At 37.1% G+C, this 55032-nt stretch overlaps 2 protein-coding genes across 4 annotated transcripts; both read right to left on the reverse strand.

Annotated features, from left to right (window-relative positions):
- Positions 1-6808: 6808 nt before the first annotated feature.
- On the reverse strand, positions 6809-7897 carry LOC308657299 (WW domain-binding protein 2-like). Its single transcript, XM_081308861.1, has one exon. The coding sequence runs from the start codon at positions 7780-7782 to the stop codon at positions 7063-7065; it is 720 nt and encodes a 239-aa protein (XP_081164987.1). The 5' UTR covers positions 7783-7897; the 3' UTR covers positions 6809-7062.
- Positions 7898-8421: 524 nt separating this feature from the next.
- On the reverse strand, positions 8422-54787 carry RTCA (RNA 3'-terminal phosphate cyclase). 3 transcript variants are annotated; one of them, XM_081308859.1, is made up of 11 exons: positions 54589-54787; positions 54387-54487; positions 53834-53977; positions 50782-50905; positions 47924-47982; positions 46068-46209; positions 45677-45801; positions 43701-43759; positions 27139-27233; positions 25575-25679; positions 8422-9719 (listed from the first exon to the last, which is right to left on the reverse strand). In XM_081308859.1, exons 1-11 carry the CDS (start codon positions 54631-54633, stop codon positions 9672-9674), a joined length of 1047 nt encoding a protein of 348 aa, XP_081164985.1. In that variant the 5' UTR covers positions 54634-54787; the 3' UTR covers positions 8422-9671. The 3 variants fall into 3 exon arrangements, with proteins under 3 accessions (XP_081164985.1, XP_081164984.1, XP_081164986.1); XM_081308858.1 differs by lacking the exon at positions 8422-9719 and adding an exon at positions 21349-21712 and having other exon boundaries at positions 54589-54786; XM_081308860.1 differs by lacking the exon at positions 8422-9719 and adding an exon at positions 21349-21712 and having other exon boundaries at positions 53834-53992; positions 54589-54627.
- Between the last annotated feature and the right edge of the window lie 245 nt (positions 54788-55032).

Below are 55032 nucleotides of genomic sequence, written 5' to 3' on the forward strand. Positions count from 1 at the left end.
TGGGCATGGGAGCTGATATCTGGAAGAACTTGCCAATAAACGGGTGGCCTGTCATTTATCTAAGCCCTACCATCTCCCCTGTAGTTCTATATAAGCACACAGCTTTTTGCAATAAAATTGGAATTCTCCTGGCGAAGTGTCTTTGCATGGGGAATTCTTTCAGGCTGCTATCTCTCCAGCTACCCCTATCTTACTGCCCTCAAAAAACAAAAAATAAAAAATAAATACAGGAGTTCTCTATTGATAAGAATTTTGCTATTAACTTTAGGGAAATTAAAGGAGAAATGCCAAAGGAAGAAATGATAAGAGTGTTACAAAGATTAAGTAATCAAACTTATAGAACTTTCAAAAGAAGTAATCAAACTTATGGAATTTTCTGAGTCTACTGTTGAGATGGAAACCTGGATGGAATTTGAGAGGATTCTTGCTTCTTTAGAGAATGCACTAAACTTCTTGCCTCCTTTGTGCTTTCATCTGAGGAGGAAATGTGCTGAACCCTCCCATATAATGCTCTTTCCAAAATATTCAATCAGTGCAGAATAACAAGTGATACTCTTTCTATTATACTATACCTTCACATCTTTCAAGAATAATCAACTCAGGGCTGGGGTTATAGCTCAGCAATAGAGTGCTCACCTAGCATGTTTGGGGCCCTGGGTTCGATCCTCAGCACCACATAAAAATTAATAAAATAAAGGTATTGTGTCCAACTACAACTAAAAAATAAAATAAAACAAAATAATCAACTCATACTAATATTTGATAGCCTGGCATTAAACATCCAGCAAAGATGATGATGAAAGGACAATGAGCACATCCAAGCAAAACCCTCTTTTCACCAATTATCTATGTAAGTGCTGTATGTTTAGTACTTCTGCAGTCTCTTGGCCAAGTTCTGTCAACTACATCCAAAATAACAGCCATGGTGCTGGAAGTGGTGGTACAAGCCTATATATAATGCCAACAATTTGGAAGGCTAAGGCAGGAGGACTGTAAATTTGAGGCCAGCATCAGCAACTTAGTGAGACCCCATCTCAAAAAGGGAAGGGGGCATACTGAGGATCTAGGTCAGTGGTAGAGCCCCTTTGGGTTTAATCCCCAGCACTACAAAAAACTAAAAAACAAAAACAAACCAAAAAAAAACCCTCAAAACAGAGATTTAGTTTTGGTGTCCCACTGTCTGGATCTGCAATACTGAAATATGATTCTGTTACTTACTAGTTGTAGAACCTTGAGCAAGTTATCTCTTCATTTCTTTATTTGTTACAATGGGGTATTCTAAATATTAGATGAATAAATATATGCAAAGCCCTAAGAGCAGTCAGTGTCTGCATGCAGTAAGCACTAAAGAGTGTTTAATATTACTTCAATTTTCATCTGTATTAGCTTTATTTTGTAACTATATTTTCTGAAAGTCATTTTTAATCCCAAAAGCTTTGATCCCTAATTGGATATATTACAGATGGCAAAAGAAAAAGGAACATTTTTATTTAAAGGCCTCTGAGTTTTGTGTTGAATAAATGTTCATTATCAAATAGACTAGATTTAAATTTGCTTTACCTTCAAATTAAATAAACTCTACTCCATGTACAACAAGAAAAATATAATGTTTACCTTCTGGAATTGCTTCGCTTAAACATTAATATCTACTGTAGAAAGGACCAACATACCTAGTTCTCTTACAACCAAAACTGAACACAGGCATCTCTTTCTTGAGATGAATTGATTGATTGATTGATTGATTGAAGTTCCAGGACTAGACCCCAAGACCTCACACATTCTAAACCTGAGCTCTACCACTGAGATACTTTCCCAGCACTTAAGAACCTTTTTAATGATTTTTGGACAAACAATTCTAAATATATTTCACTCTAGGAAGTTATCAATAATTTCCTATTTGTGTAAAGCTTGGCGGCCCACATCTATAATACTAGCTACTTGGGAGACTGAGGCAGGATAATCTCAGGTTCAAGGCCAGCCTGATCAACATAGTTAGACACTGTCTTAAAATTTAAAAAATGAAAAGGGGTAAGTATTAAGCTCAGTGGTGGAGCATCCCTGGATTTCCAAGTACTAATTCCAAGTACCACAAATAATAATGATAATAATAATACCTTCCTAGTTGCAAAATCCATTGGTGGCTTCTCAGTTGTTATTCTTCTTGGTAAAGCTTCAATAGCATTTGATGATATTTACCCATTCCTCACCAACTCTATCCTTGATTCCAAACTGAATTCCACTTTGATTAATCTTTACCTCCCCACCTAAAACTGTCTTGTTCTCAATACCTGAGAATTTGTTAAACATTTAAAGCTCAATATCCTGGAACATGCTGCTTCCTACAAGGCATTTATAACACAGAGAATGAGGGCTGTGCTTAATGCTTGTCACATAAAAGCTATGCAACACATACTTGTAAGAATGAATGAGTTAAAAGAACTAGGTCTACTCCTAGATGGTATTTAATTCTAGCAGACAGTATATAACTAAGAACTAAAGTCCAGTTTGACTTACATAGTGCATTAGAAATTCAGAGAAGACTGAAGCAGGGACTGGAGAGATTGGAAAGGTCTCACCAAGAAAGCCGTATGGAGAAATGTGAAGCACCTGGAAATGCAGAAGGAAAGGAGAAAACAGCCCAAAACAGAGGAATAACAAGAACAAAATCCTGGAGGCAGGAAGGAGAATGACATTTTCTAGGGCATAGAAGAAACAATGATAGAAGAGAAAATTCTGTGCAGGCCATAATGAGGGTAAGTAATGAGGTTTTCAAGAGCCAGGTGCAGGAATACCAACTTGATTCAGTAGTCACTGAGGTCATTGAAAGCTATGTATTTGGCATCAGTGCTAGGATAAATTGAAGAGAGGAAAATTTAGAGATGGTGCCACTCTGATGGCACCATCCAGGCACAAATGACCAGGGCTCACTTAGTCTAAGGCACTGAGGAATGGAGAAGTTAATTATTTGATTATATCTGGAATTTAAGGATACTTTCTGTTCCTATAGCATAATTATGCTTTAGTGCATTGACTTACAATGTGCCCCCTGAGCCACCCTCACAGCGCCACCAACTATGCTGTATCCTCCTGGTCCAGAGAGGCTTAGCCTTTGTCTGGTATCTAGCATCTTGCCACATGGTGGGTTCTCCATCCATGCTTTTTAAGTGAAAGACAAAAAACATAAAACAAACCCCCCAAACCCCCAGGAAGTTGAATTAGAAGTGGGTGGTGAAGTTAGGGCAATGGTTTAATTTTAAGTCAAATTGAATTTGAGGCAAAATAGTAAGATAAAAATGGACAGAAATTACAGGGAAATACTGGGCTGTTTCCTTTTTAAAAGAAGGTAGGTTTGAATATGGAAAGTTCTCTCTCAAGGACTCTATGACTTCTCTGTTGACATAAAGTAATGGCGGCTTTTCCTATTCATGCTTTTATGGCAGATGCCCTAAGACAAAACTATCAGAAACCAGACTCCCAACTGGGTGTACTCAAGATTCTCACACTAGTTGCTTCTTTTACAACAAACAAAGAAGCAAATAAACAAAAATTATACAGAGCAAACTTCACTGGCTCCCCTCGGTTTGTTCTTTCTTTACTCCTCTTTCACCTCAACTTCTTACTCTTTTCTTTTATTGTATTTCCTGTTTCCTCTTTCCTTACTTAAAGAGCTGTGTCTTTGCTCCAGGCCTAGGACTTTGAAAAATGAAAGCCCAGAGCACAGAGAGGGGCACAAAGTATCCTTTCAAGGAAACTCTTGGCTTCATTGGGTGTGGTAAGGGAGGCTCTCCACTGAAGAAAAACATAGCCTTCCTATGCTCCTCTGATATCCTTTCTAGGGATGCTTATCCAGAGAGTTTTATTATTATTATTAGGTACTGGGGATTGAACCCCGGGGCACTCAATCACTGAGCCACATCCCCAGTCCTTTTTTATATTTTATTTATAGACAGGGTCTCACTGAGTTGCTTAGGGCCTTGCTAAATTGCTCAGGCCAGCTTTGAACTCTCCATCCTCCTGCCTCAGCCTCCTGAGCCGCTGGGATTATAGGTGTGCGTCACTGTGCTCAGCCTCCAGAGAGATTTAGATTTCTCTGTAGCCTAGAAGTCACACTGGTCTTGCTCAGTGAACACTCTTGTCCTGGAAAATAAGGTTTACAAACAACCTGTTTGAAGAATTTGTACTTAAAGAAACGTTCATGAACTATAAAGGGGGTGGGGGGAAATCCTGGACACAACTATATTGACTATAAGCACAAATTTATTTTTTAAATTATTTTCTTATCCATCTATCCATCTGTTCTTTTATATTATATAAAAATGTGAGTCCCAAATGGTAGTTGAACCAAGGATGAATTTTTGTATTTTCTTTGTATGCTGATCCTTTCCCCAAAGTTGATATTTTATAAAAAGTTACCATCTGTTTTAGTCAGCTTTTTTGTTGCTGTGACTAAAGGATCTGACCAGAACAATTTAAGAGGAAGAAAAGTTTATTAGAGGGCTCACAGTTTCAGAGATCTTAGTCCAAAGAAGGACAGCTCCATTCTTTGGGGCTCGAGGTGAGGCTGAACATCATGGCAGGAGAGTATGACAGAGGAAAGCAGCTCATATCATGATCAGAAAGCAGAGAGAGACTCCACTGGCCAGATACAAATATATACCCCAAAGCCATGCTTCCAATTCCGGCCTCCTCCAGCCACACCCTACCACTTCAGTTACCACTCAGTTAATCCCCTGAACTTTCTGAACTTTCTTGCAATCTTGCATTGTCTCACATGTGAGCTTTTGGGACACCTCATATCCAAACCATAACACCATCCTTGTTGTTTTTTTTTTTCCTTCCCTTAGTCTTTGCCACACCACAAAGCCCACACCTGCAACGTGTGTTGCACAAGCCTGCTACCCCTATTCTCCAACCCCCATCTTATCCTGGCTGACACAGACCATCCCTCATAGCACTACAGTTCTTCTTGAGGGGGAGATAGTACATTATAGTACGCTAAATCCATCAAAGTGTCTGTTTAACCTAGATAAAGCTAGAGGCTCAGCCCTCTTCAGCACCTGCACTTAAAAGTAAATGAAGTGTAGGTAAGCCATATCACCAAGATGTCTGCCCCTAGTGAGGAAGGCTCTTCTCTCTATCTCTCTCTCCCCACCCATGCTTTCTCTTTCCCTCCTCCTCCTTCTCTTTCTTCTCTTCTAAGAGAAGAGTTTCTTATTGCAGTTCTGGGGATATAACCCAGAGCTTCTGCATGCTGGCAAATGCCCAACACTGAGATCCATACACCCTCAACCCCTCTTGCTTTTCTTTATGGGAAATTTTTGTTGTTGTTATCCTGTTGTTGTAATCCTTAAGATTTGTCTTAACATCAAAGATAGTTTAGAAAATCTGAACCTGAACCAGTAGGCTTTGAGAATCTTAGAGTAATTGTTTTGTGCTGGGAACTGAACCCAAGGCCACCAACATGTGCAATATCATTGATCTCAACTCTCCACTCCTTAGAGTAATTGTTAATGAACCTCTCTTGAGCTACAAACTGGCCATTCATGACCTCTGTCTTTGTAAGTATGAGCAATAAAGATGGTTGTCTACATTTATGGAGCCTCATACTAGAAGTCTCAACTTTTATATTGTTAATATTATAACTATATTCCTTCAGCCTATGTCTGAAAAACCTTTTCAACAGGAGATTGCTTAAAATATATGAAACAAGAATTAGGAACAAAACTGCCACAACTCACAAGGGATAATTGTCTAAATAGAAGATACAGAAGAATTTACAAAGAAATTATTAGAATTAATAAGAATATGATAATACCAATATAAAAGAGTGCTAGGAGTTAGAAAGTTGAAATTAAAAACAAACAAACACATATTCAGCCTCTACATACCATTTATAATGGCTAAAACCCAAGTAATCACAACACCAAATTCTGACAAGGATGTGGAGGAACAGAAACATTCATTGCTAGTGGGAATGCAAAAATGGTACAGCCAAATTGAAAAACAGTGTCTTATTTTAAAAAAAAAAAGTTTATATGATTCACAATTACATTCCTTTTTTTTACAGTTATTTCATTTTTACTATTTCACAGTTTTAGCAAACAAATCAAGGTGCAAACAGGGTTTATTTCACATTAATATATTAACTGGATTTTTTTTTGTCAAATAAATAGAGAATTCTCTTTAAATAACCATCTCTCTTCACTTTGTGGCCGGTCCAGGAACAAACGAGCAAATCTCCGCGCATCCAGGGGGCATGATGCTTAAAGGGAGGGGCAGACGGAGGGGCCGGCAGCAGGCTATGATCAGCATGGTTCTCAGCCCACCCCGCAGCCCCCAAATGGCATGATGGGATGGACATGTACTCTTCAGCTCTAGTTGAGAAGCCCCTTGTAGAGGGAAGAGACTAGAGGGAAAACAAATTCTAGAAACACTAGCAAGGGAACAGAGGACCCTCATCCCCAGCCACAGTGGGCTTCCCCTGAAGCCACTAAACCCTGGAGGCTTGTTGTAAAGCTCCTGAAGTCAGAAGTGGCAACAGAAAGACCAAGAACAGGGAAGGCAGGCCTGGCTGAATGGAAAGTGGGCTGATGGTCAGGTGGGACAGTGGCCTTCCAGAGCTAAGCACAGACAGGGGAAGGAATGTGAGTTGGGCCTGGTAGGGCCTCTTGGCCCACAGGGAAGACATGTGGCTGGTCTGGGGGAGCTCACAAGGCTGGCTACCAGACTGAGGGGCTGGACTGCAGTAGAGGAGGTAGCCAGAGAGTCCCTCTGTGGAAAGGAACTACTAGAGTGAAACAGGAACAAGGGGAACACCCCGTGCTCCCAGGACAGCCCCAGAAATGGTAAGAGGGGTGCTGTGGGCTGAGCTAGTGTGGGAAACTGGGGGGACACCTCTCCAGAGGCTAGAGCCCTGCCTTCCTGCAACACTAGTTCCTGGTAACTTTTTATAATCAGACCAGGGGAAGAATAAGGTCCTCCCTGGCCTCCCCCAGCCAGATGCAGTCTCACAAGGAGAGGTAGGGAAGGCCCATGAGGTGGGGACAGGGAAGTAGGCAGGGTCTACTGGGTCTTCTTATCTTCTGGAGGGTAGTAGGGAGGTGGTGGAGGCTGGCTGGTGGGCATGTAGATGTTGTGTGGGTGGCCTGGGTTGTAATAGGCGCTGGCAACTGCTTCTGAGGCCTTGGCCTCAGCTGCAGGAGTGGAGGGGACATCAGGGACACTGATTGGAGGCTTCATGGGTCCAGGATAGGATGGTGGGGGGGGCTGCACATATCCCATGGCCCCATCCATTACAGGAGCTCCTGGATAGAACTCAGGTGGGGGCAGTGGATAGGGGTATCCAGGAGGGCAGGCATACATTCCATTGGCGACTGGTAGGGGAAAGACATAGGCCCCACTGGGCATGGAAGGGTACCCATAGGCTCCATTGGGGGCTTCACCTCTGGAAGCTTGAGATGCCACCTGGAGCATGCACTGACCAAACTCGATGGCGCCCCCTGCTGTGAAGGTCAACTTGTATGAAGCAGAGCCTTCCCAGCCACCTCTTGCTTCAGCCTTTACCATCCCCTTGATGTAGTTTGCACCAAACACAGGCTGTTTGATCTCACAGTCCTTCATGAGATAAAATGGCATCATGAAGGACTGCATGGCATCCTTCCCCTTGGACAGAGAGATGACCCAGTAAGGGGTAAGGTAGACAGTGCCCTTCTTTGTCCCTTTGAAGGCCTCTGGAACATTCTTCATGTCATTAAATGTAAGTTCCACATGATCATAGGACATTAGGACGCGCTCAGTGTTGTTGACAATCACTCTGCCACCCTCCGAGTGGTTCTTGTTGAGCGCCAGAGTCTCTCCGAGAGGGGTCCTGAGACTCCCAACCACAATTACATTCCTTAGTATCTACCAAAACAAGTTCTATCACAGGGAGGATATGTGTTCATATGTGTTCAGGTTAGTGGCATACAGGAAATCCCTCACCTTCCAGTCAATTTTGTTATGGACCTAAAACTTCTCTATAAAGTCAAGTCTGTATTCTTTTTTAAAGAAGGACATTTCATGTAGTAACTAGAAATAGAAAAAGAAGTAAAAGTCCTTTCTGAAAAAAATGACAATACCTTATTAAAACACTAAAGCAAACATAAGTAAATGAAGAGACATACCATCTTCATTAATAAAAAACTTACAAATAGCTCTGCATGGTGGTGCATGCCTGTGACCCCAGCAGCTCAGGAGTCTGAGGCAGGAGAATTGTGAGTTCAAAGCCAGCCTTGGCAATTTAGTGAGGCCCTAAGCAACTCAGTGAGACCCTGTCTCTAACTAAAATACAAAAGAGGTCTGGGGATATGACTCAGTGATTATATGACCCTGAATTCAATCCCTGGCACCAAAACAAAACAAAAAAGCAAAAAACCTTCAAATAAATTTAATTCGATCTCATTCAAAATTCCAACACATTTTTCATAGTCTTTATCAGTCAGGGCACAATGACAGAAGGAGAACCAATTACATTCCTTCACATATAAGAAATTTACTATATAGAACACTCTCAGTTCTCTCCTTCCAGTCTTTTTGATATGTTGTCATATGGTTTATTGCTATAAATATTATCCATACTACATTGTTATTATTTTGTTTCAACAGTCTATTCTCTTTTTGAAAATATTAGATATGGAAAATCACAAACCCCAAAATAGTAAGGCCTGGGAAAAGGGAGTGAGAAAGAAGGCCATACATTGAGAGCAGTGATCCTTTCCTAATATATCCTTTCCTGGTGGTAAAACAAACCCTGGGGAGGAGGTGTCCATCAAACCTAGTCTCTGGGAAGAGGCCAAAGCCTAATTCTTCCCTAAACAAACCCTTTCCAGATACCAACCACTGACCCCAGGCCCTCCATCTGGTCCAGTAAGATAAATCCCAGACACTGACTGCTGACCCTGGATTCCCGCCCCTTTTGCCCAGTAATACAGACCCCAAATTCCTGAGTACACAAGCTGACACACTCATTAATTAAGTTACCTCTCAGTATAACCCATATTAGCCCAGTCCCCTCCTTTGTTCAGTGGCTCATTTTCCACCAGGAAAGTGGGTCCGCCAGCATCACCCCATTCCTGCATGAAACTTCCTTTTGGCTGAGATGATCCTGAAGTTTGTGTCTGGCCCGGTCATTTTGTGCTAACAGAAAAGCCTATATTTACCTATGCAGTTATGATTCCTAGTGTTCAGTCCTTGTGTAGTTCTAGGTTTCTTTTGTATCATTTTCCTTCCATCTGAGAAATTAATGTATTATTATTATTATTATTATTAATTATTATTATTATTATTGGTATATATCTATTGGTGGCTAATTCTTTCAACTTTTGTAGGTCTGAAAAGGTATTTTGCCTTCTTTTTAAAGACATTTTTGTTTACTTTATTTTACTTTTTTTTTTAATGTCAATAAAGATGTTTCCTCCATTCTTCTTCCTCATTGTTTCTGAGAGAAATCTGCTGTCAGTCTCTGGATGCTTTTAAGATTTTTTTTTTCATTGGTTTGGGGTAATTTATAGCTTGATGTTTTTCCTTCCTGCTTCTTATGCTTGGGGTTTGTTAAGCTTCTTAGAACTGTGGGTTTATATTCTTCATCAAATTTAGAAAGATATTATCATTTCATTTCTTCATATATTTTCCTGTCAGCTGGTTGTGGTGGCGCATGTCTGTAATCCCAGTGGCTTGGGAGGCTGAAACAGAAGAATCACGAGTTCAAAGCCAGCCTCAGCAATGGCAAGGTGCTAAGCAACTCAATGAGACACTGTCTCCAAGTAAAATACATAATAGGGCTGGGGATATGGCTCAGTGGCAGAGTGCTCCTAAATTCAATCCCTGGTATTCCCCCACAAAACAACAACAACAACAACAAAAAACCCAAAATCTTTCCTGTACCCTTTCCTTCAGGGATTCCAATTAAGTATATTTAACCCATTCAAGTTGTCCCACAGCATAATATTCTATTTATGTTTTAAAATTCATTTTTCCTCTGTATTACTCTTTGCATTGTTTCTATTGTGTCAAGTTTATTAATCTACATTTCTGCACTGTCTAATTTTGTCTAATGTGCGTATTTTGCATCTCAAGTATCACAGTGTTCATCTTTAAGTTCTATATGGGTCCTTTCTCTGTCTTCCTTTCTCTAATTAACATGTTCAATCTTTCCTTTATCTTTCTGAACATATGGAATACAGTTATAACAACTAATGTTGTCTTAATTATTACATTATAGTCAATTCTCAGTGAATTCCTATTGATTTATCTCTTATAATTTGGGGTCATATTTTCCTGCATATTGATCACCTAGTAGTTTTTGTTTATTTTGGTGCGAGGGATTGAAACCAGGGCCTTGTGCATGCTAAGTATGTGCTCTATCACTAAGTTGCACCCTTACCCTAGTACTTTTAAGATACCAGACGTTGTATTTTTTACTTTGTTGGTGGCTGGATATTTTTGTATTCTTTTAAATATCACTATAATTGATTCTGGGCCACATAATAGTGCTAGGAAATAGTTTGGCTCTTTTAAATCTAAAGTTTCTTAGGTGAGACAAGCTCAGCATGTATTCTAGGGTTAATTATTCCTCATTTATGATGCACGACTGTCCTGAATACTCTACATAATTCCCCATGAATTACGAGGTTTTCTAAATTTGGCTTGGTGGTAGGTAGGGGTGGCAGTGGACAGGCACATCTTCTAGTCCTGTGTGAGCAACAATTGCTATTCCTTCTATTCCTCTTGGATGATTCTTTCACAACCTGAGATAGTAAGGTGCTCATCAGTACTCTACTGAATATTTGAGGGGAACCTTTGGCAGGTCTCTGAACTTCCTTCTCTGCTGCTCTCTCTCATTTCTCCAGAATTCTTTCCTGCATACTGTAGTCACTCAAGTTTCCACAATCATTCAGTCAATATCCTCAATCCAAGAAGTTCATCAGGTCCTACCTGGCTTTCCCCTCCCTGTACCATGGCCTAGAAACTAAACGGTATACTGGCAGTCAGCAGGAGTAATCTGTGCTTGTTTCCCATACTTCAGGGAATACTATCTTTCATTCCCTAATATCTAACAATGACTTGAAAATTGTCACTCCATATATTTTGTTCAGTTTAAGTTGTCTCAGGCAGGAGATGGCTCTGATCCCTGTTAGTTTAGAAGCCTGACGAATTGTTTTTATTATAATGTTATATAAATATCTGTAAATAGAAAAATAGTTATAAACCCCTTATGCTTATAGCTTTTATACAACTAAAAACCATTTAAAATTTTTATAAGTTAATTGTAATAAAATCCAAAACAAAAATACAATTCAAACTAATTACATTTAAGGTGAATAATGATGTGACTTGGTTTAAACTAGGCATAGTACTGCTTGCTTCAGTACAGGTTTGTTTTTGTTTGGCAGGCTTTTCACTGTGCTGTGATGATTCATTTCCCCCACTAATTCTCTACATTTGAATCACTGAAAAACATTCATCTGTACAATGCAACGTGATGTCATTCAGCCTCCGCTGAGCTCAAATTCATCACTTACACATTAAGTCTATTCCTGTTTTCTTTGGTGCCTATGCAATTATATGTGTAACTCTGAATACTGAAATTGTGACAATCCTTGTCTATTAAAAAAAGGACACCTAGATGATCCTGAATATGTTTAACATTTATTTTTTTAAATAATCATAGATTAGGAAAATTTTAAAAATTCTTGTAGAAAACATGCGGTTTGATATTAAACCATTCCAATACAAGGTAATAAACCTTTTCTCTAGTTGGTAGCCATGTTGAGAAGGCTGGGCAGGAGAACTGCTGAGAGAGAATATCTACTTTATCCAAGAGCACTGACAATGGGAGAGAAACAGAGAATGAAGTTGTGATGAGCTGAAAACAAAAACAAAAACAAAAAAACCACTTGCAAGAGAAAAGGAAAGGGGCTGGGGATGTGGCTCAAGCGGTAGCGTGCTTGCGGCGCTGGTTCAATCCTCAGCACCACATACAAATAAAATAAAGATGTTGTGTCCGCCAAAAACTAAAAATAAATATTAAAAAAATTAAAAAAAAAAGAGAAAAGGAAGGAAAAACTCAAGAAAATAGCCAAAAGATCTGCTCATAGTAGAAAAGTGATGACAGATCAACTACAAAGGAGATAAGTAGGAAAAGAGAGAGAAGTCCAAGAAGGAGAATACAAAGAATATGGTCTGTTAGAAAAATTGAAAATGAGGAGATTGATAAAAATAGATTATCTAGGATGTTTGTGGATAACACAAGAGTGACAGAACAGGGTTTCTTCAGGAAGGGAAGAGAGAAGTTACAACAGCCAAATTAATGAAAAATCAGTGCAACTTTTACCAACAGCTAGAATGTAGTTCTGGATTACAAACATGTCTGTAATGGTGTAGATATGAGGTGTCCCCCCATTCCTCATGTGTAAGATAATGCAAGAAAGTTTAAATATGAATGATTGGGTTATGAAAGCTTTACCCTAATTTAGCACATTAATTCACTAGTATATAATAACTGGGAGGTAACTGTAGGCAGGTGGGTTGTGACTACGTCCTGAGCTTCTTTCCTCTATCACACTCTTTCGCCATGACGTTCTGCTCTACCTCAGGCCCAGTTATGGTGTCAGCCATCTATGGACTGAAAACTCTGCAACTGTGATCCAAAAATAAAATTTTCTTTCTCTAATTGTTCTTGTTATGTATTTTGGTCACAGCAATGAAAAAGCTGATTAAAACATATTCTCTGAGGGGAAGGTGTGTTTTTAGCCCTCACTGGACCAGCCTACCTGGGAAAGTAAGTCACCTGGGTGCTCACCCAGTAAGAATTCAGCAATATAGCAACAAGAGCACGCAAGGTGCTCCCTTTCTGGAGTGGACTGCAGCTCAGTTTCAAGGTCTCCTTGTCTGTGGTACTCTGTAGCTACTTCTTTTTTTTAATATTTATTTTTTAGAAACAAGGGGGAGAAATTAATTACAGTAGATGGGGTAGAGAGAGAAGATGGGAGGGGAGGGGAGGGGAGGGGGGATAGTAGAGGATAGGAAAGGCAGCAGAATACAACAGACACTAGTATGGCAATATGTAAAACAGTGGATGTGTAACCGATGTGATTCTGCAATCTGTATTTGGGGTAAAAATGGGAGTTCATAACCCACTTGAATCAAATGTATGAAATATGATATGTCAAGAACTATGTAATGTTTTGAACAACCAATAATAAAAAAAAACTTAAAAAAATATATTTATTTTTTAGTTTTAGGTAGACACAATGTCTTTATTTTTATATTTATGTAGTGCTGAGGATCAAACCCAGTGCCTCATGCATGCTAGGCAGCACTCTACCATTTATCCACAACCCCAGCCCTACTACTGGTTTTTTGAATGCCCTCCTAATATGACCTGTAACCTTCCCATGACTCTTGACTTTCACAAACTTTATCCTACTGTGTCTTGAGAGCAGCACTTCCTTTTCCTTTTGTGCTTCATTCTTGACTTTTTCATTGACTTTAAAACCGAGTTTCCTACTCTCAGTTTCCCCCTTGACTCAATGATCCTGCCTACCAGAGTGAATGAAAGAGTCTTCCAGGGAAAAGAAAATTCTTCAGAATGGGGATGGGGGGGCACCACTCAGAGTAACTATAATCCCAGGGGGAGACCCTTACAGAGATCTAAGAGCTAAATGGAATGCCAAGAAGAATAACTTTTTAGTACTGTAAGCCCCTAAGCCTTTTTGGCAAGTGTGCAAAACATGGGGCTTCAGTAAAGCCAACTAAATAATATGAAGTCCGTTTGAGAAAAAAATCTCAAGTGTTTGTACCTCAGAATCCACACTAAGCAATAAAGGTCAGTTGTCTACATAAACCTAAACAACGTATTGGAGTGGACAAGGTGAGTGCCAGAAAAGCCAAAGAAAGTGGAGAAAGGCAGGAATCCAAGCTTCTGTGTTTTGAGAGGGAAATCTTTCTCTTTTATACACTCATATTGATAGAGAATGGAGAAATCTGAGACACATCAGGAGTGAGATGAGATGCTATGTCCTATTTAGCTCAAAGGCTCCTCAGAAATTTAACGTCACTCTTCATATACCCTACTTTGAGACCATTAACTCCAGGGTCAGTGTGTCACAACTCCAGCTTCTCATCACTGGGCACTCCTTTTTCCATGAAAAAGTCCACTGAGGATGTTCACAGGACTTATCTGATAAAGCTGCTCTTATCAGATCCAAAATGCATGCTTTGTTCCAGAGATCTGTAGCAGTGCCAGCTAGAATCATTTTGCCTGAAGCTATTACTACCTTACCTGTCTTACTCAACTTAGGAATATGATTATGAAAACATTTTCTGCCTAAAGAAGATTTTGCATTCTGCAAGTATCTGAATGTTTTTACTTGAATTACACTAGAATAGAATCCTCAAATAATATATGAAGAAATCTGGAGCTAGAAAAGATATCAAATGTTCTAGTCTTGTTTTAAGAAAGAAATTAGGTCTAAAACAATTAAATATTCTAATTCAAGTCATACTTCTGTAACAGCTAAAAAATATTATTCCCATGAAAAATCCAAGGCTCAGTTAATTTACCTAGACAACTAAGAAGCAGGGAAGCTTGTATTCATCTATTTGTTTCTGCAGGCTTTGGAGGCAGCTGTGATATGGTCCTGGAAGAGCAATCTGATACCAGCATCCATTATGTTGTATGGCCTTTCTCATGCAGATAGAGAGCTGTTCTGCATACCTAGGTTGGTAATGTGAGTGCAGTGATGTGCTACATTTTGAATCAATGTTAAGCAAAGGCAAAAAAGATTTTGGGTTGTCTTTCAACTTGTGTTTCTGGAATTGGATTCTATTCACAACAGAACAACAACTTGCACCTGTTTCTTCCCTAGCCTTACTTGAATCCTTCCTCAGTTTTTCCCAGCCTTCTTGGAGCCACCTGTAAACGTAGAGCAGTGTTATATGGACCACCTAAACCCAAGTTACTTGGGAGGGTCCTTTGGAAAACAGGTCCCACCCAGAATTTTCCATTCAGAATTTCCTGAGGGTGGAATGGACTGGAATTTTACTTTTTTTTTTTTTTGTATTGGGTATCAAACCCAACAAGGCGTTAGGTATACTTAGGTGTACTAGACAAATGCTTTACCACAGAGTTATATCCCCAAGCTGGGATTTTATATTTCCCCAAAGAAATTTGAAAATTACTGATATTATAGAGAATATCACTGGTGAGACTGCAATAATCTGTGCCTAAGTGGTTTGAAAATAACAGAACTGAAATCATGGTAAGAGCAATCTTAGTTAGGGAAAATTAACTTAGGAAGCGGGGGAAGGGAAAATACCTTTCCTTCAGGATTGTTTCGCAGCTGCAGCAGACTGGCTTCAAGCCTTTCAGTTCTGTCACTGACCCTGCCACACACCTTCCCTGTGCCCCCCTCAGCAGTTGAAATGTTAGCTCACCTGCTGTGCCAAGCCACTGGAATCTATGAGGTTGCACCTCCCCCTACCAGTCTGTGTACTAACTACAATGCTATAAGGTCAGATCATCAGCTGAAAAGTGTCCCTTGCTGAGAAATCTGATTGTAGTCCCAAAGTGCCCCTCCTTCAAACTGCTAGGTTCTGGTAATCACACTCTTACCTTTTATTTCCCCATTCCTAGGATGTTAACCACTTCTATAACTTATTAATCTCTGGTTACCTCAGTGTCTTCTCTTTGCTCTTTATTGTTAGCTTTCCAACAACTATTAGTGAGTTTTCTGAATAAGCTCAACTTTCTTTGCGATACCAAATGTGGTTCCTATTTTTCCTGACTAAACCCTGATTTAAGAACATACGTCATACTGAAATATGTTTTGGGGGACCAATATGCTTCGGGGACCACTGAAATAGCACAAACTCAAAATAAGCCGCATGAAAGATTTGGTAAGATGGATCCATTTGGGTTGGAAATGGTTGCCTCAGGGTTTCTACCCCCAAATTCCAATTCCTCTTAAACTCTTACAGACCAGTATATGCTTTACATATATTTGGCAAACAATGGCTTCAAATAACTGCATCTTGCATGGTGGTCCAGGAGGTTCTATCTCCCCCATGACAGCCTGCATAGTGCTGTACAGTGCTTGACCTTTACAGATATTAAATGAAGGGTTACCACTCTGTTGCCCAATTATGAACATAGGAGATTTGTGCTAGGGTCAGAACAGGGAAGAAAGAGGTGATACTACAACAGAAGAAAAAATGGAGTGATTTGACAATCCTCACTGAGTTGGACATCTGTCCTGACCTGCCCCGCCCACCTGATAACATCTAAAGATCATGTTACTCATTTCCCTACACTACTATTCTTTTTTATTTTTACTTTTTTGGTACTAGGGATTGAACCCAGGGACGCTTAACCACTGAGCCACATCCTCAGCCCTATTTATTTTTTTATCTTACTGTTTATTTTTTGAAACAGGGGAGCAAGAAAGCTGAGACCTGAGGCTTAAGAAGAGCCACCTCCTATCCTCCCTTAAAATTAGGCTTAACACCTTCCAGGGAGGGAGAAGAAACTTCAAGACAGACACTGAGCAAACTTGCCCTGTCAGTTGCCTGAAGGATCACAGGTTTCAAAAATCCCCTCATTTAATAGCATCCTTTCACAAAGGGGCAGGGAAAAGGAGGAACTGCTTGTCCTTACCTCCTCTGCTGTAGTAGCAGCAGGTGGGGTCTACCACAGAAGGCAGTCTCACCAATTAGATTAACAACTCTTCTCCCTCCTTCAGAGAACAAGAATGTGGAAAAAATACTGGAAACATTCACTGTTTTCTCCAGGGTGACACAAACCTTGTCATTGTGGAACCATCTAAACTCCAAATGTTGGCTCCAAGTGATTTTCCTCAAATGTTCCTTCTTAGTACTTAATGTTAAGAGAGAATATAAAATTCAAAAATAAGCCAGGTATGTGGTGCATGGCTATAATCCCAGCAACTCAGGAGGCTGAGGCAAAAGGATCATAAGTTCAAGGCCAGTCTAGGAAACTTAGTGAGAGACTGTCCCAAAATAAAAAAATAAAAATAAAAAGGATTGGGTATATAGCTCAGCGGTAGAGTGTTCTTGGGCTCATCCCCCAGCACAAAATACATAAGTATCATCCAAAATAGCAGCTACTAGCATATGTAACTATTTAAATTAATCAAAACCAAAATTAAACTTCCCCAGTTAGACTAGACAAAATAAGGTTCAAAAACTATATGGCTAGTGGGTTCCTTATTGGACAGTTAAGATATAGTAATAGTAATTTCCATCACCACAGAAAATTTATTGGACAGTTAGATGTACTATATGTAGAAAAGCTGGATATTAAATTAGTAGCTTTACTTTAAAAAAATTAATTGAATACAGTTGACTTCAAATATTTCTGGTCATAAACCTCCTAAAATTTAAAAATACTACTATCCTTATACATTTTTAAGTTGAAATAAAAATTTTCATCTTAAGTTTCAATAGTTATATAACAAAATATCTAATTTTAGTTTTATATTTCCATTTAAAAATAAAATTATTCCACCACTCTAAAAGTTATCCACGGGGTATCTAAACACCATAGCTCTTTGTATCTATTTTCTGAAACTGAAAAAATACATTCCTCTTCTCCACTATTTATTTTAATATATTTTTATGCTTAATGGTTCACTTCATCATATTTCTCTAACATAAAAATATGTATTAATTTGCATTACATTTAAAATTTTTCATTGAACACAACTCTTAAAACTTTTAGTTTCTTCTGAAGAATATATTACTAAACAACTGACCATAAAATTCATTTGAAATATTATACATAAAAAAGTAAAATTTTACTGGAAATATGTCATAAGAGATTGAAGCTTTTTTCCCAAAATAAAATCATGTTATCATGAATGATTATTGTTAATTGTTGGAATGAGATAAGGTTCATTGGAAAACAATATCAAAAAGATTACCAAGTAAGGAAGGGTTCTTAAAAATATGTATTACTGATTATAGGCATTATTTGTAGAACATTAACAATATAGATTATAGAAACTATAACATATTTCACATGGTAGGGATGAATAGAAAGCCAAGTACTTAATTCACACTAAACAGTAAACTTTCAAAGTGAAAACAAAACAAAAGAAAAAAAAAAGAAAGAAAGAAAAAGAGAAATTTAAGTATTCTATGAGCCTTTTGGCAAACTTAATGAAAGTATTTCTACTCATCAGGAAAAAAGTTCTATTTAAAAATGCAATATTGATCTGTTAAAAGTAAACACTGCAGCTTTTTTCTTCCTTATTTAAAATCATACAAAATTTAAAAACAAGATGCAAGTTTGTATCTTTGAACAAGCTTTCAAAGACTAACATGTCCAATTGCTTATTTAGTGACCTGGAGATTTTCTTAAGACTCTGTGGGAATGTACCAGAGCATGGTCAGATTGGGTAAAAAAATAAACTTTTCTTTTGTAAAGAGGAAGAATAGTTAAGAGAATAGTTAAAAAGGAGAACCTGGAAGCCCTACCTTGACTTCAGGCAACTCAAGAAGGAAATACATATTTAAGCAGAGAACTTGGAAACCAGTTCTTTAAATTAAACTTATGGTATCAGCAAACTGAAACTTGTAGAAAGGCTTTGTGAAACTCCAAGTATGAACACCCCTATTTGAAGACCACTAGTTTAAAGAAAAATCTTAAAGACTGTCAAACATACTGTGTCAAATCAACAGAACTACTCATATTTGTTGGTCTAAAACAAACTTATTGAAATAGAATTTTAGATATAGAATAAAAATAGAAATCGGTCTGGGAAAATAGAAACTAAAGTCACTTGGGACTTAAAATTTTTCTTTGCAGTTGTCCCTCCTTTGTTTTACCAAAGCTGAGACTCAGTAACAGTGACAAACCCAACCCCAGATTAATCATACACTCACCACTACACTGTTGAGTTTACATCTCTCACTCCTAGATCCCCAATCTCTGCATTCTAGCCTACCTTTTCAACATTTTTAGCATATCCCATCAGAAGCAGTGAGGATCACATCAGCCTGAAGACCCCCAAATTTAACAGAGCCTAATAACTATACCATAAGTATAGTTTTACTCCAAAAAAGTTTACTCTAAAAATATAAAGATACCAGCTGTTAAAAAGGAGCAATTCATAAACTTACGAATTTGTGAAAATATCAATATCAAGTAATAGTATTGTCATCATCTTTAAAACAAACTGAATTAAACTTTTCAAGGCCATAGCAGTCACTGACAAACGTAAGAATAATAACTGTGCGTGTGGAATTTTTTTAAAAATATTTTTCTATACAGACTAATTCAGGATGCCATGAATGTGTTATAATACCATCTTCTGGATTTACATCTTCAACTAAATTTGAATTATTCACCAAATAAGGTCCAAGACAGACCCAAGTTGTAATGAATTCCTTCCTCACTGTTCAGTGTATTAAACTGATACACCTAACTGGTTTCATTTGAGTCACAACCTCAACAGCCTACAGGGCCCAGGAAATCATCTAAATGTGGAAACAGGCTGTGTATAAAATAATAGAGTGATGAAAGCACAGTCCATTCTAAAGCCACTCAATTATTTTTTAATATAAGCCAAACAAAAAACATCTTGGGCTGAAGTTGGCCAAACCACTAGGGTTAAAATTTGCAACTCTAATTGTTGGCTTTCAAAACATATTCATTAGATTGAAATTTAACATTTACCAAGTGACCACTAGATAGAAGGATATATAATTGGGATGAGACAATACCTCTTAAATATTATTATTGATATAGCAGTTCACTTATATATAAAGTTGTCTCATTATATTTTACATATGATTTCAGCAAAGAGATTAAAACAACACAACAGTCCCCCCATAACCATGGGGGACAAGTTCAAAGACTCCTCCCAGTAAATGCCTGAAACTGCAGATAGTACAAAATCCTATATTTACATGTTTTTTTTCCTTCAATACAAACATACCTATGATAAAGCTTAATTTATAAATTAGGCACAGTAAGAGATTAGCAACAATAACTAATAATAAATCAGAGCAATTAAAACAATAGATGATGCACTACTCAATGACATTTTGACCAATTAGGGACAGCATATATTACAGTGGTCCCTTAAGATCATTACAGATATGAACCATCATAAAGTTCTTATCACCATATCCATAACATTATAGTGCAATGCATTATTCATATATTTGTGGTGATGCTGGTGGTTATCTACTGTGCTGTCAGACGTAAAAAAGTATAGCACAATTATGTACTGCATGTAATCCTTGATAATAGAGCTGTGGATTGTAATTCTGTGGTACAGCACTTGCTTAGCATGTGTAAGGCCCTGGCGTAAATCCTTGGCACTGTATTAAGAAGGAAAAAAAATGATAATACTTATACTATATTTTACATTATTCTCCTTCTAGTTATAAAATAAAGTTTATTGTAAAAACAGTATACTGTGTTAATAGCAGCTTCATACATTTGTATTTACCTTGTCTCTTTATTGCATCAAGAGGCTGCATCAAATGATTAACCTATACTATGTGTGTTTGTGTAAGTACAATCTATGACATTTGCACAATGAAATTACCTACCAATACATTTCCCAGAATGTTTTCCTGTTATTAAGCAATGCTTGATTGTATTTTCAAATAAAAGTTATGTGATTGTGGTTTCTCTCTTACTGTAGTATATATACTCTTACAATGGTGTAAGATGATATGTAAAGGGAGAACTTTACAGCTTTTCTTTGGCATATCTAAATGGACAGAATCCCTACTCTTATACCTTGGGTCCATTATCCTGTAAAATAAGGTTTACATGAACAAAAGCATTCCAATATTATGATAGCTGATCTGATAACCAAGACAGTTACTAAGCAATTAAGAGGCAGGTGGTGGGGCTGGGGATGTGGCTCAAGCGGTAGCGCGCTCGCCTGGCATGCGTGTGGCCCGGGTTCGATCCTCAGCACCACATACCAACAAAGATGTTGTGTCCGCCGAGAACTAAAAAATAAATATTAAAAATTCTCTCTCTCTCCTCTCTCACTCTCTCTTTAAAAAAAAAGAGGCAGGTGGTGTATATAATATAAATACAGAGACAAATAATTCACATCCCAATCAGGACAGCAAAAGGTATGAGATTTCATCATGCTACTCAGAATGAAGTGCCATTTAAAATTGGTGAAATATTTATGTCTGGAATTTTCCATATAATATTTTTGGACCAGGGCTAACTCTAGGCAATTGAAATCTCAGAAAGTGAAACTGGATTAGGAGACTGATCAAAGCTATATCTCTGACTTAATTATATACAGAAAAACATTTACTTCAGGTATAAAGAATATTTTAATAATTTAATGTTGAAATTGACTATCATACATATCCATCAATTTTTACATTTTATTGCCCATATCACAGGAGATATTTAAAGTAAGATTAATTTGATGAAGCATTCTCAATAAATCTAGAACATATTTCATATCCAAATTTAGTCAGGCCCTTTAATAACATTCGCTGTTTTGTAGTATACATAAAATAAGTTAGTGGGATACATCACTGAGGTATCATTTAAGAGGTAAATACACTATAGATTTGGATTTCTCATCCCAATTCCTTGGCATTCAATAATATAAGTGTCTTTAGAGGAATCTTCTTCATCTTCTGATTTCTTCACAGTAAATTTAGCCTGAAACCAGAATATTTAGTATATAAATAATATGAAAAGAATAAAGAGATCATAATTCTAGCATAAGTACGCAGATATCACACCCATTTCTCAAAGCTAGAGACAAAAATTAAACAATTCATGACAAATTCAATAGCCTAGAGAAAACATATTTTGTTCTAAAACGATGGTTCCTGCTCAGAGGTATACATTCTTGTAGAACTGTCAGAATACGGATGGTAGGTCTCCACTTCATACTTAATGGACCCAAACTCCCAGAAGAGAACCCTAGGCAAATACCAATTTTGAAATCTCAACTGTTGGTTATAATGCACCTTCTCTCTCTGTTCCCTAAAAATTTGTCTAAAATGCAGAACTCAAACATTTAACTTTTTATCCTGTCAAGTATGAAATTATCATTTAATATCACTAAATTTTTCTTGCCAATTTAATTCCCTAAATACATTACTCAGAAAGATCTAGTTCAGAGAAGGAAAGGAGTAAGGTGGGATGGTGGTGGTGACTAATACCTTCTTCTATCTTATTAGGCTTAACATTGTACTTTTCACTTGTTAACTACAGTTGATCTCTGTCACTATATTCTGGAAACATGATCATTTTGAAAGCAAATGTGATTCAGTTTAACAAAACTGATTTAAAATCAAAACTGAGTACAGATTCAGTTTTACACTGACAGTGTACTGACATACAGTGGACACTTGAAATTACTGGGAGTGAATGCTGAATACTGAGCTAGATAACCAAAATTTTTATATAGTTTTGTGTGTGTGTGTGTGTTTTTATGCCTGTGTGTTTGTGTATTTGTCTGTATATGCAGGTATTTTTCAAATTATCTACATAAATGGGCTGGGGATGTGGCTCAAGTGGTAGCGCGCTCGCTTGGCATGCGTGCGGCCCGGGTTTGATCCTCAGCACCACATACCAACAAAGATGTTGTGTCCGCCGAGAACTAAAAAATAAATATTAAAAATTCTCTCTCTCTCTCTCCTCTCTCAGTCTCTCTTAAAAAAAAAATTATCTACATAATGAAAACATGAAATGCAAGTTAATAGTTATGGAAATCATTTCTAGTCCACGTTTAAACCTATATAAGAAGCCTTAAGAGACTATCCAGCTCAAGTCCCAGATTTTTTTTTTTTTGGGGGGGGGGGGGGTTAAACCCAGGGGAGCTTAACAATTGAGCGACATCCCCAGCCATTTTTATTTTTTATTTTGAGACAGGATCTCACTAAGTTGCTTAGCACCTCACCATTGCTGAGGCTGGCTTTGAACTTGCGATTCTCCTGTCTCAGTCTCCTGAGCCACTGGGAGATTACAAAAATGCAACATGACACTCAACTCAAATCTCAGATTTTTTTTTTTTGTAGCATGGATTGAACTCAGGGGCACTCAACTACTGAGTCACATCCCCAGCCCTATTTTGTATTTTATTTAGAGACAGGGTCTCACTGAGTTGCTTAGCACCTTACCATCGCTGAGGCTGGCTTTGAACTTGTGATTCTCCTGTCCCAGACTCCCAAGTTGCTGGAATTACAAGAGTGTGCCACTGCAACTGGCCTTCAAGTCTCAGATTTTACAGATGAACTATCTCCACTAAGACACAAAAATATAAAGAAACTTTCATAGAGGCTGGGATTGTGGCTCAGCGGTAGAGCACTTGCCTAGCACGGGTGGGGCGCTGGGTTCAATCCTCAGCACCACATAAAAATAAAATAAAGGTATTGTGTCCAACTACAACTAAAACAAAATATTTTTTTTTTAAAAAAAGAAAGAAATACTCATGCCACTCAGTTAAAAACATAATACAATAAAACAAGAAGTGAGAGCTATAAATTTCCTGTTCAAAGCACTTCCCTTTATGTATTCACTTAAAATAACGTGTCTACTGTATGCAAAGTACTATAAAGTGAAGACTATAATAATTAAAACTACTACTAATCTGTAAGAGAAGATAAGTAATCATTATAAATATAGTATATGTAGAAGGCTGTTATGGCTTACGGGTAGAGTGCTCGTCTAGCACATTAGAGGCCCTGGGTTAAATCTTCAGCACCACATAAAAATAAATAAATAAAGGTATTGTGTCCAATTAAAAACCAAATTTAAAAAAAGTATACATAGAATTTAAAAAGAGTTAACTCTTTTCATCAGAAAAAAAATCTTGCCTTTAATTCTCTTAGACCTTACCTAAAATTTAATCAAAACCTATCTAATCTTTATAATAACAAAAAAGAGTGTATGTTATTAAGAATTATATAAAAAGAAGAGTAGAGAAGTAGTGGCTTTTACTTGGTATATATAATATTTAATTTCTTATTTTTACTAGTGTGCATTATTTTTATTTTAAAAAAAATAAGGTCAGCACCTTCATAAAATTGAGCCATAAATTTTACATCACTTTATAAAATTATACTATAACTTGAGTCCAGCCTGGTCAACTAAGCAAGACCCTGTCTCAAAATAAAAAATAAAAAGGGCTGGCAATGCATCTTAGTCCTTGGTTCAGTACCAGTACTGCACCAAAAAAAAAAAGAGAGAGAGAGAGAGAGAGAAATATACTAAGAGAAATATGCTACACGTTACTGAGAAGAACAAGAAATGGTGTCTATTAATTACAAACATCAGAGGAAACAATTTAAGTTTGGGGGAAAATACCTATATGTCAAGAGTGGGTCTATTGGTAAGGCAGAATTAAAGCCCATTTTTTTCCCTCTATTTTGCAAACTTTCTATTTATTATTATTATCTTACCTATGAGTAAAGTGAGTGAATATAGATCACACCAAGGGAGTGAATATAGATCAAGAGGCTCTTCAAAATTTAGAAGTTGAGAAGAAGAAAATGATAACAAACTAGCAAAAGAAACCAGAACATGAACCCAAAGGCATCAATCCCTGAGCCATATTCCCTAGTCCTTTTTTTTTTTTTTTTTTTTTTTTGGTACTGGGGATTGAACTCAAGGACACTCAACCACTGAGCCACATCCCCAGCCCTATTTTTATTTTATTTAGAGACAAGGTCTCAATAAGCTGCTTAATGCCTCACTTTTGCTGAGGCTGGCTTTGAATTCCTGATCCTACTGCCTCAGCCTCCTGAGCTGCTGGGATTACAGGTGTGCGCCACTGCACCTGGCTCATCCCCAGTCCTTTTAAAATTTTTTTATTTTGAGATAGGTCTTACTAAGTTGCCCAGGCCTTGCTAAGTTGCTGAGGCTGGCTTAAACCCCTCTAAATTTAAGAAGATTGATCAATGTTAGAATATCAGTAAATATTTTAACAACCAAATGAGATAAATAAATAAATAGAACATTTAAAATTTCATATGAATATTTAACTTCACAGCCAACTATGAATTCTTTAGAATTTTAGGGCTTGCAATATGAGGTCTGGATTTGCTCAAAGCCCAGCTCTGCACTAAGAAAGTAAATGGCATTGAAGAATTTATTCTCTGCCTCACTTTACTCATAGGTAAGATAATAATAATAAATAGCTACCTATCTGGTTATGCAGAATAAGAAACTTCAGAGAGCCAGGCACAGTGGTGCATTCCTGTAATCCCAGCAGAGGCTGAGGCAGGAGGATTGAGAGTTCAAAGCCAGCCTCAGCAACTTAGCGAGCCCTAAACAACTCAGCAAGACCCTGTCTCTAAACAAAAATATAAAAAAGTGCAATGTTTAGGCGTCCCTAGGTTCAATACCTAATACCCCCAAAATAAATAAATAAAATAAAGATGCTTCATATAAACTGCTGAGTTGGCTAAATGCCACAGAGGAAATACTCAGTGAGTAGTAGCAATTACAATTACCATTGGGCTTCATGTTTATTAAACCATCACCCTATTACTCTTTCTAATGCAATACTCACCTTTGCTAGTTGTTCAGCAAAATGTATAGCAGTTTGTGTATGGAGTGTAACTGGTCCTGTTTTTATTCTGGAAACTCCATTGGCTAATGCCATGAAAATAATCAGCTATTGAAAAAAAAGAAGAAAAGTATCAGACATTTACTAATATTCAGAATTATAATTCTGCTATTCACAATGAAAATACTACTAGAAATCAGATGGCTAAAAAAGAATTACTGTTTCTTTAGATTTCTAGAAGTCCTTAGAAGATGATGGAAAACTGTTACTAAAAGTCTGTAATGTAGTATAAAAATGCTTAGCAGCGAATAAGCAAATAAAATAAACTAAAATATAATAAGCAAATAAAATAAAGGCAAGCTGTCCATCTACAACTACAAAAATAAAGAAACAAAAATGCTTAGCAGCAATTTGCTGTATAGAATTTTAAAAATTAATGTCTAAGAATAAAATATGGAGAAGTTGATACATTTAATTAGATCAATTATCTCATCAAACTAACATATAAAATATGACAAATTTCCTCTACTCTTATAATAATTTTATTTTTTGAGGTTTGAATCCAGGGGTACTCTACCACTGAGTTACAGTCCCTGCCCTTTTAATTTTTATTTTAAGGCAAGGACTTGCTAAGTTACTTAGCTCACCTAGACTAGCAATCCTCTTGTCTCAGCCTCCCAAGTCATGGGGATTACAGATGTGTGCCACCATGCCCCACTTTTAACATTTTTTTTTAAACAGGTAAATAAATAAACTAATACAGAATTACTGGGAATATAACAGAATAGACCAGAACAAGAAGTAAGTATACATGGAAAACTGTCATAAAAAAAAAAATGATCAAGAAATCTTGAGGAATATTTTTCTTCCTATTCCAGTGTATATGGTAGTAGGGATCAAACACAGGGCATGGTAGGTAAGTGCTCTACTACTGAGCTATACTCCCAGCCTGAGGAATAAATATCTAAATGTAGACACTGATCTAAGCATCGTTCCTTTGGTAGAAAAGAAATATATAAAGACAGTGAACTACAAAAAAGGTATTATTTGGACCTTCTCAATGAGAGTGAAGTATATAATAAACCCAAGTGGAGATACTGATGTAAGTATAGTAGATCTAACGAATAAGGAATTAAGAATAGTGTTCTGGGCAGTGATATAAATCTGGGAGTCGTCTGCAAATAGATAAGCCATGAGACTGGACAAAATAACCAGGGGAGTGAATATAGATCAAGAGGCTCTTCAAAATTTAGAAGTTGAGAAGAAGAAAATGATAATAAACTAGCAAAAGAAACCAGAACATAGAACCAGTGAGATGGAAAAATACATTATTTCAGTCCAAGTAAAGAAATTATTTTAAGAAAGAAGCTAATGTATCAAACTTTGTAGACAACAGGATGAGGACTGAAATGTTAGGAATATAAACTCCAGAATAACATTTTAAAGTAATAAAATAGGACTTGCTAATGAGTATGTAATAATTAATGATCAAAATTTTTATTTGATCCAATTAGCAGATGTTCAAATCTAATAGGATGAAAGGTTTTCAAGCTAAAAGTGTCATTACCTGGTCTTGCAGAAACTCATCCACAGTTCCACCATGTCTAAGATTAGCTAACAGCATTTCAGCAGCATCAATTCCAACCTTGTCTGCATTTACACCTAAGACAAGCATAATGCAAAAGAAAACTAGATCAATTACTGAGAGGCAAAAAGTTGAACTGACATCAGCTAGTAGTGGTATAACATTTTTAGACCTTTGAACTCATTCAAGTACCTTTTGGACAAGATCTTTAGTTATTTAATTACTTGAAGAGATTGACATATACAAATGCCTTCTACCTTTGAATGAGTTAGAGGAGGAAAAAAGAGGCAGCTTTGGGCCTATTTTAAAAGTATTAGTTATAAAGTCAGTCTATAACTAAGTTTTGATCTTGTAATGGTATACCTCTTTGTAAAATTTAAAACTTGGTATTTATACAAGTTATAATTAGTCTACAGACAATTCTATCAGAACTAAAGGATTTTAGAAAGCCAGGGAATTAAGTTTCAGCTTAAAAACAAAAAAAAAAAAAAAAGCAGGTAACATTCTTAGGTCAACTACTTTAAAGTTTTAGTCCCTTTAAGATTTGAATAGGAACCACTTTGGAAAGCAGTTTGGAGATTCCTGAAAAAACTAGGAATGGAACCACCATATGACCCAGCTATCCTACTGCTTTTTCCCAAAAGATCTAAAATCAGCAGATAACAGCACATCCACATCAATGTTTACAGCAGCACAACTCACAATAGCTAAATTATGGAATCACCCAGATGCCTATCAATATGAATTAATAATTATAATTATGAATTAATTAAGAAATTGTGGTATATAGGGTGGGGTTGTGGCTCAGCAGTAGAGCTCTAGTACATGTGAAGTGCTGGGTTTAATCCTCAGCACCACATAAAAATAAATAAATAAAAGGTATTTAAAAAAAGGAAAGAAATTGTGGTGTACACACACACACACACACACACACACACACACACAATGGAGTTCTACTCAGTCATTAAAAAGAAGGAAATTATGTCATTTGCCAGTAAATGGGTAGAAATGAAGAATATCATGCTAAATGAAATTGGCCAAACTTAGAAACTCAAAAGTCAAATGTTTTCTTTTATATGTGGAAGCTCAAGTAAAATAAGGAAAAAGGGGAAAGAAGGATAAGATTTACATAAAGAACCAATCAAATACAAATTAACAGACAAGTGAAAGGAAGTCTAGTAGACTAGAGGAAGTGGGGGAGATAGAAGGGGAGAGGAGGGGATTATGAACTGAAATTGATTTTTGTGCATGTAGGAGTTTGTTAGGATGAACCCAACTACTATTTACAATTTATAATTTACAATTATAAAGCTTCAATGAAATAAAATTGAAAGAGCTTGCTTCCATGATCTTTAAAAAAAAAAAATCCAAATAGGTTTCAGCTTATTATGAATATGTCAGAATATTTACCCCTTCCTCTACTTCTGACCTCTCTGAACATACCTTAAATCTATCTTTTGTATAACACTGAATACAAAGTAAATCTGTCAGAAGTAGTAGAATGTCAAATTACCCTTTTAAGGCTATTTATTAAAAAAAAAAAAAAAAAAAAAACCAAAACCCAACTAAGCCATTTAATTGTGTCTTTGAAGGTAAACAAACATGAAGATGGACCCCAAACCCTGAGGATGCCAGAGCTGCAGGTCCAAAATGATGTGGTGTGGTTCTTAAGAGTTTAGAAGTGTCATAACTCAAGCTTTACAAGCCAGAGAATGTATAGAATTCACACATTCTGTTTAGCAATTTTGCCAATTATCAGAAAGAGATCCCCCAAGAATCTCTCAAAAAGGGGAAAAATTCAACTCCTGTTTAAAAAGAATAAAGAATACTAAAAATGTTATGTTGTTGTCTCTTCACTTTCTCTCACAATCTGAAGCCTGAGCTATCATAATCCCCAACATATAGCAGCTGAGGCTGCAGTCAAGGTTATCTACTTTAAAAGAAATCCACGGCTACAAATGAAAATGTCTCTTAAAAAATGAGAATGTGGCTAATTTTGTTTCTATTTTATATTTGCAAATTTATGTGATTACATGTATCTTGGTAAAATTTCCCAGAAAAGTGGAAATTTCATAATTTTAACTCAGTTTTTCCTTATAGCAGTTATAATAATAACATAGTAAAGACTATTTTTTTATATATATCATCAATTGGTCAAGAATTTATATAAATATATGGAATGATTTCAATTCTGGTAAGAATCTTCACTTTTTTCTTTGCTGCTGGGATTGAGGTGATGAACTCAGGGCCTTGTATATGTTAAGTATGTGCTGTACCACTGAGCCACATCCTCAGTTTCTTGACTTACAGAGTACGCTACTAGCCCCTTCCTTTTCCTCTTTTAAAAAATGAAGATGATTAACAACTATATTATAAAGTTATAGAAATCAGAAATAATATTTATAAAGTACTTATTACCAAGACCAGTATATAATAGGGTATTAATAATAATGGTAGGGGCTGGGGATGTGGCTCAAGTGGTAGCGCGCTAGCCTGGCATGCGTGGGGCGCTGGGTTCGTTCCTCAGCACCGCATAAAAGTAAAATAAAGATGTTGTGTCCACCAAAAACTAAAAAATAAATAATAATAATAATAATAATAATGGTAGTATTAGGAACCGAATGCTACCTGTTCTTTTCCTAAGGGAACATTAACAAAGAAGAAAAAGAAAGAAAATAAAAAGTATTTATATATTAAAGGGTAGTTAAGTGCTAAGTTCTATAAACTTTTGGGTATAAACTGTATATCCAAAAGGAGTTTCAGAGAAGAAAAAGATTACAGGTTCTAGAATAATTTGAGAAGACAAGACCTAAGCTAATCCTTGAAAGATGCCTAAAACTGGGATGGAAGATAGAAAGAAGTCCTGGATTTATAATTTACATGTTGAACATTCTTACCCCCCAAAATCTGAAATCCAAAATGCTCAAAAATTAAAAACTTTTTGAGCACTGACATACCAAAGTAGAAAATTCACACCAAGAAGCTATTTTATGCACAAAATTATTATAAATATTGTATAAAATTACCTTCAAGTTATATGTAGATGATATATATATATAAAACATAAATGAATTTTGTTATTTGGTTTTGGGTTCCATTCCCAAGAAATCATACTATGTACACACAAATACTGAAAAAATTCAAAATCCAAGTATATCAGATATATTCAACCTGGACCAGAGAGAACATACACTGAAATTTTCTGTCAAGTGGCAAAATATTTCTCAGAGCTATTCCTATTCATTCCTACGCAGCCACCTTGATAGTGAATAATAGTATGCATGGATCTACATTATTACCAGTCATTACTAACAGCTTGTGACAACTGAACATATGAAGAAAATAGAATTGTTTGGTAGTATTATGCTGTCCCAAAAAAGAACAAAATCTTAATTTTTTCTGAAACTTTAATGCTTTTCTACCTAATTGACAAATAGTCTTTTCATATTTTGCATGTTTCTTTAGAAAAAAAAGGTTTCAACTTTAATGGTTTAAAACACAGGAAATTGACTTGCCGGAGTCAGGCCGTCGCCTCCCCGGCCCCGGGCGCCGCCTCCCCGGCCCCGGGCGCCGCTGGAGCCGCGAGCCATAAAGACACGGACCGGGCCGCGGTGCGGCGAGAAGCCGGGAACGCCGGGGGCGGAGAGAGCCAACAGGGCAGCGCATGCTGTAGAAACCGCGGCAGAGAGAGGCGTGGGAGCTCGAGGCAGAGACGCACCGGACAGAGCGAGCCAGCACCCCGCCATCATCCCGAAATAGCGAGAGGAGAAAGATGGCGGCGGGAAGTGAGTAAGCCCCTCCATGGTCCGTGCCCCGCACCACCGCGTCTGAAAAGCTGAGACAGACAGCTGCGACTCAGCATTAAGCTATCCAGCTGAGGCGGCTGGTCAGCACTTCTCATTCCCCGGAGGTGGATGCCTGCCGGGCCTTCGTGGGTAGTGGCCGCAGGGTCCAGGCGGGGATTGGGTGACAGTGGGGACCCGCCCGTGGCGTTGGTAGCCCGGCAGGGGGAGGCGAACTGTAGCCGTTTGCGGAGAACACCACTGAGGCGGAGGGCTGGCGTGGCAGGACTGCGGCGGAGGAGATAACTTCATTGAAGCCTGCTGCAGCAGGTGTGTGGTCTCCTGGTTCTCCCTCTCCACGCATCAGGGAAACCTTAAGAGCCCCTCCCAGCTCTCCCGAGAATGCTACAGCCAGCCCAAGGGAGTCAGAGGTGCTGCGGGACTGCCGCTCCCGCCAGGGCTGGCTGCTGAGGTCTCTTGCACCAGCTACGGGGGTGTGGCTACCGGAGGGCAAGCAAAATTTGCTGAGGATTCTCAGCACCAAGCTCTACAAGCTTAGGGTCTGAGGGAATGGCAATCTGGAGGAGTGAGCCCAGTCGTTCATGAAAACAGGGCTCCCGGGAGCAGCAGACCTGGCCTGTAGTCAGTATTGTAGTGAGAGGGGCCTGGCTAGAGGAAAAGTGGAAGTGTTTGGACACAAGAGGAGGCCCTAGGCACTCAGGATTGGAGACTCGCCCAGTCTGGGAGGAGCTGCTGCACAGTGATTGGTTCCCGCGTACTGACGGGAAAGACTTGACCTGGGGGGCACAGCGCCACCTAGTGGAAGAGAAGTTAATCAAACTCTAAGACGGCATTTATTAGTCTTTTTTATTGTTGTTGTTTTTTTTTTTGTTTTTGTTTTTTTGTTTTGTTTTTTTTTTTTTTCTGATTGGGGGTTTTTCTTTCATCTTCATTTTTCTATCTTGTTTTTTCTTTCTTTTCTCTTTTTTTTCTTCTTTCTCTTCTAATCTCAATTTTAATTTTTTTAATTATTATTAATATTTTTTTTAAATTTTTGTTCTTTTTTAGTTCCTATTTCTTTCTTCTTTTGTCTTTTCATTTTTCTTATCCCCCCTTCCTTGAATTCTACCTGCCTACTCTCATTCTCCTTAGTGACTTCTTCCCTTCCCTTCTAATACCTTTCCTCCCTAGCATCAAATAAATTTATAGGAATAAACAGTAACCCAGCAGTCAACCAGAACAAGAAGCAACATGAGCAGCTTCAAGAAGCAAGGAAGAAGAGGAGTACAAGCAATGCAGGACAGGCTAAATATTCAGGAGGACCTAGAGTCATCAGAAAAATGGTCATATAAAGACCTCAAGGAACACCTTAGACAGATGGAATGGAACCTCAAAGAGGATACAAGACAGCAAATTCAAGCAGCGAAAGAACACATTGAGAATGAGTTACATAAACAGCTAAAAGAAGAAGTTAAGCATCTTTATAAGGAGATAGAGATTATAAAAAATAATCAAACAATAATTCTAGAAATGAAGGAAACGATAAACCAAATTAAAAACTCAATTGAGAGTATCACTAACAGAGTGGAACAAGTAGAAACCAGAACGTCAGATAATGAAGACAAAATATACCATCTTGAAAAGAGTCTAGCCAACTCAGAAAGGCTGGTAAAAAATCACGAGAAAATCATCCAAGAGTTATGCGATAACATAAAGAAACCAAACTTACGAGTCATCGGGATAGAGGAAGGTACAGAGATTCACACCAAGGGAATGAGAAACCTACTGAATGAAATAATTACAGAAAACTTTCCAGAAATAAAAAAGGAAACAGATATACAAATTGAAGATGCATACAGGACACCGAGCACACAAAATCACAGTAGACCAACGCCAAGACACATTGTTATGAAGATATCCAATATACAGAACAAAGAGAAAATATTAAAAGCTACAAGAGAAAGGAGACAGATTACATTTAGGGGTAAACCAATACGGTTAACAACGGACTTTTCATCACAGACACTGAAAGCAAGAAGGTCATGGAACAATGTATTTCAAACACTGAAAGACAATGGATGCCAACCAAGAATTCTGTATCCAGCAAAATTAAGCTTCAGGTATGACAACGAAATAAAGATCTTTCATGATAAACAAAAGTTAAAAGAATTTGCAGCCAGAAAACCTGCATTGCAAAGCATTTTGAGCAAAACACTACACGAGGAAGAAATGAAAAACAATAACCAAAACCATCAGTGGGAAGTGCCTCAGTAAAGACAGAGGGCGAGGGGAAAGATAATCACGGAGAAACAAACTAAATATTTAAAAAAAAAAAAGGGATAAGCATTCAAACATGGATGGAAGTTCAAACCATATATCAATAGTAACTCTGAATGTTAACGGCCTAAACTCTCCAATAAAGCGACATAGGCTGGTATCATGGATTAAAAAGACAAATCCAACAATATGCTGCCTCCAGGAGACACATCTGATTGGAAAAGACATACACAGGCTGAAGGTGAAAGGATGGGAAAAAATATACCACGCACACAGTTCTCGTAAGCAAGCAGGAGTGGCCATCCTCATATCGAATAAAATCGACTTCAAGACGAAGTTAATCAAAAGGGATAAAGAAGGTCATTATATACTGTTAAAAGGATCCATTCACCAACAAGACATAACAATTATCAATATTTATGCACCAAACAATGGTGCTGCGACATTCATAAAACAAACTCTCCTCAAGTTCAAGAATCAAATAGACCACAACACAATAATTATGGGTGACTTCAACACTCCTCTTTCACCGTTGCACAGATCCTCCAAACAAAAATTGAATAAAGAAACTATAGAACTCAATATCACAATCAACAACCTAGACTTAACTGACATATATAGAATATATCAACCATCATCAAATGGATATACCTTTTTCTCAGCAGCACATGGATCCTTCTCAAAAATAGACCATATATTATGCCATAGGGCAACCCTCAGTAAATATAAAGGGGTGGAGATAATACCATGCATTTTATCTGATCATAATGGAATGAAACTGGAAATCAATGATAAAAGAAGGAAGGAAAAATCCTACATCACATGGAAAATGAACAATATGTTACTGAATGATCAATGGGTTACAGAAGACATAAAGGAGGAAATTAAAAAATTCTTAGAGATAAATGAAAATACAGACACAACATATCGGAATCTATGGGACACAATGAAAGCAGTTTTAAGAGGAAAATTCATCGCCTGGTGGTCATCCCTCAAAAAAAGAAAAAACCAACAAATAAATGAGCTCACACTTCATCTCAAAGCCCTAGAAAAGGAAGAGCAAAACAACAGCAAATGTAGCAGAAGACTAGAAATAATTAAAATTAGAGCGGAAATCAATGAAATTGAAACATAAGAAACTATTGAAAAAATTAACAAAACTAAAAGTTGGTTCTTCGAAAAAATAAATAAGATCGACAGACCTATAGCCATGCTAACGAAGAGAAGAAGAGAGAGAACTCAAATTACTAACATACGGGATGAAAAAGGCAATATTACAACAGATCCTACAGAAATACAGAAGACAATTAGAAATTATTTTGAAAACCTATATTCCAACAAAATAGAAGATAGTGAAGACATCGATAAATTTCTTAAGTCATATGATTTGCCCAGACTGAGTCAGGAGGATACACACAATTTGAATAGACCAATATCAATGGATGAAATTGAAGAAGCCATCAAAAGACTACCAACCAAGAAAAGCCCAGGACCGGATGGATATACAGCGGAGTTTTACAAAACCTTTAAAGAAGAATTAAAACCAATACTTTTCAAGTTATTTCAGGAAACAGAAAAAGAGGGAGCTCTTCCAAATTCATTCTATGAGGCCAACATCACCCTGATTCCGAAACCAGACAAAGACGCCTCAAAGAAAGAAAACTACAGACCAATATCTCTAATGAACCTAGATGCAAAAATCCTCAATAAAATTCTGGCGAATCGAATACAAAAACACATCAAAAAAATTGTGCACCATGACCAAGTAGGATTCATCCCTGGGATGCAAGGATGGTTCAACATACGGAAATCAATAAATGTTATTCACCACATCAATAGACTTAAAGATAAGAACCATATGATCATCTCGATAGATGCAGAGAAAGCATTTGACAAAGTACAGCATCCCTTTATGTTCAAAACATTAGAAAAATTAGGGATAACAGGAACCTACCTTGACATTGTAAAAGCTATCTATGCTAAGACTCAGGCTAGCATCATTCTGAATGGACAAAAGTTGAAGGCCTTCCCTCTAAAATCCGGAACAAGACAGGGATGCCCTCTATCTCCACTTCTATTCAATATAGTTCTCGAAACACTGGCCAGAGCAATTAGACAGACGAAAGAAATTAAAGGCATAAAAATTGGAAAAGAAGAACTTAAATTATCACTATTTGCAGATGACATGATTCTATACCTAGAAGACCCAAAAGGGTCTACAAAGAAACTACTAGAACTAATAAATGAATTCAGCAAAGTGGCAGGATATAAAATCAACACGCATAAATCAAAGGCATTTCTGTATATCAGCGACAAAACTTCGGAAACGGAAATGAGGAAAAACACTCCATTCACGATATCCTCAAAAAAAATAAAATACTTGGGAATTAACCTAACAAAAGAGGTGAAAGATTTATATAATGAAAACTACAGAACCCTAAAGAGAGAAGTTGATGAAGATCTTAGAAGATGGAAAAACATACCCTGTTCATGGATAGGCAGAACTAACATCATCAAAATGGCGATATTACCAAAAGTTCTCTATAGGTTTAATGCAATGCCAATCAAAATCCCAACGGCATATCTTGTAGAAATTGACAAAGCAATCATGAAATTCATATGGAAAAATAAAAGACCCAGAATAGCAAAAGCAATTCTAAACAGGAAGTGTGAATCAGGCGGTATAGCAATACCAGATTTCAAACTATATTACAAAGCAATAGTGACAAAAACAGCATGGTACTGGTACCAAAACAGGCGGGTGGACCAATGGTATAGAATAGAGGACACAGAGACTAATCCACAAAGTTACAACTATCTTATATTTGATAAAGGGGCTAAAAGCATGCAATGGAGGAAGGATAGCATCTTCAACAAATGGTGTTGGGAAAACTGGAAATCCATATGCAACAAAATGAAACTGAACCCCTTTCTCTCGCCATGCACAAAAGTTAACTCAAAATGGATCAAGGAACTTGATATCAAACCAGAGACTCTGCATCTGATAGAAGACAAAGTTGGATCCGATCTACAAATTGTGGGGTCGGGCTCCAAATTCCTCAATAGGACACCCATAGCACAAGAGTTAACAACAAGAATCAACAAATGGGACTTAATTAAACTTAAAAGTTTTTTCTCAGCAAGAGAAACAATAAGAGAGGTAAACAGGGAGCCTACATCCTGGGAACAAATCTTTACTCCTCACACTTCAGATAGAGCCCTAATATCCAGAGTATACAAAGAACTCAAAAAATTAGACAATAAGATAACAAATAACCCAATCAACAAATGGGCCAAGGACCTGAACAGACACTTCTCAGAGGAGGATATACAATCAATCAATAAGTACATGAAAAAATGCTCACGATCTCTAGCAGTCAGAGAAATGCAAATCAAAACCACCCTAAGATACCATCTCACTCCAGTAAGATTGGCAGCCACTATGAAGTCAAACAACAACAAGTGCTGGAGAGGTTGTGGAGAAAAGGGTACACTTGTACATTGCTGGTGGGACTGCAAATTGGTGCGGCCAATTTGGAAAGCAGTTTGGAGATTCCTGGGAAAGATGGGAATGGAACCACCATTTGACCCTGCTATTGCCCTTCTTGGACTATTCCCTGAAGACCTTAAAAGAGCATGCTACAGGGATACTGCCACATCGATGTTCATAGCAGCACAATTCACAATTGCTAGACTGTGGAACCAACCCAGATGCCCCTCAGTAGATGAATGGATAAAAAAAATGTGGCATCTATACACAATGGAGTACTATGCAGCAATAAAAAATGACAAAATCATAGAATTTGCAGGGAAATGGATGGCACTAGAGCAGATTATGCTTAGTGAAGCTAGCCAATCCCTAAAAAACAAATACCAAATGTCTTCTTTGATATAATGAGAGCAACTATGAACAGAGCAGGGAGGAAGAGTAGGAAGAAAAGATTAACATTAAACAGAGACATGAGATGGGAGGGAAAGGGTGAGAAAAGGGAAATTGCATGGAAATGAAGGGAGACCCTCATTGCTATACAAAATTACATACAAGAGGTTGTGAGGGAATGGGAAAATAAACAAGGAGAGAAATGAAATACAGTAGATGGGGTAGAGAGAGAAGTTGGGAGGGGAGGGGAGGGGGGATAGTAGGGGATAGGAAAGGTAGCAGAATACAACAATGACCAATAGGACATTATGTAAAATTGTGGAAGTGTAACCGATGTGACTCTGCAATCTGCATTTGGGGTAAAATTGGGGGTTCATAACCCACTTCAGTCCAATGTATGAAGTATGTTATGTCAAGAGCTTTGTAATGTTGTGAACAACCAATAAAAAAATAAAATAAAAAAAAATAAAAAAATAAAAATAAAAAAAAATAAAACACAGGAAATTAAAATGCATATTCAACGATTTGGGTGTCTTCTAGCTTATTAAAAGGACAAAACTTTAAAAAATCGTCATCAGACTGAACAGAGAAGGCCAAAGGACTTACTTCAGGACACTGGGAAGATTCCCTGAATGACCTACCATATACTGAATGAGGAAAGAAAAGTGCTTTCTATAAGTAAATTTCTGTACAGATGAAATGCAGATTGTTTTGCTCCCACAGTAAAAACATAACTAACTGAGAGACAATAGTAATCAAATAAGGTTGGGAATGTAGCTCACTAGAAGAGTGCTTGCCTAGCACTTATTAGGCCTTGGATTCAACCACCAGTACTACCAAAACAAACAAACAAAACCCAAAATAAAACCCCCAAACCAAAAAGTAATCAAGCAACACACAAATTCAACAATATTCATTTCTTTTTCTTTCTTCAGTGCTGGGAATTGAACCCATGGCCTTGCTAGTGCTCTTCCACTGAGCTACACCTCCAGTCCTTCAGTCTTACATTATGTTCACAATCCAATCAAGTAAAGTTGGAATTGATCCTTATGTGCAGATCATGGTCCACTACCATTTTTCAGATAAGGAAAGCCCAGGGTCATTATACAGAATAATAGGTCTAAAATTTAGGATTTTAGGGATTCTCCAGGCTAATTCTCTTATGTAACAGATAAGAAAAGGAAGATAAAATTTTTTGTTTTAGTAACTAAAACAATTACAAAAGCATGACTAGCTACAACTTCCTGCCTCTACCACATATTCTGGCATTGACAACCAGCTGAAGTTGCTTCTGGTAATAACACTTAGACATTAGGATTCAGGGTCCAGTAATTTTCTAGTTAATTTAAATCAGAAATAAAAGGGGATCTGGATAATGGTAGTTATGACATTATCTCTGAGATCCTTAATATAAAGAGAACCTAGATTAAGAGAGGGAAGACCCCAAGTTGCCCTTGCATTCACTAATGACATTAACTGAGGTGCCTGACACAAGGGAGGACAATCAGTCAATGTCAGCAAGTCTGTTGTTCTCATCTCTATCTTCTTCAAACACGGTAAGTATAAAAATCAGTACTAAACACTTTGCAAGTGTGATATCCAAAGACAACTTCAAAGTAAATATTATCTCATATGACAAAGTGAGAAAAAATATTGACAGAATATGAGAAAAAATTTCAGGGCTGGTTAACATATTGCAATGCGTTAAAATTACGGTTATGGTCCCTTTACAATCTCAATTCAACATATCTAAAATTATTGTCTATGGTGACAAACTAACTCTACTTCCTATATTCACACATTTAAATGTACCCAGTTACCTAAGACACCTGGAATGTTTTCTTCACAATGCCTCCCATACCTCCAATATCCAACTGGTCAACAAACTGTTCACCTTTTTAAATACCTGATTATCAGTACTCAATGTCTTTGGCACCAGTCACTGCATTCCTTGTTGCAAAATCTCTCCATGTCTGATCTGAGTTGTAACAGACTCTTACATATCCATCCTTAAAATCCTTATATTTTCAGTATGACACTTGAATTTCCTTTATGTAGCCTATAGCCCTTCAAAATATGGCCTTTAGCTTGGCACGGTGATGCATGCCTGAAATCTCAGTGACCCAGGAGGTTAAGGCATGAGTATCACAAGTTCAAAGCTAGCATCAGCAACTTAGTGAGACCCCAAGCAACTTAATGAGACACTGTCTCAAAAAATAAAAAGGGTCAGGTAAGCCAGGCATGGTGGCTCGCCTGTAATCCCAGCGGCTCAGGAGGCTGAGGCAGAAGAATCTCAGTTCAAAGCCATCCTAAGCAATTTATTGAGGCCCTAAGTAACTCAGTGAGAACCTGTCTCTAAATAAAAAATCCAAAAAAAGGGCTGGGGATGTGGCTCAGTGGTTAAGTGCCCCTGAGTTCAATCCCAAGAATCCCCCAAAAAAAGGGGGGTCGGGTAAAGCACCTCTGGGTTCAATCCCCAGTGCAAAAAAAAATCTGGCCCTTGTTGACCTCTCTATTCTCATCATCCTCCATTCCTCCATCCCCTACCCAGACCCTGTACTTATCTTATATAGTGCAGTTACTTAAGCACAGAAAAACATCTTTTTCTGTCAAAAAATATTAACAGAATATGTCCCTGCTCCTTAGCTTACTTTAAAAAATTGTGGTTCAGCAGTAGAGTGCTCCCCTAGCACGGGCGAAACCCGGGTTCTATCCTCAGCACCAAATAAAAATAAAAAAGGTATTGTGTTGTGTCCATCTACATCTAAAAAATAAATAGTTAAAAAATATATATAGGGCTGGGGATGTGGCTCAAGCGGTAGCGCGCTCACCTAGTGTGCGTGCGGCCCGGGTTCGATCCTCAGCACCACATACAAACAAAGATGTTGTGTCCGCCGAGAATTAAGAAAAAATAAATAAATATTAAAATTCTCTCTCTCAAAAAAAAAAATATATATATATATATATATATTTAGGGGCTGGGGTTGTGGATCAGTGGTACAGTGCTTGCTCTTACTTATGAGGCACTGGGTGTAATCCTCAGCACCACATAAAAATAAACAAACAAAATAAAGCTATTGTGTCCATCTACAACTAAAAAATATATTTTTAAAATACTGATATACCTTTAAATATAAAGGCAATGTTTTGAGATACATTTACAGTAAAATGGTTACTTTAATGAAACATATTAATATATCATCTCTTGGTTACCCATTCTCCCACCTAAAACAAGAGCAACTATCATTTATTCCTTTAACAAAAATCCTGACTACCATACACTATAATTACCTATAGTTCTCATGTTGTATACCAGATTTTTGGACTTGTTCATTCTTCAGATCTATTATTCTGTATCCTTTGACCTACAGCTCCCCATTTCCTCCCCGTTACCTCATCGTGGTAAACCACTCTTACTTTCTCTCTATATATTTGATCTTTTCTTTTTTTAGATTCCACATATAAGTGAGATCATACAACATTTTTCTTTCTGTATCTAGCTTATTTCACTTTGCTCCACATCCATCCTATTTTAAGGCTGAATAATATTTTGATGTGTATATACACCACAGTCTCTTTATTCATTCATCCATGGAAGTACATTTGGTTGTTTTCATATTCTGGCTATTATGAAAAATGCTTCAATGAACATGGGAATACAGATAAATCTTTGAGACAACTGCATTTCTTTTGGGTATATACTCAGAAAAGGGACTGCGGGGTTACATGGCAATTGTCTTTTTAGTTTGTTTAGGAATGTCTTACTATTTTCCATGATAGCTGCACCAATTCACCTTAGCTCTCACTTTTCTTCCTGGCTTCTATTTATCCCCCTGATGAAAGATCAATGAATAGCAAAAGGCAGAATTGGAGTTACTCATTCTCCAAAGAAGTATTAGTTTTTCTTTCTTTGCATTTATCTCTATGGTACCCTGGGATAACACTATCAGCACCGGTCTGTCTTCTCCACCAGACTAGGTCAACAGTTAGGCACAGTAGCTCTCACTTGTAAATAATTAGTACATAGTACTTGGCACATTTGTGGTACCCAATAATAAAACTAATAGAACTCACAAATTTCCCAATGTCCATCAAATACTTATTATCTATAATATGTCTGCTCTTGCTCTCTGCTTTATATTTGCATTATTTTTGCTTCTCAAGACTTGTAGATATTGCATGCAGTGGCTAAGTATCCACAGATTCCTCACTGCGCCTAATAGGTAGTAAATACATACTAGTATATATTTTAGATCAATACTTCCCAAACTTCAAGATACTTTAGAAGTACCTGGAGAACTTGTTAAAACAAATTCTTAGGTCTCACTTTCAGGGAATCAAACTCAGAGCCTCACACATGCTAGGCAAGGACTTTACCACTGAGCCATACCTCCACCCTCCACAGATTCAAATAGGTCTGGGTTAGGCCCCATATCTGTATTTCTAACAAAACTCCCAGATGATAGTGATTTCCTGTTGCCTCCCATCCACACTGTGAACAGCAGAGATTTAGACAGAACTCATTATGTGAGTTGATTGGAGATTTTGATTTTTTTTCCCTTTGTTTTTAGTGATGGGGGTCCCACCATGTTACGCAGGCTGGTCTTGAACTTGTAGGCTTTAAGAATCTTCCTGCCTCACTCAGGAACCTGAGTAACTATAGGCCTGCACATCATACCCAGAGAGATGTTGATTTTACTTCTTCTATTATGTTAATTATATGATGTATAGTGTACAGATCGAATCATCTAGCAAGCTAAAATCATCTGAATTTATTTTGTATTCAATAGTTAATAATGAGGTTAAACAGCACAGCTAGTGGAAGCATTTTTATTTTGGTTTTGAGACAGGATCTCACTAAATTTCCCAGGCTGTCCTTGAACCTGTAATCCTCCTGCCTCAGTCTCCTGAGTATCTGGGACAACAGGTTGATGCCACCATGCTTGGCTAGCATAAGCATTTTTAAAAGATGCTACAAAGTAGGGCTGGGGTTGTGGCTCAGCGGCAAAGTGCTTACCTAGCACATGCAAGGCCCTGGGTTTGATCCTCAGCACCACATATAAATAAATAAAATAAAGGTATTGTGTCCAAATACAACTAAAAAATAAATATTAAAAAAAAGATGCTACAAAGTAGGATGAAGCAATTAATTACCATAAATAACTAGAAGTTGCCTGACTAGCAAAACTTTAAATGTTAACCACCAGATGCAGTGATGCACACTGTAATCCCAACGACTCAGGAGGATGAAGCAGGAGGATCACAGATTCAAGGCCAGCCTTAGCAACTCAGCAAGACCCTGTCTCAAAATAAAATAGTTGGAAATGTAGCTAAGTGGTAAAGTGCCCCTGGGTAACAAACAAACAAATGTATGCATCTCCTCTTCTTAATATGCCAATCTTAAAACAGATTTATTTTTCCTCCAAATATTCAGTACTTTCTAATCATCAGTGTAATAACTGATAAAGGAAGAAACATCAATAGATCTTAAGACCACTGGATGAAAGTTGTATGAAAACAGAATATCAGATAGTCTCTAAGTATTATCCCAGACTATTTAATGATTGTAAAAGGAAAAGGAACCTTTATAGCAAGCAGATCTGGAGGACTCCTCCTCAACCATGTGATCACATTCAGCCTTACCAATAAAGGGCAAAATGACTTTACATGCCCTTTGATGCAATGTAGTGGTACAGACACAAAATCACTGATGCAATATTGTTACTAAAAAATATTTGGTATGAATAATCTAATCATGAGATAATCAGAAAAATCCTAATTGTGGGAAATTCTGTGAGAAAATCGCCTAAAAGAAAGAAAATGGCCTAGACTTTTCAAAAATGTCAGTATCATGAACGGAAAAAAAAAAATGCGAAAGTATTTTGTACTTCAAAACTATATCACATTGCTCTAAAGAATATTTTGGAGACAACACATCTGGTGTGTCTGCATATCATAGACAAATTCTTCAGGTATAAAAACAATACTGTGGGGGTTAGGGTTGTGGTATGGGTTCAATCGTCAGCACCACATAAATATAAAATAAAGATATGTGTCCGCCTATAACTAAAAAATAAATGTTTAAAAATAAAACAATACTTGATATTGTTTTTGAATCTATTATATGCTGCAGTATTCAGGAGTAAGGCACGGTGTCTATAACTTACATTGAAGCAGTTCAGAAGCACACATACCACACAACCAAATGTTCACAACTAATGAATCTAGGAGAGGGTGTGTAGATGACTAGTTGAATTAGTCACTCAACTTTTCTTATAGGTCTAAAAATTTTCAAAGTATAAAAATAGGAGAAAGACTTAAAGTTTAATTGACTCTAGGAATTAATTAACTGGGTTGGGGTTGTAGCTCAGTGGCAAAGTGCTTGCCTTGCATGTTTGAGGCACTTGGTTCAATCCTTAGCACCACATAAAAAGTAAAAATAAATAAAGGTATTATGTCCATCTACAACTAAAATTTTTTTAAAAATTAGTTAACAGTAGCCTTTTAAACCTGTCATCCATCATTCCCTATAACATTTCAATCCTGACAGATAATTAATTTTTAGTAGCAGTAAGAACTATGGACCCACTTTCATTTAATTATACCTCGTTTCCCAAGCGATGATCCAGCAAACAAACAGCCTGTGGATGTCTCAGCAATAATTCTACATATAGGGAGAAAACAAGTATTACTCTTAGGCTACAAACATTCTAAAATTATAGTAAATAAGACACAGAAGAACAGTGTTAAATAGACAAAATGACACATGGCCAGTACACTGCAATGGTGAAATTCTTCCTACACAGAGTAGTCTGATTAACATTCTCCATCAGCCAATAATATCCTTCAGGGCTAGAATGGGAGAAGTCACATCTAATTCTAGTTCACTCATAGATTAAGGATGCCACCACCTGTCCGTATCCCTGGAAGTTATCATATTTTTGGTGCAAAGTGGTACCATTTCACACAGTACTATACAGTATTTTATAATTTTCTTTTAATAAAAAATGTCTTTACGTAAGGACTTTAGGTTTTATTCTATAGTTTTTAGATAGCATTACATTATTAAAGCAAGCATTCAGTTTAAACCCTTTAACAGAAACTCTGAATAAGAGAATTTGAAATGTAAGTATCTACAAAAAATAACTTTTACAATCCAAAAATATCAAAGCATTTTTATAACACAAAAAACCATAACTTCTAATTGGAGTAACACTAATAATCATATTCCTTTATTAAGGCAATCTTTACCATTGTGAGTTAATTTCAGAGTTGAGGTATTTTAAGCAACTAAAAACATTTCTCTTAGGATCACCTTCAAAGCCTAACTTCTGATTACCTTTAACATTTAAGTTCACTCCTAAGTATTCAGGAGGATGGATTCTAGGATCCCCATGGTAGATTAAATCCAAGGATGTTCAAGTCCTTTATATAAACCAGCATAGTATTTACATACAACCTACACATGTCCTCTATTACTTTAAATTATCCCTAGATTACTTATAATACCAAATACAATGTACACAATATATAAATAGTTGTTAAGCTATATTGTTTAGGGAATGATAAGAAAAAAGTGTTTGATGATAAAAAAGGGAATGATAAAAAAAATGTTTAGTATAGACACAATTTCATTTCTTTCTTTCCTTTTTTTTTTGGAAGGGGGGGCGGTACCAGGGATTGCACTCACACACTGAGGCACATCCCCAGCCCTATTTTGTATTTTATTTAGAGACAGGATCTCACTGAGTTACTTAGTACCTCACTTTTTTTGAGGCTGACTTTGAACTCTTGATCCTCCTGCCACAGCCTCCCAAGCTGCTGGAATTATAGGTATGCACCACTGTACTCAGTTTTGGTTTTTTTAAAGTTATTTTTTAATCTGGTCAAATTTAAATTGGTCATTTGAATCCATGGATGCAGAACCCATGAATACAGAGGGCTAATTATATAAGTGAAAAGGATCTTACAGAGTAGTAAGAGGCAAAACATCCTCAGAAAAAATTCAGAAAATCATCTTAATTCATCATATTGTTGTTTTTAGGTAGAAATCCCCTTTAAAACATGTCTTCTTAAAACTATCAAATGAGCACAAAAACTTGAAATCTTTAATTTAAATAAGATAACAGTCACTCACGGCTTGAATCTTAAAAGTCCCCCAAAGACCATGTGTTGAAAGCTTGGTGGCTAATTGATGATGCTAGTGAGAGGTGGTAGAACTTTTAGGAGGTGGGGCCTAGCAGAAGGAAGTTGGGTTAAGGGGGGCATGCCCTTCAAGGGGATACTGGAGCCCAGCCCCTTCCTCTTTCTTTCCCTCTCTCACTTTGCTTCTTGATGAAAATGAGGTGAGAAGCTTTAGTCCATCAAGCACTCCCTGCCTTGATATTCTGCCTCACCACAGACCCAAAAACAATGAAGCCAAGCAACCATGGACTAAAACTCTGAAACCGTGAACTAAAATAAATCTTTTCTCCTTTTAAATTGTTAACCTCAGGTATTTCATCATAACAATGGAAAGCTAACCAACACAGTAACTATTTCAGGGCTCTCAATCGATGTCTAAGAAAGTATATTTTCTCACATTATTCCATTTCCATTGCCAAATGCTTGGTCTTTGGGTTCCTGAACAGGCTGGATGTTAACATATAGATCTCTGATCTCCTTTCTGATGCATCTCACTGCTGCTGCTGCCATATCTTTTGCTACCTATTTTGGCAAGATAGAAAAAACCAAAATGATACAATATTAACTATTGATTATTTGAACGATGGTTTCCAAGCCTTTAAAGGCACATAAAATAATTAATTTTTATATGTATCATTTTAAAACTTGACTTTCTAGAGAGCGAGCACTGAATTTGAAGAAAATTTTTAATGAAAAGATGAATTAAAAAATAAGTCCTAATAATTTCAAAATTTAGATGATACTTACCAAGGCATGCACACACTTCTAAGAACATTTAGACAACTTACTTTAAATGGCAGAACACCAGCAACAAAAGCTCTTCCATATATCTTAGTCACAGAGCCACGATCAGTCAAATTTATTGGGTTCAACTGTGTAACTGGTGACATCCGAACAATCACTTCACCACCACCTTTTGGATAATAGCCCCTATAAAAAGTGTGATAAATATCCACATAAACTAATTGCATGACAAAAATAAAGCACAATATTATATTAAAATCATGTGAATGGTAGCCAAATATGCAATTCATGAAAAAGTTCTAAATCATATCTTAGGTCTGGACTGTTCAATATAGTAGCTTCAAGCTGCATGTGACTATTACAGTGAAATAAAATTTATGGCTGGAGGTATAGCTCAGTGGTGCATGCATGAGGCTTTGAGTTCAATTGCCAGCCCCAAGCCAAGTGTGGCAGCATTCTCCCACAGTCCCAGATACTCCTACTCAAAGAGACTGAGGCAGGAGATCCTCTGGGCCTATGAGTTCATGGACAGTCTGGGCAATGAAGCATATCGCTGCTTCCTTTAAAAAACAAAAAAAAAGTTTTAATAAAAACAAAGAAGCAAATAAAATTAAACACAGTTTAGAAATCAATTCAATTCCCCAATTGCATTAGCCATGTTTTAAGTGCCCTGTAGTCACATTTGGTTAGTGACTACCATACTGGATAGCATAGATAGGGAACATTTCTCAATGTAGAAAGTTCTATTTGACAAGTTTGTTTTAAAACATAGGTTCCTTGATATCTGGAGTTGTTTTGTTCCTACTATTTTCCAGGTCCTAACCCAATGTTTGGTACACAGTAGGAACTCAAATAAATAGCTGATGATTATAAATACCTGACACTAACAGAATCTAAACTCAATTATTCATAGTCATTTATTCCATTTCAGCTGCTGAGAAGGACACTGTGCCTATCCTCAAGCAGTTCTCCATCTAATAGGGCAATGGTACCTTATACAGTTGACTAGAATACAACACAGGATGTAAGGAGGATCACAACAGAAGTGCAAATATGGATTCTGATAGAGGTACAGCCACAGAGAGTTCATACAGGAAATCACAAATTTTATTTAGAAAAAACAGGATTTCCCATTTTTTAGAACAGAAAAAGAATAACACAAAGATGTGAACTTCAAAGATACAAAGTATGTTCAAGGAATAGCATGTAATTGTGGTGTTAGAATGTAGGACAAGTTGAAATAAAGGAGAAAGAAGATGAAGCTAGGAAGGCAAATTGGAGCAAGATTGCAATGCACTTAAATGAGATGCCAAGAAATTTAACCTTGCCATTGTATAACAGAAGAAGACCAAAGAAATAACCCAAATGGGGCTGGGGCTGGGGTTCAGCAGTAGAGCACTTGCCTAGCATATGTAAGGCACTGGGTTCAATCCTTAGCACTACATAAAAATAAAGAAATAAAATAAAGGTATTGTGTCCATCTACAACTAAAAATGATTTAAAAAAAGAAAAAACCCAAATGCCCAATGTGCTTCTTAAAAAAATAATTCTGATCACACTATAGAAGAGAATCTTTTTATGACCCTACAGTGCCTGGCTCAAGTGTCTGCACAACTTGACCATTTAATCTGTGCATGGATAACATTAGACATGAAGATGCTTTCATGTGGAAATTCCCTTGAAAATATTTCTCCCAAGAAACAAGTAAATATCACATGTAGTTGCTTTCAAGGCTCCACACCCTTGCAGCTTACTGTTCTTAAGCTGTAAAGTACAATTATTTGACAAGAAATGTTTTAAGGTAATATATTAAGTGTATTAGTTCTCCAAGGTCTAAATTTTCCACTATGCTAATTTACCATAATAATAGATGGAAAAGGCAAAGAAATAAGTAACTTACCTCATTTTGATGTCACAATTAAAATTAAAACCAAATTTTTCAACAATTGGCTTGAAGACCTGAAAAAAAATCAATTGTTATTGCAACCACCAATATTCACTGATTCAACAAGTATAATTATTAAATGAAAAGTGCTCTGTACTGAATTAGTAATTGAGTGTTATAAGTAAACTGTAGTATCAAAATATATAGACTAGTTCCATTTTTCAAGTGAAAAAAAAACTCGTATTCGCTAAATTTAAAAGTTTAACATTTAATAAATCAGGGCCGTGCAAGTCTAATGAGAAAAAAAATTCAGAACTCAGAATACTTGAACCCAGTGTTTATTCTACTCCAGAAACCATTACTGACCCTTCTCAGTACACTGTAAAAAAAGTAGGGGCACTGGTGAACAACACTTTATTCTGCCCTCTCAATTTTTTTATAAAGCTGAAATCTCACTGCAAATAAAATGTTTTATTCTTATTTCTTCCACTTAACATTATAAGTGTAAGCATTTTTCTGACACAATAAAAATTCTTCCGAAATAAAACTTAAACAAATGCATGGCATTTGAGCATTACTTATTTAACCATTTCCTAAGTTTTCATGATTACATAATGATATACATTAATTCTCTACTCAAATCCTTTAACATTCACCTTTTGCTACATTTTGTACTATTTTATTAGGATAGTTTGCTTGAAGTGGAATTACTAACTAAAGAGAAACTAATTTTCATTATATGATCTATAACACTGACTTTAAATATATTATACTATCCATTAGGTTGGCAATATTTCAGAGAAAGACAATATTTAATCCTGAAGTCTAAGGCAACTTGTAAGATCTACCCTAGAGATTTACTCATTTTTCTAGGTTTTCTCCATAGTATGCAGGAGGTATAGATGTTACTAAACTTTGGTTAAAAAAAAAAGGGCAGGCCTAGGAGTATAGCTCAGTGGTATAGTGCTTGCCTAGCATATGTGAGGCCTTGGGTTCAGTTCCCACTACCATAAAAAAAAGAAGCAGAAAAATTTTAAAAATAAAAACCTAAGAATGTCAAGTGCTGGGTAGGATGGTGAACAGCTGGAACTCTCATAATAGACTATTGAAAAAGCTGAACAAAATAGCATAACTATTTTGGATGCCACAAGTTTTGGCAGTTTCTCATAAATTTACACATGTACTTACTATAATAACCCAGAAATCCTACTTCTAAGTATACAAAAGAACTGGAAATTTATGTTTAAGCCAAACTTAAACATAAATGTTGGCACCAACTTCATTCATAAATGCCAAAAACTGCCAGGTACAGTGGTACACACCCGTAAACCCAGTGCTTCGATAGGCTGAGGCAGGAGAATGAAAAGTTCAAGGTCAGCCTGGGTAATTAGAGAGACCAGTCTCAAAAAATAAAAAGGGCTGGGGGTATAGCTCAGTGGTACAGAACCCCTGGGTTTAATCTCCAGTGCTGCAGAAAAAATAATAATTGCCCCAAACTGGACACAACTCAAATGCCCTTCAACAGATGATTAAATAAACAAGCTGGCATATTCATATACTTACTATTTAGTTTTTATTGCTAATACAAGTAACACTGTGAGTCTAAAGTTTACTAAGGCGAATGAAAAACTAGACTCAAAGGCTACATAACAGTATTATTCCTTTACATGAAATTCTTTTTTTTTTTTTTATTGGTTGTTCAAAGCTCTTGACATATCATATTACAAAGCTCTTGACATATCATATTTCATACATTAGATTCAAGTGGGTTATGAACTCCCATTTTTACCCCAAATACAGATTGCAGAATCATATCGGTTACACATCCACATTTTTACATGATGCCATATATTGTATTCTGCTACCTTTCCTATCCTCTACTATCCCCCCTCCCCTCCCCTCCCATCTTCTCTCTCTACCCTACATGAAATTCTTAAAAAAAAAAAAAAAAAAAAAAAAAAAAAGGCAAAACTATGACTGAAAACAGAAAAGTGGTTGCCAAGGGACTGTGGGACAGGACTGCCTGATACGGGGATAAGGGAATTTTTAGAGTAATGGAAGTATTATATATCTTTATTGTGGTGGTTGGTTTACAGATAAATGTTTGTTATCCAAAATCATCAAACTGCACATTAAAAAGGGTGAATTTAATTGTAAGGAATTATGCCACAATAAACTTGGAATATCCCTTTTCCAAAATGCTCATGATCAGAAGAGTTTTGAGTTTCTGACTGTTTTCAATTTTACATGTACATGAACATAATAAGATATCTTGGGGATGAGATCCAAATCAAAATACAAAATTTATTTGTTTCATAGACACCTTATACACATAACCCAAAAGTAATTTTATACAACATTTTTAGTCTATCTTTTGTTTTGACTGCAATCTACCACATGAAGTCAAGTGGAGAATTTTCCACTTGTGGCACCAGGTTGGTGTTCAAAAAGTTTTAGAGTTCGGAGCATTCTCTATTTTAAATTTTCTGGTTAGGGATGCTCAACCTGTACTACTCTCCTTTCCCATGAGTTGTATAAGCACGCCAGCATTAAATATTATCATTTAGAAATTTTTTTGAGTTCCCTTCTAAATCATAATTCCTATATTTATAAAGTAGTGGATTTACCTAATAACTGACATAATTTATATAATAATCACATTTGGTTTTTTTAAAATTCACTATAAATACTATTCTAAAATATAATACAAAGTCTAAAATAAACAATTTCCCACTCTCTCCTACAGCAGAACTAGACATCATGAATAAAGAGCAACATACACAAAATATTCAGAATATATTTAAATAGAGAATAGATATTCAGAAGTATATATGAGATCATCTCAGTATGTCATTAACAACAAAAACCCTTACCATCACTGTGTAGTCGATCTGTGGTGCCATTTCAGCATTAGTTCCACCTTTCAAATGAAGTTCTGATGGAGAAGCAGCAAACAGAACACATGGCATTGAAACCTGCATCAAGAGGCACACACTCCTAAGGAGAAGGCAAAACAGGCTTAACTGCACTATCTTTTCAAAGTTTCAAAAAAAGCTGAATTATAATTTATTACATTACTTAGTTGAAGCATAGCTAAATGTAAAGTTAAAAGAGATTTGTTTCTGAATTGTAAAATCCTGAATCTTAAAGAAAGTATTTCACAGTACAAAGAATTGCTTCTAATGATAAGCAAACGGGCTGGGATGTACCTTGATTCAGTGCTTGCCTAGCATGAATGAGGTCCTAGTTTCCTATATAGCATGATTTAAAAAAAAAAAAAAAAAGATAAGCAAACCTCTGAATTCAAGACTAAAGCACATCACTACATTAGATGGGTGATCTTGACTAAGTTCTGACCCTTTTCTTTACAAAAAAATAAATAAAATAATAAAACCATCTTCAATTTTTTTAAATAAAAGGATTCTTGAAAATAGCAATTTATGAAAATGCATTCAAAAAAGTCAATATCTAGAAATATTCAACTGTTTCTATCTGAGTTATCATGCATAAGGCACTGTTCAAAATATCAAGTTAAGATGTAATGCCTTACTTGAAATTTTGTAAGACAGCAGATTTTAAGTATTCTTACCACATACACACATATGAAAGGTAATTACGAAAGGTGATGAAAATGTTATTTAGCTTGACTGGTAATTATTTATCAATATAAATATATATCAAAATACAATGATATATACCTTCATAATTTTATTTATAAACTACACTTCAATAAAGTTGGAAAATGGGGGAGGGATCTATGTAATTTCTCTCACATAGAGTTTAATATCAAAGAAAAATAATTTACAAAGACTAAAAGCTGAGTATTTCACATGGAAAAGTTCTGTCCATATAGTCAAATAATGTGAGAAATCACAATAAATGAACATAGAACATGAAGTATTTTATAAAATAAAAAATTTGGTCAGATTTTCTAAATGAGCTGTTATCACCCTTCTCTACAGAGAAAGTAATAATACTCATAAGTAGATCATAGTTTGAAATGCAATCCAATATAGCTTTTACATACCAAAAGAAAGATCTTTACTTTCTTAAAACAAAGGCCCATACATACTGAACTAGAAAGTCTCTATCACTGGTAATAAGTTTGACTGATTAATAAATATTTATTGACTGTTAAAGTATTTAGAATTGGAAGAAAAGGGCTTGGAAATGTTTAGTTAACTACTAATCATAGTTTTATACCTATTCAACTCATTGATCCTCTTTAAGTGATCCAACAAATATTTAATTTCTCCCCAATAAAATCAGATTCTAAAAACACTAAAGAAAACCTTAATCTGAGAAGAGTAAGGAATAGTAGATAAAGTAGACACTTGAGAAAACACATGGTCCTGTAATCACAATCAAGGCTAAAGTCAGGCATGGTGGCACATGCCTGTAATTCCAGCTACTCAGGAGGCTGAGGCAGGAGGATTTGAAATTGAGGTAAGCCTGGACAGTTTAGTGATATGCTCCCTACCGCTTTATTGTCTTCTAATAGATAAAAAGGGTTAAGGATGGAGATCAGTGGTAGAGCACTTGCCTATGCATGAGGCAATAGGTCCAATCCTTAGCACCACATACACACACAAAAAAAGCGACCAGTCAAATAGATTAGAGAAGTAACATGAAAATTAACTGCTAGCCAGGTGCAGCAGCATACCAGCAACTCAGAAGGCTGAAGCAGGAGGATCACAAGTTCAAGGTCAGCCTGGACAACTTAAGAAAACCCTGTATCAAAACTAAAACCAAAAAGGACTAGAGTAGCTTAGAGTGCCAACCCAGAGCATTCCTGGGTTCAATCCCTATCACTAAGTGGGGGGATGGGGGGAGGAATTAACTACTATCCACATTTTGTCAATAAAGGGAGAAGCACTTAGAAAGTTATCAAGGATCAATTTAATTGTTAAATATTCATCTCCCAGTGGGGGAAAAAAATCAGGATTATATCCAAAAATTTCTAAGTAGAGTTGCATAAGTATATCTTAGAAGACAACAGAGGGCTGGGGTAGATAGCTTAGTGGTAGAGCTAAGTGTGCACAAGGCCATGAGTTGGACCAGCACCCCCCCACCACCACACACACACACACAAAGCAATAAAAATATCCACATTGAAAGTAGTAGACTATGGGGCTGGGATTGTGGCTCAGCGGTAGAGTGCTCGCCTAGCACGGGCAAGACCCTGGTTCGATCCTCAGCACCACACAAAAATAAAAGCATTGTGATGTGTCCAACTACACCTAAAAAAAAATAATAATAAAAAAAGAAAGTAGTAGACTATGGTTTATAATTAACTGTAAGAAAAGAACTTGAGCTATAATGCAAATACTGAAAGTAAAAACTGAAGTCAATTTGTGACACTCAACTTCTAAATAATAATAAAAATGCTATATCATACTACATACAAGATAACATTTCAATTAGGTGCCCAAATTTTACATTCATTGTCTTTAATGTCAAAGGTATTTTATTTACACTTTAGAAGTAAGAAAACTGAGGCGGCTGGGGTTGGGAGGGGGAACATGGGAAGATTACAGGAACTCTAGATAGGACAAAGGGGAGAAAGGGGAAGGGAGGGGGCAAGGAGGTAAAAAAGATGGTGGAATGAGACGGACATCATTACCCTAAGTACCTGTAGGAAGACACGAATGGTATGAATATACTTTGTATACAACCAGAGATATGAAAAATTGTGCTCTATATGTGTAATATGAATTGTAATGCAGTTTGCTGTCATATATAACAAATTAAAATAAAAAATTTTTAAAAAAGAAAAAAATTTAACCTGATGAAAAACTAAAAAAAAAAAAAAAAAAGAAGTGAGAAAACTGAAGTTCAAAGAGGTTAAGCAACTTGCATAGTAAGTGGTAGAACCTAGATCTTAATGCAAAACCCATACCTAAACAGATCTCAAGGTATACATACCCTGCTGTCTTGGTATCTGCTGTGTGGATTCCACCTTTGATCTTCTCTGGTGTGAAGGTTACTTCAGTTGAACCAATTGCTGCCCCCTCCAGTTGCCCATCACACAAATCTCGAATCATTTCCAGTCCAGATAAATGTTGAGGCCTTCAGGTCATAATACTGCATCAAAACGTGTGCATTCAGACTGCCTATATCCCCACATTTTATGATATTTATAAAACTGCAACGGCAAGGAAACAGCAAGATCTAACCACAATAAGTGCCCCATCCTCAGCGTCGGAGCTACCTCTTCGGTTTTTATGCACTTAGACTACCTCCTAGTAGGCATCACTTTAAGGGTTTCTTTGAGACTCCTTATTTTGGCTATAAACGACCGCACAATCTGGCCACTGTCTCGACAAGGAGGTCCAAGGGCCACCCCTCAGGACCCGCGGCCGACCGACCGCGACCTCCCGACCTACACTCAAGACCACCATTGTCGGCGACGCGCGCGCTCGCAGCCCGGCCCCGCGACCCCCGACTCCACCCTCCAGCTCTCTGCCGCCGCGATTACCTCAGGCCTGGCGTGCTGCGGCCCGCCCGGATCTTCTGCACCCGCAAGGGGAGGCCCAGGACACAGCTGAGGGCGGTGGAGACCCTGAGGATCTGGCCGCCCTGGAACGATGGGGGGCGAAGAGAAGGTGTAAGAACGTCGGCCGCGAAAGCTCGGGTCCCCAACTAGCGCCCAGCCGCTCGGCCTCCGGCTGCACACTCACCCCTTCCAAGATCCCGCCGTCGACCTCCACCCGCTGCCCCGCCATGGCGGGCGCCCTAGGGCCTGGCCCACTGCGACAACGCCTTTGCTGCAGAAAGAATAAACGCCCCGCAGCTCTGAAACTTCGATCCCCGCCCAGGGTGGCCGAGTTCTCCGCGAAAGCGGAAGCAGCGGAGCCTCCCGGGAAACCCGATCCTCTGGAATGAATCCGGGGTGGACCGGTCCGGGCTCTGCGCATGCGTCGCGCAAAGCCTGGGTCCTTAGCTGTCCCGGAGGTGGGGGGCCGCTGCCAGGTACCTAAGAGTGCTATAGTTAAGTGTGGACTTGGGAAGACTTGTGCCCTAAACACAGTAAAACCTGCAGGTTGTGGAAAATCTCCTTTCCCACTCTTAACCAAATCCTCCAGTTGTTCCGCAGGCTTATGCTTCATCTGTTTTCTTGGTAA

Source organism: Spermophilus citellus (genome assembly GCF_964194105.1).
Source record: "Spermophilus citellus genome assembly, chromosome: 9".
Classification (NCBI taxonomy): domain Eukaryota; kingdom Metazoa; phylum Chordata; class Mammalia; order Rodentia; family Sciuridae; genus Spermophilus; species Spermophilus citellus.

Coding starts and splice junctions, on each gene's coding strand:
- LOC308657299 (XM_081308861.1), bottom strand. CDS start 7,782: ATGTCCTATGATCATGTGGAACTTACATTTAATGACATGAAGAATGTT.
- RTCA (XM_081308858.1), bottom strand. CDS start 54,633: ATGGCGGGGCAGCGGGTGGAGGTCGACGGCGGGATCTTGGAAGGG. Junction 53,978..54,386: donor CGCAGCACGCCAGGCCTGAG/GTAATCGCGGCG, acceptor TATGACCTGAAG/GCCTCAACATTTATCTGGAC. Junction 27,234..43,700: donor ATCATCGCTTGGGAAACGAG/GTATAATTAAAT, acceptor TGCTTGTCTTAG/GTGTAAATGCAGACAAGGTT.